Here is a 70870-nt window from a genome sequence, read left to right as displayed (position 1 = left end):
TGTGCAGAGTGTGCTCAGTGTTAGTGTGTGTCAGTATAGACTGTGCTCAGTGTTAGTGTGTGTCAATATAGTGTGTGCACAGTGTTACAGTGTGCTCAGTGTTAGTGTGTACTCAGTGTTACAGTGTGTGTCAGTATAGTGTGTGCTCAGTGTTAGTGTGTACTCAGTGTTAGTGTGTACTCAGTGTTACAGTGTGTGTCAGTATAGTGTGTGCTCAGTGTTAGTGTGTGCTCAGTGTTATAGTGTGTGCTCAGTGTTTATAGTGTGAGTCAGTATAGTGTGTGCAGAGTGTGCTCAGTGTTACAGTGTGTGTCAGTATAGACTGCTCAGTGTTAGTGTGTGTCAATATAGTGTGTGCAGTGTGTGTTCAGTGTTACAGTGTGCTCAGTGTTAGTGTGTACTCAGTGTTACAGTGTGTGTCAGTATAGTGTGTGCAGTGTGTTACAGTATAGTGTGTGCTCAGTGTTACAGTGTGTGAGTCAGTATAGTGTGTGCTCAGTGTTACAGTGTGTGTCCGTACAGTGCGTGCTGAGTGTTAGTGTGTGAGGGTCAGTACAGCGTATGGTCAGTGTTAGTATGTAAGTTAGTACATGAGGGTCAGTACAGCGTGTGCTCAGTGTTAGTATGTAAGTTAGTACATGAGGGTCAGGACAGCGTGTGCTCAGTGTTAGTATGTAAGTTAGTACATGAGGGTCAGGACAGCGTGTGCTGAGCATTACAGTGTATATGCAGTGCACAGTGTAATTCCTCTATCTGCAGTGCGCTAAGTCTATCCGCTCACCTTCTGACAGTAGTGTCCGATTCCCCGTATCTTGAAAGACCCCATGGGCTGGATGTTCTCCAGCTTCATAAGGACATGGGTGCCAGCTGCCTTGGACAAAGCTCGGCTCTCCTTCAGTGGAGTGACAATGTGAAACGGATCTTCCTGTTGGGACTCCATCTCCGTGTGTGATCAGTATCTGGAGAAGGAGATATAGATCAATGTGTGGGGTGAGAGAGCAATGAGGCTAATTTCTCACTGCAGGCACCTTGTGTAGTGAATTGGTTAAATATGTATATTGTATTGTATGTCTTTATTTATATAGCGCCATAAATGTACATAGCGCTTCACAGTAGTAATACATATCATATAAATAACAAATAATATAAATAACAGATCATGGGAATAAGTGCTTCAAACATACTGTAAAAGTAACATTAAGGAAGGAGTCCCTGCTCCGAGGAGCTTACAATCTAATTGGTAGGTAGGGAGAATGTACAAAGACAGTAGGAGGGAATACTAGTGTCTGTCTTTCCCTATCCCTTTGTTATTTTTTATATATATATAGTGTGATACCATCAGGTATCTCTAGGTGCTGGAACAGTGCAGTTGGTGTGCTTTCCAGTCTACACAGAGTTAATCTTCCCCAGAGTAGCCAGTAACAGCTGCTGCATAATTAATCAGAATGGACTCCTTGAGTGAACAAGGAAGTGTTTTAAGGCAGGGGAGCGCAAACTTTTTCAGCTGCGCCCCCTGCCTTCTCCCCCTTGCTCTTGCGTCCCCTTCACTTGCTCGTCGGCATCAAATGACGCAGCGGGGGTCACGTGACAAGACCCCGTTGCCATGGAGATTGACATGTGACGTCACTGCATGGCACCGCAGTGTCATTTGTCCCTGCAGCTCTTCAGAATCCCAGTAAGTGAGTTGCAGAGGCCTCACGTGATCCCCCGGCATTTAATTTAAATGCCTGGAGGAAGAGCGCAGACCTCTGCAACAGCCTGCACCCCCCCCCCCCCCAGACAAGTCTCCTGCCCCCCCCTGGGGGGCACGCCCCCCCCCCCCCAGTTTGCGCACCGCTGGTTTAAGGAAAACACAGAGAGCTGCCATGCTGCCAGAGAGACACTGCTGAGAGTGACACAGAGAGACTGTTTTCCCTAGAGAAGGGGGGAGATAGAAAGTGCTCCCCAGCTAAAGAAGAGGCAGGCACAGTTCCTTAGACCCGGTGGATGGTGGTCGCGGAGTCTGCTGGGACTGCCTGGGTTTAAATCCCAGAGGGAAGAAGTACGACAGACCATGCTGAAGCGGGGATGTCCGGTCCTTGGCATTTATAGAGGAGAGTTTCTCTGTGGTCACGTGGGGCCAAGTTCCCATAGGAAGAAAGGACGCAAGGCCGCACTGAAGCGGGGACGTCAGGGACCACAGATAAGCAAGACACTTTATTGTTGTGCTTAAGATTGTTCATATGGGGTGCATATGTTAGTACATGGTTTAAGCTGACAACCAGCTTAGCTGGCAGCTACCATTAGAGAGGGCTGCAGCTGATGTTTAGTTCGTTTTTCCCATGAAAGGTATTTTATTTTATGATTTGTTTGACTTAAAGGGACGGTAGGCCTGTTATCATATGATTTAATCCCAGTAAATAAAAAACCCCAAATAATAAATACAGTGTTTCCTGCCATAGATTGGGACTTAAAGAGACTGCAACGTGGTGTGGGCATCACTATATATATATATATATATATATATATATATATATATAATCTCAAAATAATCATCGTCTGGTCTATCCACTGCTGGGCGCTGCCTCCCCAATGATCCTCCAGGTACTGCAGTTACAGCCTCTCTTCTCCACGTTGCTCCAACACATTTTCTGATTTCATCAAGTACCATCTTTGTCCAACGATGGTCATTTCTTCTAGCAATATGTCCGGCCCACCGCCATTTTAATTTCTTCACCCTTGTGATGTCATCACAGACTTTTGTTTAATTTCGAACCCATTCATTATTGTTCCTGTCCCTTTGGGTAATACCCAGCATGCATCTCTCCATACTTCTTTGCATTATCTGAAGCTTCTGAAGTAAATATATATATATATATATACATACATACATACACACTGCAATGTGTTGCTTGTCACACTGGCATCAAAGACGTAACCCCTATCAACTGACAGATCCGCTGTCAAGTAGACTAACCTACTTATTTAATGAGCTTCAGTCTGATGATGTACAATAACGAGACGTACCAACCTGTCCAGCACCTGTAATGCTTGTTTCATTGGTTCTTATTCTATATCCTTCGAAGAGGCCGATTAGACCATTTTTGGGCCAAAGTTTCTCGTTGTCTGGCGGAATTTGGACCAAAAATGGCCCTGATCGGCCTCTTTGACTAATACAACCTGCGCCTCATTCTTTAACCCTTTGAATGCCGGAGAATCCACAGCACCAGAGTGCCACGGCCTCTCCGGCAAAGCACGCTCATGTGACCGCGGCGGCCGGTAACCCAGAAAAGGAAGGAGCCATCGTCATCTTCCATTTCACTTCAGATGGCGTCCTGCGCTCCATCAGAATGCAGGAAGTCATCTAAGCTGGAAAGACCAAGCGCTCCGTGGGCATGATGTAGCCACGAAGTCATGGATCCCTGCAGTGAGCCAGACCCCGTGACTACGTCTTGAAGAACCCACATGGTTAAGATATGTTTGTTCTTGTCCTTTAGACCCAAACAACTGAGCACTGGAAGACACATTCAACGTAACATCCCGCAGAACACACAATACTGTACACACACACGTTACGTGGTAGGCGTGGGATCATTGTTCGGGACAGTTTCAACAAGCGCGGGCTAGTGAACTCGATGTGGCATCAGCTCAAGAGAATAGGAGTTATGTGCAAACCCGTACCCGCGCTTGATGAATCTGCCCCTTAACCCTTTGAATGCCAGAGGGGCAGCAGCAACAGAGTGCTACGGTCCCACCAACACTCGCAGGCATTTATTGAAAAATTAGCTATTTAAAGAGGCAATCCTAGCGGCACTTAAAAATATATATATATATATATATATATATATTGAAATCTAATTACCTAAGCTGCCGATCGATTAGTTCTCCCGTGACCGATCAGCAAAGATCCTGCTTGTCGGGGTTCACTTAATGGCCGCCTTTCACTTTCAATCAATCCTTCAGTCAGTGTAACACAGCAGCTACAATGTATCTGGATATTACTGCGGTAACATTATCTATTGTTACAGTTTCCAGCTCAAACTGCTGGGAATATTGGCAACAAATTATCACAAACAGGAAAGTTGCAAATATCTTGCACTGCTGGGGAGGTGGGCTAAAGCTTACTATAGAAATCACAGGATGATCAGTATATTAGAATGAATTAAAAATAGCATTGAGTTAAAATTAAAAAAAAAAGTGTAAGTATTTATCATACTGCAGAACTGATTTATTTAAATACATTTAAAAAATAAAAAACATACGGGATATTGCATGGATTTCTCCTTTAAGGAGGCTCGGCCCCAAAAATAAATAAAGAGATTTTGCAAATAAATAATATGTTTGTGTACAATGGGTTGCAGGTCCCTCTGGAAAAGAGGTCATTTATCAGCCATACACAAAGCTCGAATAAATATATTCCACATTCCCGGGGGCAAACTCCAGAAAAGTGTCACTTTGGGACTTTGAGACGAAATTTGCCCGGGCAACGAAACTTAATGGGGACCTGAAAAACTGTGGGGAATGATGTTACCGGGATGGGCGTTTTCTGAATCCTAAATTGTTTGCCGAGAGGGACTGAGGGTTTTAAAACCTGACCCACGCAGAATACAGAAACACGGAGCGAACGTGACGTCCGTTCAACACCTCGGCTCCTGTTAGAAAACGCGTTAGTGATACCGTACCTTAAATCTGCCGTCTGGCTGCTTCACATTGGCAGAAGTTTTGATATTGTGTCACATGCAGATCAAGGGTCTGCAGGGACAGGCAGCGGGAAGGAGGGGCGCAGGGAGAGACAGCGGGAAGGAGGGGCGCAGGGTGAGAGCGGGAAGGAGGGGCTCAGGGACTTTGCAAATCATTAACCCCTCCCCTGCTGCTATGGTATCACGCCACAGTAAGGAGCGGTTTGACATGGGGATATTAAAACTGGTGGCAATGTCTTCAAGGGCTTAGCCCAGATACATTTACGGGGGCAGGTATTGTGTGTAGTGATTTTGTACAGGATTACCTCCATTGAAATTGAGAGGGCAACTGAGATGTGTGAGAGGGTGACCCTGACTCGGTGGCATAATTAACATTTTTACCCCCCCCCCCCCTGCAAAAATCATTTTAAATGCCCCCCCCCCCTTCTAAGGCTTGTAATATAGTACGCGCTGGTGCGCGTGCGGGCACATGAGTGGCATTGCGTGTGCACGTGGCGCGCGCTTTTAGTGTCTATAGGGCAAGAGGTGACGCGCGTGGCTATGACATCACAGCGTTAGGCCACACGGTGATTGGCTCACAGCGTCACGTGGCACGGCAACAGCGCGAAAATACTAATTTCTTGTATTTCATCAGATCTGCCGCGCCAACGCTCACAGCCGTGCGCGCGTCTCAACTATAGAAACGTCAGGCTCACACAGGCAATTATCACTGACGCGCGCACGTACTACATAACAGGCCTAACTAACTCTCCTCTCCTCATCTAACTATCCCCTTCTCTCTAACTAGCCCCTTCTCTCTAACTTTCCCCCTTCTCTCTCTCTCCCCTCCTCTAACTCTCTCCCTCCTTTCTCACTCTCCCCCCTCCACCCAAACTCTCACACTTTCCCCCTCCTCTCGCTCTCACTCTACACCCCTCCTCGCTAACTCTCGCACTCTCCTCCCTCCTCTCCCTCCCCCACTCCTCTCTAATTTTCTCCCCCCTCCACTGTAACTCTCTTACTTCCCCCCCTCCTCTGTATCTCTCACTCCCCCCTCTCTCTTACTCCCCCCCCTCTCTTTTACTTAATTTCCCCTTCCTCTCACACTCAATACCACTTCCCTTCTCACACTCAACCAATGGCGATCCTAGAGATGGCGAACTCTTACGCGCTCAGCACCTTTTGTATCGCTTTGCGTTCATTTGTTCTGTATGTCACTCCCGTTTATGTAACTACGGTTCCCTTTTGTACCGCGCCGCGGGATATGTTGGCGGTTGATAAATAACCAATAATAATAAGGATCCTGACCGTAAAAAAAAAAATCCCATTAAAGTCTGTGGGGGAAAGGGACATATGTAAAAGGATATCTTGGTCTTGAAAACTCACTTATTCTGCCATTAATACCTTGACACATGATACGGGTAGGAGTACAGGTCCTAGAGGTGCCTGGCTTCTAGCCCTAGAGGTAAGGGATTTCTATATTAGTGACTGTCCTGGAAAAGGTGCCTCGTGTTCACTCCTAGAGGTGACAGGCCCTGTGTCCAGTCCTATAGGCAATTCAATCTGTACATTCTGAGCTGTCCAGTCCCCGAAGTAATATATACTATGACATTCAGTCCTTGAGGTGTGCGCCTGTATCGTAGCGTCATCCAGCCATAGAGGTGACCTGCTCAGTGTCCCTTGGTCTCACACATGAACTGAGTTAACTCTGGTTTTGTTAAGTCAGGATCATATGATGTACTGTGCACATTGCGTAATACACAGATCTCAGCACCCTGGCTCTGTGTGTGTGTGTGTGTGTGTGTGTGTGTGTGTGTGTATGTGTGTATGTGTGTGAGTATAGGTGAGTGTGTATGTTTGTGTGTATACATGTATATGTCTTTATACATGTGTATGTGAGCGTGTGTGCATGTGTTTGTATACATGTATATGTCTGTATATATGTGTATGTGAGTGTGAATGTGTGTGTACATGTAAATGTATGTGTATGCGTGTATATACATGTGTGTGTATACATGTATATGGCTGTATACACGTGTATGTGAGTGTGTGTATACATGTATATACGTGTGAGCATATGTCTGTATAAATGTGTATGTGAGTGTGTGTATGTGTATGGGTGTGTATACATGTATGTGTATGTGTGTATATACGTGTGTGTGTGTTGGGGGGTGGGAATGTGTGTGGGGGGGAAAGTGTGTGTGTGGGGGGGAATGTGTGTGTGGTGGGAAGGACGACAGTGTGTGTGTGTGGGGGGGGCAGTGTGTGTGTGGGGGACGACGACAGTGTGTGAGTGGGGGGGGGGAACAGTGTGTTTGTGGGGGCAGTGTGTGTGTGGGGGGGGGGACAGTGTGTGGGGGGGGACAGTGTGTGTGTGTGTGTGTGTAGGGGGGGGGGAACGGAGCTGTGCAGAGGGGGGGGAACACAAACAGAGAGGGGGGAGCGGAGAAACAGACAGGGGGAGTGGAGAGAGAGCGGGGAGCGGGAAATTGTACTCCCGGGCAACGCCGGGTCTCTCAGCTAGTATTTAATAAACGTCACATTGACATTAAACATAAAAATGAGAAACGGGAAAGATCACATGGATCTATACATCCACTCATCAATTGCACCCATCGCCACGAGGGATAAACCCCATAGGGATACAAGAACCCACAAGCTTGCAGTCCAGATAGAAGCAGGGACAGAGAAGGGAAAAGAACAAAGCTCAGTCCACAAAAGTTCTAAATTAAGGGTAAAAACCCTACAGGAGTACAAGACCCCCAAGCTAATAGTCCCAGTTATTAATAATAACATTCGCTGCTGAAATTGATGTCACGCTGCTGCAGCCGTCGACACCGTACTGCAGCAGCCAATGGTAGTTTCAATACTGAACACTACCATTGGCCGCCAGGCATCTGTGACAAACGCGCGCGCGCACACGTAAGCGCGCAGTGTGCTGTGTGAGCGGGACCTTAAGCTGATGAGTGGCACTTTCCCATACAGTCACACTTTCTTTGTAGTAAACAACTCTATATATGGTAGTAAACATGTGTCAAGAGAGAGGGCTCTGCTTACCTAAAGCACATGTTATGGCAGACTTCAGCTAATGAGTGTTTCCCATACACTCGTTATCCGATAACTAATTGTAATAATGACAAGGAACGACTTGGAATTTGTGGTTATTACGGAGCAATGCCGTCAACATCTTTACCAGGGCCCAAGGCTAGAGTTTCCACCAGGGCCTCCCCCTGTGGGCGGCATTGCATGGCCCCCCTCTTTCTCTTACACACCTCCTCACTCTCTCACACCCCCACCCTTCTCACACTCCCCCCTCCCCTCATGTATTTCTCTCCCACCTCTCACTCTCCCACCTCTCACTCTCCTCCTCTCACACTCTCCCCGTTTTACACTCTTCCTCTCACTCCCCCACCCCCCCCCCGTCACTGCCCCCCTTCTGTCTCTCACTCCCCCCATCCTCACTCAATCTCTCTCACAATCCCCCCTTCCTCATACACAACCCCCCTACTGGCTGCACACACAATGCCCCACCCTACACACACAATTATACCACCCCCCACACACAATACATACCCCCCTACATACCTCCCATCACACACAATTCCACCCCTCACACAATACATACTCCCCACCACACACACAATACATACCCCCCACCACACACAATACATACCCCCTCAATATTCTCACAATACATACCCCCACACAATGCATATCCCCAACCACCCCCCCTCCCCCCCGTCACCACCACCACCAGCCCTGTTACTGAGACATGGTACAATGAAAACCAGGACTGGGACATAGCTACACTAGGTGACGCTATATTTAGAAAGGACAAGGTACAAAGGAAGGGAGGAGGAGTTGCCCTTAACGTGAAGAACAACATAAAGACGACCTTAGGACAAAGAACTGGAGAAAAGACTGAGTCATTGGGTAACCCTAGAAACTGGTGAGGATATCCTGGACAAGAGGGTGTTACTAGAGGACATCACTAAAATAGTGGGAGGCTTCAATCTGTCAGATATTAACTGCTGTGTGTCTGCTGAGGTTCAACCAGCAGCAAATGTATCATTGTATCCGATGTAATTTGGGGGTGAGAAGTTGGGTTCCAGTAATCATCCATCGGTGTGGTTTATTATAACGACCGATGCTGAGTCATACCCCAAAAAAAACCTAAGGTGTAAGGTTTTAGGAAGGCTGACTTTGCAGAGACGGGAAATGGTGTATGAGATGCTTAGTTAGGGTGAAGGTATGTAAGTGGAGCGCAGGAGCAGAGGAAAAAACGAAAAGATGCAATACTAAAAGTAACAGACTTCTGTGTGTCAGGCAGGGCTGTAACATCACAAAGGAAAGAGCCAGTGGGGTTCTTACAGAAGGTGACATGTATTGTAAAGGCTACGCAGACGTATTTGAGAAGGAGGAGGATAGACTATATCAGGCTGGGCAGAAGGAGGCTAAGCAAATAGTCTGAAGTCCAAAGACCCAAGCAGAAGAGAAAATAGCCCAGTCAGCACAGAACGGGACAAGGCCTTCTATAGGTGTTCTAAGAGATGTGCGCAGAGGTACATATAATGGAGACTGATTTGGGTGAAATTATATCTTGGCTTTATTGAGCCTGTTCCTTTATCCAGGCAAAACATACAAAAAACAACAAAATAAAAAATCCCTATCCCTTTGTAAGGTCTAACTTACTTCCCCAGACCCTATCTGCAGGACTGGAGGGATATTCCCATTACCAGCCTATCACCCAAAGTCTCAGGAGGTACCTTAAGCAGGTGGCCCTCCATGTCAGTCTCTGGCAGGTTCCTGGGTCCTCTGTGTCCAGGAAATATAGGTGTCTGGGTGTCTTGATCTCAGCACAGCCTTTATGCTCAAGACAGTGTCTGTGTGCAGGCTTCTCTGCTTTCCTTCTGTCAGCCCAAATGTGAGCAAAGGAATCTCTCCTGTGTCTCACATGAGGCTTTTTCCAGAGTCCTACTCAGCCAGGTGGAGTCTGGTTGATTGCCTGTGTGCAATTAACCGGCATGCTGCTGGATTTAGAGGCAGTTTCTCTCAAACAGTGATAAGTCCCAGTCACATGTGTATAAGTGAAAAACAAAAGGAGTATAGCAAGAGTAAAGACAGAAGAGGACAGTCAAGTTGAGAGACCAAAGTAGAGCAGACCACCGTAATAGTTTTTTAATTTAGATGTTGGGCTATCCTAATTAAGAAAGAAAGTCAGGGTAAGTGGTTCTTATCTGCCATCAGATTTTATATTTAACAATGTACGCAGCGCTTGACAAAAGAGGCAATACAATACAGGGAGTCGTAATACAAAGTAACCCTCCCTGCCCGGCTTCTCGGGAGGTTACACCGGCATGATATATACGGCCACCCCACATGGGTTACCCTACCCTGACTCAGGGGCGGGATTCAGGCGGCTGGGCGGTGAGGAAACAAGGTTGGATAATAATGGGCGCCAGAAACTTTGTAGTACAACCGTCGTTTATCCGTGTCCCCAAGCACAGGGACCGCTTATTCATATATTAATAACGTTGTACTGTATTTTATAACAGACAGACATGAATGCAGCTCTTGCATCAGTGCCCACTCTTAATACTCACATGAAGGTACTTTGACTTAGTTGCTCTGAGTAAGTGTGGGGTCCGGTCCCCCTTGTTGCTTCGGAACCATCATCGGTATTAATTCGATTACTCTGGACCCCTACGGGAATCCTGGTGGATCTTCTTTACTTGACCCAATACCTTTTGCCTGTTTGGGATCTGCCACTTCCATACAGACTGACGACGAATATTAGCGCCGATCCATGGTTAGAGCTGATCTGCCGACACCTGGGAGCCCTCTTTCCTAGGGCCCTTTGTGACGTGCCATATTCCATTAACTTACTTATTCAGGACACCATTCCTTCTTTCGTGGATCCTAACTTAACGGGTACTGTCCCTATCAAAAACATAATAAACAGGATAGCCTGGTCTGTGCTATTGCTTTATAAACATACTTATCTACTCTCCCCGAGGCTCCTCTCCTCTTGACCTCCATGAACCTAACTTTTTAGCAACAAACATAAAATCAGACAAGGAAATCCCTTCCCCCGGAGATCTTACCATCTGAGTTGTAAATTCAGACAGGGGTGCACAAACTGGGGTGTGCGGGATTTTTCTTAGGGGAGGGGGGGAGGGGGGAGGTGAGGCGGTTGCAGAGAACTTGTAAAGTCGTTAAAGAAAAACTGGACCCGGAAAATGCAAAAAGGGGTATTGATTGCAAGTTGAAAGAAACTGGAACAAATATCAAAGAAAAGGACGCAGAGAAAAGCTGGACAGTCACTAAAGGAAAATAAACTAAATGGAATAAAAACACTTACCTGTACGAAGGACTAAGCCAGGGGCGGCCAACTCCAGTCCTCAAGGGTCACCAACAGGGCAGGTTTTAAGGATATCCCTGCTTCAGCATAGGTGACTCAATCAGGAGCCACCTGCGCTGAAGCAGGGATATCCTTAAAACCTGCCCTTCTGGACTGGAGTTGACCAGTCAACGACTGAGCCACCTGCGCTGAAGCAGGGATATCCTTAAAACCTGCCCTTCTGGACTGGAGTTGACCAGTCAACGACTGAGCCACCTGTGCTGAAGCAGGGATATCCTTAAAACCCAGCCTGTTGGTGGCCCTTGAGGCCTGGAGTTTGCCGTCCCCTGGTCTCAACGGAAGGGACAAGGAGCGAGAGCCGCGTGTGACCCGGTGTGACCCGGTGACCAGCATGTGAGCAAGCGGTTACCAACCCCGTACCTTACAGAAGGGGGGGCTTCCCCCGATCAGAAGCCAAACCGTGACCTACGAGTAGGGTACGGACCAAATGACCAGCACCGGCTGGACCCGGCGTGGAAACGACACGCGGAGATTATTGCATTAGTGACTGTACTTTCATTCCTTACAATAAGAATTTTTGTATTATTTATTCTTTTTGATTTCAATAATACGGATTATCTAACAGTCAACCTACTGGGGGGGACCTCCTAACCTTGGGGGGGGGCTGTTCACTTTTTTTAATGCAGTTAGTATTTTGTCTGTAATAAAACTGGCTATATATGAGTCCCCTAGGGAAACTGCGGGGAGGGGGGCCCTAACCTTGGGGGCCCCATGGCACGTGTTTAGTGTGCCTATTGGGCAATCCGGCACTGGTAAGAGGTTAATCCTACTGAAGTCTATGCAACATTGTTGCGTAAGAGACAATGTGTCTCTCTGGTAGTTGAGGAGTTAAAGTGAATCCCTGCTGCTTAGTCAAGTAGATTGGCGGAGCCTCATAACACCCCCCCCCCCCCCCCCGCTTCCCCCCCCCACCCCGCTTCCCCCCAGCCAGGAGATAAAGGAGCAAAGCCAGCATGTCTGAGCTTGTTACCACTCCCAGAAGGGATTACATGTAGTATGCACAGCGCTGTATACAAACAATGCATCTTTGGGGTTTCCAGTAGGTTACACGGAGCGTAGGAAAGGAGGGGGTCTTCTGTATGTACCGAACACTATCCGGCAGAGAGAGGGTTAACTCCGCTGCCTCTGCATATCTCCCATACGTCCATTAGATTGCAAGCTCTTGGGAGCAGGTATTCGTGTATCCCCTTTACTTGCACGCTTAATGCTCTTCTACCCCACTTCCCCCTCTCTATATTCTATATGTTTTATGTTACTGGAGAACTGCAGAAATAACCCTTAGATTGCAAGCTCTGCGAGTCAGCACCTCCCCTTTGCCTCATGTTGTCATATATCCGTTGCACTTCTCCCCATTCTTTGTAATGTGTTGACCTTGTGTTATAATTTGTTTACATGGCTCGCGCTGTATAAATAAAATGATCCCTACAAAATGACACAACGGCTAATCAGGCACAGTCTTTGAAGTGGGTGACAGTTCAAATTTCATTGTCTGCTCTCCGTGCGACCTTGAGCGTTAAGGTTTCGCTCTGTGCCTCAGGCAACGTAATTAGATTGTCAGCTCCACAGGGCAGGGACTTCTTGCGCCTGCAAAATTCTATGCACAGCACTGCGTACACTTTCAGCTGTACATAAGAAAAAAATCTGTTCATATGATTTTTACTATTAAATAACAATAAGTACAGGGCCAGTTCAACATCAGACATAGCTCACTCCAAATGATCTCTCTCTATTCCGCATTAGAAATAATCATTAACAGGGGGTGCATAAAAGTCTGAAAGTAGCAGTTCATGCAATACCTAAATCGTAGGGTCCCTCGGAGACAAGCCGCGGTCCCCCAACATACACAGGGGCTTCTATCTTTGCACCGTATCACTGCAATAAGAATAAGGTCAGTAGCGGTCAGTGCACTTTGGGGCTTCCCCTATATCCCGCGATCGCGTGCTTTCCGTACGAAATTCCCCTTTGAAGCCAATGGGACATCTCAGTCGGAAATTGGCTCGATCGGCCGCTGCGGGGGCTATAGGACAAGCCCCTAAGTTAATTCTACGCCCTTGTGCTGACACACTTTCCATATAGCGAAGAATTTCAGAACGTATTGCAGTCCGTGTACCAAGGCGCGGCGCTGAGGGAGGGATTCACGGGGCGCGGATCAGTAATAACCGCCATTGACTTGCTTCCATACTCCCCTAGCGGAGTCATTGTCACCCTGGATCTCTTCGCATTCTTTCAGGAATTCTGCCCCAAGGCAAACTCCACCAATAACACGCAGCTATCCGAAGACACACCAACGTTCTCATCCCCCCGTACCCTATGTCTCAACTTGCCCTTCCTTTGAGATCGTCAGCACCTTGGGGCAGGACCCTCCTTACCTACTGTAACAATGTATGTCCATGCTTGTTATTTTATGGTATTTCGTCTTACAACCCTATTGGACAGCGCTACGGACTATGTTTGCCCATTCTAAATAATAATACCCCCTTTGTATCTAAAGCCCTCTCCCGCCTTAAACCTTTCTCACTGACTGCCCCACACCTCTGGAATGCCCTTCCCCCCAATACCCGACTAGCAACCTCTCTATCCACCTTTAAGACCCACCTTAAAGCCGTGCGTATAGTGCCCGCGACGGGCGGGGCGACGCCGCCCAAAAACAAATACATTGCCGCCGCCGCCATGTGCGCTTATAGTAAGCGCGACGCCGGTAATGTGATTGAGCGAAGGAGCGACGCGGACTTTGGAAGCCGGGAATATTTGATTTTTCCCGGGCTGTCGCCTCATGTGACAGCCCCTGAACCAATCAAATGCCCGGAAGCCCGCATCGCCGCCGCAAAGCAAAATATAACTTTCGCTAGTGGCGACGGGTGACGTCACCCGTCGCCGGTTGCGAGCACTATACACGCGGCCTAAGACACACTTGCTTAAGGAAGCATAAGAGTAGCTCCGTGGCTAACACTATACACCTGATACATAAATCTTGGCCCCTTGCAGTCACAGTTACCAGAACGCCCTCCTACTGTCTCTGTAAGTCCTTCCTACCTACCAATTAGATTGTAAGCTCTTCGGAGCAGGGACTCCTTTTCCTAAATATTTCTTTTATGTCTGAAGCGCTTATTCCCATGATCTGTAATTTGTATTATTTGTTATTTATATGATTACCCCGTGTATTACTACTGTGAAGCGCTATGTACATTAATAGCGCTAAATAAATAAAGACATACATAATAATAATACTGTATGTCACTGTGTGGTACTTATTCTGCTTCGTGCGTCGCCCAAATCCTACTTAGATGTCCCACATCCTGCCTCTTGCCCTCATAACTCCCGCCATGTGGCATTCCCTAACGATCTGTGTTACATGTAAGAATCTTGATCGATACGTTTATTGCGTTTGACAAAGTCACGTACAGCACAAAAAGGTTGTGCGTCAAAGCAAACTTTCCCCCTGCGTTGATATGTGAATCTGGGTTGTTTCTACCCCGTAGGTATATTCCGAACCCTTCCTTCTCGGGACATTCCTGCGTGTTTTTATCTCAGTTAGAACATAGAGTACCTGAGTGTTTTTAACTTGACTTTAACATCTTGAAAAAAACAGGTTCCCAACAACACTGCTGCCTGCCTGGGGATCTCTTGTCTGCCTTCATTAAATGAAGCGGTTAATTATCACCCCCCTCTCTGTGTTTACCAGATGTCTTTCCCCCAGTAACCAGTTCGACCAGCTTGAGCCGGTCTGGGACCATCCACAAGACACAACGTGGGGAGGGGGCTCACTGGGTTAAGAGGGGGGACATTGTCCCCCTTTTGGTAAATGAGTCCCAAAAATAGTCTCCTTCCTTTAGTTGCTGTAAAGACCTTTACCCTTCTCCACCCCCTTCCTCTTGCCTGGACCCTTTTGGTATTGTCTGTAATAACTGTGACGGTCTTGCACGGGGGTGTGCTGGGGGTGTGTCACAGGGTGGCTTCCAATTGGCCACTGGACAGGGTCCTGATCCTATAAGAACTGCGGATTTGCTGGTTGAAGAATCCCTAACAGAGGCAGCAAGACAGCAGTGGAGAGAACTCAACTACATCTTCTGCCAGAGACGTGTGACCAGGTGAGTCAACTGCATTTTGAATATATATATATATATATGTATGTAGTTCTATGACATAAATTGTTAGTCCAAATAAAAAAGGTATCACCTAATACTGAATAAATCATTTATTCTGCACTATCACTGAGAGTATGAACTGGACTAACACTGCTATTTCCTTTATTTTTTTATATATATATATATATATATATATATATATATATATATATATATATATATATATTGGGGTGAAAGAGGGCAATTATATTACTATTACCCAATTAGAAGTGCAGTAACAAAGGATGGACAATACCTTTTATTGAACAAACAAGTAGTTGGTATGTTACAAGCTTTCCAACCTCTCTGGGCTTCCTTTGTTGGGTATCCCATGTTACTACATGGAAGAAAGGAACGACACTGCTACCCACGCTTCTTTGCCAATTAGACGTGGGTTACAAAGCACAATGCGATACAGAGCCTCTGTATCCCACGGGATGAGGCTGGATTGAAGAGTTTGAAGTCTGTGTGCTGTAACCGTATCCACTACTACATCACAAAGTAGATTATCACAATTACAATTAGATTGTAAGCTCCTCGGAGCAGGGACTCCTCTTCCTAAATGTTACGTTTATGTCTGTAGCCCTTATTCCCATGATCTGCTATTTGTATTATTTGTTATTTATATGATTACCACGTGTATTACTGCTGTGAAGCGCTATTTACATCAATGGCGCTATACAAATAAAGACATACAATACAATACAATACATACATCACAACTTCTCCCAACTTTGTACATAGCCAAATTGGCCATTAAGACTAATGGGCAAATTCAATATACTCCAACTAAGGGGCAAATTCAATATACTCCGACTAAGGGGCAAATTCAATATACTCCGACTAAGGGGCAAATTCAATATACTCCGAAACGGGCGTTGACGACAACAGGGATTTTTCGTCCTAAGACGTCCCAAACGGCAGTTTTGGAGCATATTGAATATTACCCCTAAAGCGGTAGCCAGGGGAGTCACACAGGGTAAATAGTTTTAACTCCCTAGTCCTCGCCCCCCCCCCTCCCCTCTCTCCTTCCAAATCAGTTTGCACAAATCTGTGTAAATAATATAATAAGTCAATAATAAATGTATACAAAGGGTTTCTGTTAATTACCAGAACTATCACAGATCAATGTTGCCAGTATTTTCTTAGCCCCTGTATATCTGTCCAGTTGAGCTCTCCAGAAATTTGGTAGCTTAAATGTAAGGCTGTTAGGCAGGTCCCTAAAATGTGTTGATTCTAATCAATAGCCAGAATTTCATGGTCCTAGCTTGGTATTTGCAAGTGTTGGCAATGGCTGCTCTGTCAATGGCTGCAGCAAAGCTCATGTTTGTAATATACTTCCCGAAATTCATCAGTGCTTGAAGGAGAAAGTTCCCAATTTGTCTGATTGAAGTGCGTTTGATGAAGACCTGGGATGCCCATCAGAGCAATGGGGGTAATTTCCACGTCAAGGCCTGTGGGTAGCCACTTCCCAGGGCTGGGGAAGAGTTAAGTGCCATTCAAATGAAAGGAACTAAAATCTTCTCCGGCACAAGGAAGGCGTCTTCACTGCATAAATCCTGGTAGGAATCTTCTGCAAGGGGTTGGGAGGCGAGACGGATAGTAGAGATGGAAGGACAAAAGTGTGAATTGGAACGTTTTTGGGGCCAGACTGGCCCTTTTATAAGCGGGCGGGTATTCAGACCTACAAGCCTCGGTGGCAGTGAAAGGGGCGCACTCTCCCCCCAAAATGTCCCACCTGGATTCCAATGCATGTGCTCCAACCACTGGACCCCCTCCATTCATCCTCCACTGGCCCCCACCCCCCATTCTGGAGGCCCAAAGACAGGGAGGAGGGGGAGTTGTTTTTAAAGAAGTGTTGGTGTTCTAAGATGTTAAAATGAGCCAATAAACTATTGTCCCCTTGAGACTAGAGGGAGACCCGCTCCGCTCATAAAGTCTCCTCTGTCTCCGGCAGTAGAGCTACCTGGGAAAGAGTCTGCTGGAAATATGCTAACCTGAAGTGGGTTGTACTGCCCGTGTCATCATATATTTTTATATTGTGTATGCAGCACCGTACATAGAATTTTGCAGGCACATGTCCTCGCCCCAGGGAGAGTGCCTTTGAATTTTGTTTGACACTGAGATTGCTGCAGGGGAGCCTGGTTCAATTCCCGGTGTCGGCTCCTTGTGACCTTGGGCAAGTCACTTTATCTCCCTGTGCCTCAGGCACCAAAAACATAGATTGTAAGCTCTACGGGGCACGGACTGTGTCTGCAAAATGTCTCTGTAAAGAGCTGCGTACAATTAGCAGCGCTATACAAGAACATGCTATTATTATTATTGGTGCACTGGGAGATAAAGTGACTTGCCCAAGGTCACCAGGAGAGATCATAAGATTCAAATTGAGTTTACCTGCTTCATAGGCAGTTTTATTTATTTTTTGAAACACTAATGGCATTTTTTGTGCGCGCCAAAAATGCAGCGCTAAAAAGGTACATCAAACCTTTATAAAAAATGTGCGACGTATGTATGAAGGTCGTGCTGCGATTTCGACATACGATGCATAATTAGTTGTTTGAAATTATATCTGACACCGCGTCATGTTGAGTACCTGATTTATACAGCTGAAATTAAAACAGGAATGATGCATATTTTTTTTTATTAGCATCAGCATTAGTTAATATACATGATTACTGTAATATTATTTAAAATATCCATACTGCGAAAATAATACATTTTGGAAACCTGCATAATGACCCATCCGCGCTGGGTCAAATTCATTTGTGGTTCATAGAAAGCCACTTCGTTCGTCGCTAACACTATTCACAGACTTTCTATGGTTTATGCCAGGCAGGAATGCAATTTGATGCAATCTCTCCTTTTTTTGGGGGGCGCACAGAACATTATTTTCTTGTACATCTCGTTAACGTGCGTACGCCCAGCGCTGCCCATTTCTGTGCGGCAAAACGAAAGGAACAGACTCTGAGCACACAAGCCCAATATAAAATCAGATCTCTGTGCATTACTTTTGCACCTAGGTAGCCGCTTGTGACGCTTAGTACATAGGCCGCTAAGTTAATTCTCACTGATGCAGCAAAGCAAAGTTGCTGCATCAGAAAGACGCAATCCAAGCATTATATTTCATTTTTTTTTTTAATAAATCAGTTCTGTAGTATTAGATAATACTGCATTTTTATTATTATTATTTAACTCTTAATGCCATTTTCTATGGGTTTTAATATACTGAGCATCCTTTGATTTCTATAGCAGGCTTTAGCCGACCTCCTCAGCAGTGCAAGAGCTTTGTAACACTTTTCTGTTTGTGAACATTTGTTGCCAATATTCCCAGCAGTTTGAGCTGCAAACTATAACAATAGATGATGTTACCTTAGTAGTATCAAGATACATTGTAGCTGCTGAGTTACACTGGCTGAAGGATTCGTTGAAACTGAAAGGCAGCCATTTAGTGAACCCTGGAAAGCAGGATCCTTGCTGATCGATCACAGGAGAACCAATCGATTGGCAGATTAGATAATTAGTTTAAACAAACAAAAAATCATTTTATTTTTTTTAAAGTGCCACTTGAATTGCCCCTATCCCATTTCAGATCCTTAGTTCCTTCAGTCAGTGACCATCTGCGCCCAGGGCCGCCAACAGGGGAGAGGGGGGCCCGGCCAATTCACCAAAAGGTGGGCCCAAATGACGTGTAGGGTCATGTCACGTCGCCATGGTAACGTGACGTCACGTGAGCCCGCTGCATCATTTGACGCCGGGTTACCAGGACGACACGTTGCGGGAAGGTAAGTGTATTGTAGAGGTCTCGCGCGGTCCCCCGGCATTTAATTTAAATGCCTGGGGGGAGAGCGCGGGAGCTCTATAACTGCTGCGCCACCCCCAGATAATGTAGTGGCCCCCCAGTTTGCGCACCACTGTGATAGGCCACTGTGGCGGGTATAGAGTGAGTCTTCTCATAAGTAGGGGTCATTTAGTTAAACCCTTTGGCCAAAGTGTTATAAGTCTGCAGCCACGTCACGACATGACCAGTCTGCAGCCACGTCATGGCATGACCAGTCTGCAGCCACGTCACAGCATGACCAGTCTGCAGCCACGTCACGGCATGACCAGTCTGCAGCCACGTCATGGCATGACCAGTCTGCAGCCACGTCACAGCATGACCAGTCTGCAGCCACGTCACGGCATGACCAGTCTGCAGCCACGTCACGGCATGACCAGTCTGCAGCCACGTCACGGCATGACCAGTCTGCAGCCACGTCACGGCATGACCAGTCTGCAGCCACGTCAAAAATGACCAGTATGCAGCCACGTCACGGCATGACCAGTATGCAGCCACGTCACGGCATGACCAGTATGCAGCCACGTCACGGCATGACCAGTATGCAGCCACGTCAAGGCATGACCAGTATGCAGCCACGTCACGGCATGACCAGTATGCAGCCACGTCACGGCATGACCAGTATGCAGCCACGTCACGGCATGACCAGTATGCAGCCACGTCACGGCATGACCAGTATGCAGCCACGTCACGGTATGACCAGTATGCAGGTCCTAACACTACCTGTGAACTTTCTCATTTACCTCTGCAGTGGAGGGAGAAATGTCTTGATAGATAATATTTCCATAGGTGCAAGAAAAACTTGCTACTTAAAAAGTGGGAAGAGTGAGCTATGAAGCAGGGAGGAGGGGTCACTAACCTCCAAACAACTGCTACAGTTGAGTTGACAATCAATAAACACACAATGGTTGCAAGCTCAGAACCCACCACATTTTATTTATATATATATATAAATATATATCATCAGTCCAGAAAACCAGGCACTCATATATGTGCAGATAAAGGTGGTAATAGGGTGCAGACCGTCCAGGTGTCAGCAAGGCAGCACATCTGATATGAGAAAACAGGACAGGCACTCCAAGATCCAAAGGTTGTATTCCTCAACGTTTTGGCTCCCAATGGAGCCTTTATCAAGAGCTTTTGATGCAGGCTCCATTGGGAGCTGAAACGTTGAGGGATAAATGTCATTTTTGGATCTTTGAGTGCCTGTCCTGTTTTCTCATGTGTGTGTGTGTGTGTGTGTGTGTGTGTGTGTGCATATATATATATATATATATATATATATATATATATATATATATATATCTTTTTTGTGTGTGTCAAAATTAGTGCTATTGGGTGTGAACAAATATACTGTATACAACAAAAAACAAAAAGCCCTAATGTTACATCCAAATGACAAAGTATATAGTTAAATACTTATCTGTTTGTCTTCTCATAAGTAAGGGTCATTTAGCTAAACGCTTTGGCTGAAGCGCTATGAGCCTGCAGCCACGTCACGGCATGACCACTATGCAGCCACGTCACGGCATGACCACTATGCAGCCACGTCACGGCATGACCACTATGCAGCCACGTCACAGCAAGACCACTCTGCAGGTCCTTACACTAACAGATAAATATTTTTGGTCACACCCAATAGCACTCCTTTTGACATGTGTGTGTGTATGTGTGTATGTATGTATGTATGTATGTATGTGTGTATGTATGTGTGTATGTATGTATGTATGTATGTATGTGGTGTGTGCTGGGTTTTCTGAGCTTGCAGGGGTTGTGTGCGTGGAATAGAGTGAGCCCCTCAGTAACTTGCCGATCAGCATCTCAAGTGAGGATTGGAACTGGTTTAAACCACTGAATCAGCCTACAAATCTCTGGCTCTGCGGGAAATGCGATTATCTCAATCCCTGGGGGATTTATTGGATAAGCGGGTCTCCTGCCACAACAAAGAATAGGCAGACCGACACGTTCAAAGACAGAGCAATCTAATTACAGTGTCAAGTAAACCAAACCCCTTGTGCAAAGCGGCTCTTAGCTCGAGTTTACTACAACTCTCCAGTTCTTACGTCGTTACGAGTAAACGATATTACATTCGGTTTGTAGGTTTCATATCCGCTGCTTATCCTGATGAGGCTTTTTTTCAGCCAAGTTAAAACTTCATTTTGTTGGTAATTACTATTGACATAGGAGATTCGATATGTATCCCGGCAGGAAACAAGAAGTCTCTTGATAGGGTAAGGCCGCGCCTATGGCGACGGCGACGCGTGACGTCACCTGTCGCTGTAAGCGAAAGTTGTATTTGCTTTGCGGCGCCATCGCGGGCGACCAGCCTCCTGATTGGTTGAGGGGCTGTCACATGAGGCGACAGCCCCTGAAAAATCAAATAATTACGGTTACCAAAAATCGCGTCGCCACGTCGCTTTGTCGCTGTCGTGCTTACTATAAGCGCACGCGGCAGCCACAATGCATTTGTTTTTGGGCGACGTCGCGTCGCAGGCACTATAAGCGCGACCTTAGCCCTGTGTAGCCACATATAGTGAGATCGCAATGAAAGTCCTCAGTGATTATTTTTTTTCAATTTTTGTAGACTATTGCAATGGCGGCCATCTTTAAGATGCCCGGGAGCGAATGTTTTAATTATCAATGTTTCTCCCCTTTGGCAGGTCGAGATGCCGGAAAGTAAGTGTCTGCATTTGAACACCCCGCTGAGGGACAGCGTGCCCCTGTCCAAACTGTCCGGGACGTCAGTTTACCTTAAACTTGACAACGCACAGCCAACGGGGTCCTTTAAAATCCGAGGGATTGGTCATCTATGCAAGACAGTGAGTACACGTGCGTCATGTGCCCCCTCTATGGTAGGAAACCCCCTTATAAGAACAGCGTATCTGAGACATCATGTGTCGCTCTCTATGGTAGGAGACCCTCTTATAAGAACAGCGTATCTGAGACATCATGTGTCGCTCTCTATAGTAGGAGACCCCCTTATAAGAACAGCGTATCTGAGATATAATGTGCCTCTCTCTATAGTAGGAGACCCCCTTATAAGAACAGCGTATCTGAGATATAATGTGTCCCTCTCTATAGTAGGAGACCCCCTTATAAGAACAGCGTATCTGAGATATAATGTGTCCCTCTCTATAGTAGGAGACCCCCTTATAAGAACAGCGTATCTGAGACATAATGTGTCGCTCTCTATAGTAGGAGACCCCCTTATAAGAACATCGTATCTGAGACATCATGTGTCGCTCTCTATAGTAGGAGACCCCTTTATAAGAACAGCGTATCTGAGACATAATGTATCGCTCTCTATAGTAGGAGACCCCCTTATAAGAACAGCGTATCTGAGACATAATGTGTCGCTCTCTATAGTAGGAGACCCCCTTATAAGAACAGCGTATCTGAGACATAATGTGTCGCTCTCTATAGTAGGAGACCTCCTTATAAGAACAGCGTATCTGAGACATCATGTGTCGCTCTCTATAGTAGGAGACCCCCTTATAAGAACAGCGTATCTGAGTCATAATGTGTCGCTCTCTATAGTAGGAGACCCCCTTATAAGAACAGCGTATCTGAGACATAATGTGTCGCTCTCTATAGTAGGAGACCTCCTTATAAGAACAGCGTATCTGAGACATCATGTGTCGCTCTCTATAGTAGGAGACCCCCTTATAAGAACAGCGTATCTGAGACATAATGTATCCCTCTCTATAGTAGGAGACCCCCTTATAAGAACAGCGTATCTGAGACATAATGTGTCGCTCTCTATAGTAGGAGACCCCCTTATAAGAACAGCGTATCTGAGACATAATGTGTCGCTCTCTATAGTAGGAGACCTCCTTATAAGAACAGCGTATCTGAGACATCATGTGTCGCTCTCTATAGTAGGAGACCTCCTTATAAGAACAGCGTATGTGAGATATAATGTGCCTCTCTCTATAGTAGGAGACCCCCTTATAAGAACAGCGTATCTGAGACATAATGTGTCTCTCTCTATAGTAGGAGACCTCCTTATAAGAACAGCGTATCTGAGACATAATGTGTCTCTCTCTATAGTAGGAGACCCCCTTATAAGAACAGCGTATCTGAGACATAATGTGTCGCTCTCTATAGTAGGAGACCCCCTTATAAGAACAGCGTATCTGAGATATAATGTGTCGCTCTCTATAGTGGGAGACCCCCTTATAAGAACAGCGTATCTGAGACATAATGTGTCGCTCTCTATAGTAGGAGACCCCCTTATAAGAACAGAGTATCTGAGACATAATGTGTCCCTCTCTATGGTAGGAGACCCCCTTATAAGAACAGCGTATCTGAGACATCATGTGTCGCTCTCTATAGTAGGGAGGACATCTTAATATGAGACAAAATGTGCTTGTGTCTATAGAGGGAGCCCACATTGTAAGAACTTTCCCTTCGTACAGAAAAGAAAGTCTAACATTTTCTTAAATATATCTGAGTGATCCTTCTTATCCTAAATATGTGGCGTGCAGTGCACCCTTAATATACAGTGCAGTGCACCCTTAATATACAGTGCAGTGCAGTGCACCCTTAATATACAGTGCAGTGCAGTGCACCCTTAATATACAGCGGTTCACTAGAATCCTTATGTTCTGTGTAGTCTGATCTCACTCAGCCCAAACCATACTAAATACCCATCTCCTCCTGTATCTCACTATGCCCTCCCTATTGCTTTTTCTGTTTACTGTTTCCTCACTCTTTGGTGAATGTCTCTGTTCTCTCCAACTACCCCACTGCACCATTATTTATACACCTCTTTCCCAACAACTTCTTTACCCCTCAATAAAAAAACACCACCACAAATCCTCTATTCACACCCTCTATCTACTCCTTCCTGCTGTGGGGATCTCCCCTAGGCCTGAAGCCAGACATACACAGCTGAACTCACCCATGCCTCCCTGCCATCTCTTCCCCTGTAAATGGTGTTTACCTTTTCATTTAACACTGACCAACCTTGCAACTCACCCCACAAATCAAGCATCCCAATAGCCTGCACTCATGGCTATTGTCCCATAGTCACTTATACCACCCATTGTGGCCAAGTACACCCATCTACAGCACTTATTCCCTCACCTGCTGTCTCTGTAAGTTTCCCCTCAAATCTCTTAGATTGTAAGCTCCCTGGGGCAGGGATTTCCTTTCCTATTGTCCTGCACTTATTGTATCATTATAATTCCCTGTACTGTATTCTTTGTGAAGCGCTGAGTACACTTTTGGCGCTATATAAATAAAGACATACACTACAATAGAATATATAGCCACTCTATTGAAGTGTTTGGGTTAATTGTGCCTTTGTCTTCCCTTGCAGTGGGCAGAGCGGGGCTGCAAGCATTTTGTCTGTTCCTCAGGTGAGCTTCGTCCTGCAAGCTTCTCTATCCCGTCCTCTCCACTCGCCACCCTGCTCACACCCCTCAGTTTGCATCTGATTAGCTCTCACCCCATCCTTCACGGTCTATCCTTGAATCCCATTTCTCTCATCTCTAAATCTCTAGCCATTACCATTTTTAAAAAGGTGCAATTCACCCCCCCCCCCCAGCTCCCCCAAATAACCCAGCTTAAACTGGGCTCAATATGACACCCTACAAAAATTACGTTATTTTAAAATTTGAACAGTTTCTAGCTTGATTTCAATTTGTATTTAAGAAGGCCCCAAACCTGTAGTAGAGTGTCCACATGGTAACATCTGCTCTTAGTCTTTGTTGCTCCACCTTACCAGGCAGCGTGAAGCTGTTGTCCATGCAGACGCCAAAGAGGCTTATCAGAAACTTATCCTGAGCTTCTCTGATAACTCTTTGAAATTCAATGATGTCAAAAAGTGAGAGGGATTTCGCTGTCCCGTTAACTTCAGTTTTGGGTTTCATTCGGTGGAAACAAAAAACACAATTTACAACTCGGTGAGCTGGAAAAGCTAGAGATGAAACAATAACCGTATTGCACAGAACAGCGACTATCTATTTAAATAACACACAAAGATAAACGCTCAGGGGACCTGCACCGTTAAAATCCCTGTCCCACTATGTCCCCCTCCTTTTATCTCTCCTCCGGCTTGACCCCGGTCCTTGTTTTTTATTGCAGGGGGTAACGCGGGGCTGGCAGCTGCGTACAGCGCCCGGATGCTCTCCATCCCAGCCACCATACTTGTCCCAATCACCACCCCCTCCTTCACCATCCAGAGAGTTAAGGATGAGGGAGCCACAGTCTGCGTGGTGGGAGAGGTGGGTCCAGCGGCTGCTCTTGTCTTTCCCCCCACCCCGACCCCCCAACAGGAGTTGAGTTATCCTCATACAACACCATAGGGGTTAGAGCTTACTGGGATTGTGTTCATCTACACCAGGCCTGCACAACTCGTAAAGTGAGAAGGGCCGAACTGCTCCAAGGAAAAAAAATTTGGCCCGCACGGGTAAAATCATCATCATCATCATCTCTGCTCCAGCACCTCTCATCATCATCATCTCTCCTCCAGCACCTCTCATCATCATCCTCTTATATCTCCCCCAGCACCCCTCATCATCATCCTCATATCTCCACCAGCACCCTTCATCATCGTCCTCATATCTCCCCCAGAACCCCTCACTATCAACCTTTGCGATACTCCCCATCTATCTCTCAGTGAGTGCAGGTGGGCCGCATATGGCCCGCGTGTTGTGCAGGCCTGATCTGCACCATTCGGGACCTGATGACTACTGTACTAGTGCGTGCAACTTTGCGATGTCAGGGGGGCCAGTCGTGGGATTATAGAACAATGGCAATTGCGATTACAGACACCCAACACTCGTAGCTCTATATGAGAGTATGGATCCCTTCCAGATGCACACAACATCTGCCTCTTCTCTTTAGATACTGGATGAGACCATTGAACACGCCAAGGAGCTAGTGAAGAATAACCCTGGTTGGGTCTACATCCCTCCATTTGACGACCCCTTGATATGGTAAGGGCGACATATTGAGAAACGATGAGGACCGCAGACCAGGGAAATGGTATATAAAATATAAAAATAACAGCCTTCTGCAGTGATGCCTTCCTTTCCGGTTTATGCTGTGACGCTCCAGAGATCTCAGCTTTGGGACCACTTTGAAGATGGCTGCAGTTTCAGTATTATGTCTAAGCAGTTTGGGAAATAAAGAGCTACAAAGGCGGATACTGCTAGTTCTGCCTCTCTATTAAGGAACACCCTGCCCACGTGTCTTTGCCCTCATTCTCCGCTCTGTGCTCCTCCGTAGGGAAGGTCACACCTCGCTGGTGAAGGAGATAGAAGCCAGTCTTCCCGCAAAGCCCGGCGCCATCGCCCTGTCAGTGGGAGGAGGCGGGATGCTCTGTGGAGTGGTCCAGGGGCTCAGAGAAGTAGGCTGGAGCGACGTCCCCATCATCGCTCTGGAGACTAGAGGGGCCCACAGCCTCAACGCTGCTCTAGAGGCTGGGAAGTTGGTCACCTTATCGGAGATCACCAGGTGAGCGATTTCCGACTTTGCATCAGCGATACACACACAGAATTTGAGGGCAGGTAAGAACCGCTTGGCCCACCTAATCGACCCATTTCCCTAAAGCCTCAGACTCTATTTGATCCTTTGCCTTTCCTTTATATTCAGAATAGTCTATCCTGAGCATACACCCCGTTCCCATGAAGAAGTACTTCCTCGCACTTCCCCTGATCCTCCCACCCTGCAGCGTCAGAGAATAACCTCTTGTTCTATCTCTTCTCTTTCTCTGAGATATGCTTCCCTCCTGCACTTTGTTATAAACCCTTCATATACCTGAAAGTTTGACTCCTATACCCCCTCTCATGTCTCTCCTCCACACTGCACATATGAAGGCCCTTTAGTCTTTCCTGATAAGTCTTATGCTGTAGATCATGCACCATTTAAGTAGCCCGTCTTTGCACAATCTCTGATTTATTAACGTTCTTCTGGAGATATTGTCTCCCCCATTGGGCAGAGCTCTCTGTGAGGTCCCACCAATGGTCTATAACGTAGCATCACCAACCCGTCTTTCTGCTACCAATACCTCTCCCTATACAACCCAACACCCTGCCGGCTTTCAACATAGCTGTGCTACATTGCTCTCCTACTTTGAAGTCACCTGAAATATACTCCCAGGTCCCTTTCCTCTATAGTAGCTGACATTATAGTGGCATCAGCCCTCTATTCTGCCTTTGGATTTTTGTGACCCAGGTACATTATTTTGCACTTGCCTCACTCTCAACTATTCCTCTAATATACCTACATGATCATTCATTGTGTTTAGCCCCTCCTCTGGAGTGTCAGCTTCCAAAAGGCATACCTCCCCCTCCAGCTCATGTGCAATGTCACTGACAAAGATATTGTCAGATGTCTGCAGAACCCACAATACTTAGTTTGGTGTCTCCAATGATCCTCCACTGTTCCTCCTAGCACCAAAGAGGCAGTGACATGTGTAATCCCCCCCCCCCGCCCCCCCAGACAAAGGGCAATTTGTAATTAGTTTCCAGAGAAACAAAAGCAGCAAAATCTGTGCTTTTAGTAGGGTTACTTTTGTATAAGGAAGACACTGACATTGTTAAACCCTGGTCTTCGCTCTCTTTACCCAGCGTGGCTAAGACGTTAGGAGCCAAAACTGTGGGAGCCCAGACACTAAAGGTGGCCCAGGAGCATCCAGTCTACTCCGAGGTGGTCACGGACCAACAAGCCGTGCTGGCTATTGAGGCCTTTGTAGGTAAGTGGCAAAAGAAGGGTGCAAGTGGGCTAGTTTGCCAGTTAACCCCCTTTGCTGCTGGGAGGGTCAGAAACGCATTACCTAGCAAGGGTAATAAAGGTGCTTCATTGTAATTGCTAGAAGGGCGTGCAATAGCACAAAGGTTGTATACTCATACGCCCGGAGTGGGATACATAGTGCATTACAGACTCAGACAAGTGACACACAGGACAATTCTGTCTCTGTGTCACCCCACGGTTAGAGACAGACACAATAAGTTTCAGGGTCCCTTCCATCTCTTGGGCCACCCTGCAGTTGAAGGGATAGATCCGACTCCCAGATCCCTTCCTTCACCCTACAGTTTGATGGACACACTCAATGAGTCCCCAAAACGTTGCCGTCTGTCAGACTGAACTCACGCTCACCCCCCCATCTCCCTAGATGACGAGAAGATGCTGGTGGAGCCGGCGTGCGGTGCAGCTCTGGCTGCTGTATACAGCGACGTGGTGGGGAAACTGCAGCGAGAGGGCAAGCTGAGCCCCGACTTGTCCTCTCTGGTCATCATAGTGTGCGGAGGGAACAACATCACACTGGCACAGCTCTCCCGTCTTAAAGAACAGTTGGGCATCCCTTCCGTCAGAGCCGCCTAGTGACAATGCCCGGTTTACCTTCGACGTCTCGTACATACTGGCTCACATAAACCAAATGGCTCAGGACGCCTAGCTTAATTGGGTTCCAGGTCTCACTTCTATCTTTGGGTCACAATGAGGTGGGAGGGTCAGACTCAATGGGTCTTAGTGTCATCCTGTGGTGGGATGGAGACTTAAGGAGTCCCAGGCCCATTCTGTGTCACCCTGCTGTGGACAGGACAAACAATGTGTCCCAGGACCTTCTGTGGTAGGGTGAATCGATGCAGTAACTCCTCCAATATGTCCCTTCTGTCTGTCATTGTGCAGTGGTAGGGACAGATCCAGTGATTACTATGTCCCTTGTGTGTCACCAAGATACTTTCTTTCTCCTTGTCCCATAACCCTCCTCGAATGGGCCCTATAGCTCATGCTGGTCCTACAAACACATCCAGATCCCGTCCATCACGATCAAGGCTCACTAATCCCTTTAAACTATCTCCCGCCCTCGCCACATCCAGCCTGTGACTAGTCAGCACTCATGTATATTTGTGCTAGGAAATATATATCTCACATGGGGAGCCAGGAGACCTTTTAGAAAGGGGACAGTAACTGCAGGTGTAACTCTTGGGATAGTTTTCAGTTTGTCAACATGTTATTGGGAGAAGCCCATCAGGTTTCCTCTGCAGAGAATGAATTATAAAAATGATCATGATCATGTTAGAATTAACACCCTATCACCCTTTGAAACTCACATTATTTCCATACCGTGTGTTTATATATATATATTTTTTTGTTACAAAATCATTTCTGTTGTGTTATAACCATATAGTAAATTTTTTAAATAAAAATATTTTATATAAATACAAGTCCCAGTGGTTTAATGGCAGAACGTGCACCTGTAATATACGCTTATAAAAAGGGTCTACGGTCTTGATATTTTTACTATACAAAGTTACTTTTTTTTTTGTATATGGGGACATTGAGATTTCCCACAAAACGCCTGATTAGGCAAATAAAATAAATAAATATTACAACAGGAAGGAGAAAAAGATCCCAGACAGTGAAGCACTCAAACGTCCATAGATAATAGTACCAGTGAAATGAGGAAAGAAAGAGTTAATACTTCAATTTTAATATTTATTTAAAATAGGTTATCAATTTAAACGTGTAACGGCAATCTACACGTATGTGGACATTAAGTGTACACCACCGTTACACGTTTAAATTGATACATTTGATTGAGAATTATTTCAAATAGGTTAAGTACAGCATTAACTCCTTCATTACTTATTTCACTGGTAATATGATCCATGGGCGTTTGAGTGCTCACTGTCTGGGATCTTGTTCTCCTTTTGTTGCCATAAACCCTTATCCCAGTCTAGCACTACGCCCTCACCATACGATTCTTCGTATGTAAGCGCTGAGCGAGGATTCCCCTCCCCCTTGCCACCCGTGTATAGAAATAAAAAAACATTGCAAGTTCTCTAAGTATGTCCCACTAATTTATCTATCTAATCGGTGCTTTAGAGATCTAAGAAGCTGGTGTACCAAGCATCACACACAACATTTTTGATGCTAAATTCTTATTTTAAAATTGCGTTTGTGTATCCTATGTGCTAACTAATGACATTTCTCCATCTGCGCCACCCGCTTACAAAAAATGTTCATTGTGTGGGTGCACAGATATGGCCTGCACTGGGCATACATATGACATATGACACACACACACACACACACACACCCCTTTAAGAAAGGGGCATTACAAGCATTTTATTTTTACACGTGATTGAAGCAGGGGGGGGGTCTCCAAAGCTGAACCCCATTTGTTTCAGCTCTGGGGACCCCCTACGTCCACAGATACTTACCTCTGCCGGTAGCCGCTGCGGCTGGGCTAGCTGGGGTTTAAAAGCTCCCACGTCACGCGGGCCAATAGTTAGCTGAGCCTGATGACATCACGGCTTCCTATTGGCCGGCAGGGCACCGGAGCTTTGAAACGCGGCAATTACTTGATCCCCCGCAAATGCCAGCTGAACCGGAGCGATTACCGGCCCCCTCTACAGAGGTATGCATGAAATTAATGGGGTTCAGCTCCGGAAACCCCCTGCTCCCATCCTAGGAATTATTTTTTTTTATATAAAAGGTTTTTGTTTTTTTGAAGCGCTTGGCTTGCGCTTTATCACTGCCAGTGTGGAATGGGTTATGAAAACAAAATCTGAAAGATAGGGCCAGACCAAAAGCAGGAAAAAAATAAATCATCGAGTTTTATTATGGGCACAAAGTGTTCACCGCACGAGGTTTAGAAGTCATACAGATGTGTGTGTTCCGTTATACAAAGAGTGCAAGGCAGAAGCTTTTCAATCAACAGGTAATTGACGAGAAAAAATGAAATAAGAATCCTCAGCCCAATTAGTAGTTACCCAAAATTGCATAGACCTATTTAGCAGAATTGGTGAAGGGGGTGAGGGGGAAGCTGGTATTGTAGCCCCTATCCCTGTACCTTTTTTTGGTAGGCATTATGGGTATATCATAAGCCAAGGTGACCTTGTTCTATTCATGAATGCAGAATCTGGCCGTACAGACGGATTACTACAAGAGGTTGGTTATTACAGCTCTATCTATATTGCATGCAACTGCAATGTCCTGTATTTATAACGTTCGTATCAGTTTAAAGCAGCAGCCCATGCCAAATGCCATATATTTTTTTTATTTTCCATTTGCATTTTATTACTTTAAAAAGAAGCCTCCTCTTGTCCTTAGTAACACTGTTTTATTTTTTTAATCTGATGCTCCATTCAGGAGATATAAACATTTAAAATTAGGGTGTGCGGCGGGTTAAAAAAACGGAGTGATGTCTAAGGGTTACCATGGTAACCGCAGAAGCCAGAGATTAAGAAAATTATGATTTTAACACTAGGAAAGCAACGAAGACGAAAGGAGGACATGTTCAGGGGGACAATATACCAACATTATAGGAGGTAAACTTATATTGGCTTCTGGAAGGATTGCTGCTTTAATACCTCTTTATAATGACATCGGATTCCACCCTTGAGGTGGCTGCCTCTTCACAGTTGCAGGCTGCAAAGCAACCTGCACATTTTAATAATGGTATTACGGCTAAAAATGTGCCATAGGATGGAATCGAACCACGACTGACCGGTCACTATGTCTGCATGGAGACCCAGTGCAGAGTTATACTCATCCAATGTAATATCACGGATTGTCTATTGGGGTGGGGAAGGGGGGTGCTGCACCTGTACCGTGCATTATAAAACACGGGCTAGGATATCAACCAATCAAAATGCTCCATTTAATAAAGATCACGCAGTGATACCAATACTAGAGTCTCATGCAGACACTCAAAATGCAGCACTGTGATTGGCTCCGGCTGTTGTCATTAACACCACCCCCCACCCCCCCGCCCCCTTACAGCTTATTGGGATGTTCCATTCAATCACGAGTCGTAGGGGAGCTCAGCTTTTTTTTTAACCCCTCTGCTGCAAAAGGGTCTTCTAATACTTAAAAAAAAAAAAAGAGAAGGTCCATTGAGGTTAGTAAATAAGGTCAGAGGGACCTCATGATACAATGGGGTTTCTTGCAGGATTCCTGAAAGGCAGAAGGGCTTTACTTCAAATTCAAGAAGCCCTGTGCATTGGGGACAAGGGGACAAGCTGAATTCTTGGCTCGGGGTGGGGGGGGAGGTCACTGGTTGCCATGGTGATGTGTCAGGGCAGAGGGGGGGGGGGGGGGAAAGAGAAGCACACCTCAATCCCAACGGATGGTGATGGGGGAGAATTTCCAGAGGTCGGGGTGTCCCATGTGCAAGAGGCTGCTGAAGGGAGAGGTGCTCCACTGGAAGGGGGGGACCTGGTCCCACGTGGGGCCATTCACTGCCACCATCTGATAGTCCTTGGCCATTTCATAGGAGGTAACCTGAGAAGGGGACAGGGGCTGTTCATTAGACAGGTCACTTCCCAGTGATACCCAGCACAGTCACAGCATCACAGCATCGTGCAGCCGGTACTTCCTGGCTGTTTAAATCCCAAGCACCCCATGTTGCTGGTGTGGATTGTAGCTTCTCCCCACTGCTCAATAACAGTATCCTGAGAAATACTGTACTGCTCGCTCCTCTCCTATACAGATACATACTGTACTGCCCGCTCCTCTCCTGTGCTGATACATACTGTACTGCCCGCTCCTCTCCTGCGCTGATACATACAGTACTGCCCTCTCCTCTCCTGCGCTGATACATACAGTACTGCCCGCTCCTCTCCTGTGCTGATACATACTGTACTGCCCGCTCCTCTCCTGTGCTGATACATACTGTACTGCCCGCTCCTCTCCTGCGCTGATACATACAGTACTGCCCTCTCCTCTCCTGCGCTGATACATACAGTACTGCCCTCTCCTCTCCTGCGCTGATACATACAGTACTGCCCGCTCCTCTCCTGTGCTGATACATACTGTACTGCCCTCTCCTCTCCTGCGCTGATACATACAGTACTGCCCTCTCCTCTCCTGCGCTGATACATACAGTACTGCCCGCTCCTCTCCTGTGCTGATACATACTGTACTGCCCTCTCCTCTCCTGCGCTGATACATACAGTACTGCCCGCTCCTCTCCTGCGCTGATAAATACAGCACTTCCTGCTCCTCTCCTGCGCTGATAAATACTGTACTGCCTGCTCCTCTCCTGCGCTGATACATACTGTACTGCCCGCTCCTCTCCTGCGCTGATAAATACAGTACTGCCCGCTCCTCTCCTGCGCTGATAAATACTGTACTGCCCGCTCCTCTCCTGCGCTGATAAATACAGTACTGCCCGCTCCTCTCCTGCGCTGATACATACTGTACTGCCCGCTCCTCTCCTGCGCTGATACATACAGTACTGCCCGCTCCTCTCCTGCGCTGATAAATACAGTACTGCCCGCTCCTCTCCTGTGCTGATACATACTGTACTGCCCTCTCCTCTCCTGCGCTGATAAATACAGTACTGCCCGCTCCTCTCCTGCGCTGATACATACTGTACTGCCCGCTCCTCTCCTGTGCTGATACATACTGTACTGCCCTCTCCTCTCCTGCGCTGATACATACTGTACTGCCCGCTCCTCTCCTGCGCTGATACATACTGTACTGCCCGCTCCTCTCCTGCGCTGATACATACTGTACTGCCCGCTCCTCTCCTGCGCTGATACATACTGTACTGCCCGCTCCTCTCCTGCGCTGATACATACAGTACTGCGAGCTCCTCTCCTGCGCTGATAAATACAGTACTGCCCGCTCCTCCCCTGCGCTGATACATACAGTACTGCCCGCTCCTCTCCTGCGCTGATAAATACAGTACTGCCCGCTCCTCTCCTGCGCTGATAAATACAGTACTGCCCGCTCCTCTCCTGCGCTGATAAATACAGTACTGCCCGCTCCTCTCCTGCGCTGATAAATACAGTACTGCCCGCTCCTCTCCTGCGCTGATAAATACAGTACTGCCCGCTCCTCTCCTGCGCTGATAAATACAGTACTGCCCGCTCCTCCCCTGCGCTGATACATACAGTACTGCCCGCTCCTCTCCTGCGCTGATAAATACAGTACTGCCCGCTCCTCTCCTGCGCTGATAAATACAGTACTGCCCGCTCCTCTCCTGCGCTGATAAATACAGTACTGCCCGCTCCTCTCCTGCGCTGATAAATACAGTACTGCCCGCTCCTCTCCTGCGCTGATAAATACAGTACTGCCCGCTCCTCTCCTGCGCTGATAAATACAGTACTGCCCGCTCCTCTCCTGCGCTGATAAATACAGTACTGCCCGCTCCTCTCCTACGCTGATAAATACAGTACTGCCCGCTCCTCTCCTGCGCTGATAAATACAGTACTGCCCGCTCCTCTCCTGCGCTGATAAATACAGTACTGCCCGCTCCTCTCCTGCGCTGATAAATACAGTACTGCCCGCTCCTCTCCTGCGCTGATAAATACAGTACTGCCCGCTCCTCTCCTACGCTGATAAATACAGTACTGCCCGCTCCTCTCCTGCGCTGATAAATACAGTACTGCCCGCTCCTCTCCTGCGCTGATGCATACAGTACTGCCCGCTCCTCTCCTGCGCTGATGCATACAGTACTGCCCGCTCCTCTCCTGCGCTGATAAATACAGTACTGCCCGCTCCTCTCCTGTGCTGATAAATACAGTACTGCCCGCTCCTCTCCTGCGCTGATACATACAGTACTGCCCGCTCCTCTCCTGCGCTGATAAATACAGTACTGCCCGCTCCTCTCCTGCGCTGATACATACAGTACTGCCCGCTCCTCTCCTGCACTGATAAATACAGTACTGCCCGCTCCTCTCCTGCGCTGATGCATACAGTACTGCCCGCTCCTCTCCTGCGCTGATGCATACAGTACTGCCCGCTCCTCTCCTGCGCTGATAAATACAGTACTGCCCGCTCCTCTCCTGCGCTGATAAATACAGTACTGCCCGCTCCTCTCCTGCGCTGATAAATACAGTACTGCCCGCTCCTCTCCTGCCCTGATAAATACAGTACTGCCCGCTCCTCTCCTGCGCTGATAAATACAGTACTGCCCGCTCCTCTCCTGCGCTGATAAATACAGTACTGCCCTCTCCTGCGCTGATACATACTGTGCTGCCCGCTCCTCTCCTGTGCTGATACATACAGTAATGCCTGCTCCTCTCCTGCGCTGATAAATACAGTACTGCCCGCTCCTCTCCTGCGCTGATAAATACAGTACTGCCCGCTCCTCTCCTGCGCTGATATACAGTACTGCCCGCTCCTCTCCTGCGCTGATACATACAGTACTGCCCGCTCCTCTCCTGCGCTGATACATACTGTGCTGCCCGCTCCTCTCCTGCGCTGATACATACTGTACTGCGAGCTCCTCTCCTGCGCTGATACATACTGTACTGCGAGCTCCTCTCCTGCGCTGATACATACTGTGCTGCCCGCTCCTCTCCTGCACTGATACATACAGTACTGCCCGCTCCTCTCCTGCGCTGATACATACTGTGCTGCCCGCTCCTCTCCTGCGCTGATACATACTGTACTGCCCGCTCCTCTCCTCATCACTAATTCAGTGTAAAGTGAAGAGTGGGACCGTATTCGTCAGCACGCTGGCATTAAGCAGCGAAACAGAGTACGTAATGTGCAAACCTTACTCTCAAATGTATCATCCCGTTCACATCCCGCCCCTTCGTTTACCTTCATGTCTGTGCCCCCGTGTTGCCGCTGGTGCAGAGCTCCGAACGGGTACGTGCCGTTGGCGGGGTTGAGGTCAGAGCGAGCAGAGATGGTGTTCTCTCCGTTCTGTGGGGGGTCACACTCGGAGCACCGCGAAAGGGGGTCATGCAAGAAGTTATTGTACCTAAATTGAATGGGGGGGGGGGGGGTGGAGAGAGAAGAGTTTGAGTCGTCATCACTGTGATTAAATTTTAACGTGACAAAACTGCTAAGGAATAAACCAATGTCGAGTGTGAACACACACACACACACACCAGCAAAGGGCACTGATGAGTATGACCCCATGCGTTCATTTACACCTACTTGGAAAACAGAGGCACACAAATTATTAGAGGAGCCGCACTCCCAAGAAATCCCTTACACCACTAACCCACCCCCTCCAAATATTTATGGCGTTGCGCATTACGGTGGGTAAAGAGAGCACAGATGGGCACCCTCAACCCATACGCTGCATTGCTGACCTTTCTGGCAGCGTAGGAATTAGGGGATCTCTAGGAAGGGAGTGAAGTAAAGGGGGCGAGTGACCATTAAGGAGACAGGGGAGATACACCGTGTCATTATAAAATGCCGCAGGTGCATTTCCATGGCCCCCCTCACCTCATCAGCCGCACCATGGACTTCATATCCTGCACCTGCGTGTGGTTCCGGCGGAATATCTGCGCCCGCGGGTTCTTGTCGTAGCTGAACCAGTCTCCGTACTGGGCTACCAAGGCGGGCATCCCGCTCGTATTAAACACCTCCTCAAAGTACCTGAGAGAGGGGGCGGGGGGAGAGAAGGGTGAGAAAGATGTCAAAAGGACCACCATGTTATTCAGAACGATCGACAAATTGAAATATATCCACCCTTAAAATAAAAACCACCCAACAACATTTTTATTTGCCAAATTCTCACTAAATATCGTAAGAAGAAATGAAAAATACATTCCGAAGAGAGATAAATGGGTTAGCGAACATACTTCTTACGTGGCTAGTGAGAAAAGGGGACACAGACGGTAGGTTTCTGGGCCCTCCAAGCCAAAACAGCACTATTTTCAACTACAATGACCCATTGGTTGCCAAGATACTTACTGAGTTTAAATCTGCCTCATCGAGAACAAAATGGCGGACAAATCTCCAGCCAATAGGAAGATGCAACATCGTTTGTGGCTCCTATTGGACAGCCATTTAAATCCTTGAAAAACCAGGAAGTAATAGCGGTAAATTCACAAGGCAATACCTCGGTAACTAGAGGGACCCCGCAACTGCCAATAGCACAGTTCAGCTGTGAAGGACCCCACAATTTCAATCCAGCAAAACAAAATATGGGGGTTAGTTAGGCTGGGTTGCTGCTTTAAAATCTGGTAGACTGAATATCAAGAACCAGATCACTAAATACCCAGCCAGGACAACATACAGATGCTTGGAGGCGATGTACTTATTGGTGGGTCAACTGGTTGGAAAGGGGAAGCGATCTGAACCTACGGGATGTTGTAACTGGCCCAATATCCGCTCTGGTAAAGTTGCGCTGATTTATCCGCCGTGATCACCATGCCCCTGAAATCGGGAGAGAGAGAGGTAGGAAGGGAGATATGAGATGTGGTGCAATGCACTACACAGTAAATGGTGAGAGGTAAGTGGATTGATTCCGTTTCTGTGACCCCCTAAACATGCAATTTTACCAACATTGGGAAGTCATTTGTTGCTCAAATAAATGGTGATACAGTCTCACTTAATGCACACAACTAAGCCAGTGGTAGGAATTCATAGTAAGCTAGAACTCGGCGGTGCTTTCTCTCAGCCTGATACAACCTTGCATGCTGCAAACTGCCACAGTGTCAATACACGGAGTCTGGCACTCCCCCAACGATGGCGCCACCACGCGCCTGCGTCCGATGACGTCACCACGTGCACTGCCTAATACACGGAGTTACTGTGTAGTGCATTGCACCATATCTCATGCACTGATTACTCCTAATATTATTGTGTAATTATTGTATTGCTATTAGTTAAGGGTAAAATTATACAGTGATGTTGGAACTGTGTCATATAGATTGTGACGTTTATATATAGTGAGGGACATTAGATCTGAATCATCAGCAGTTTCATTAAGGTGTTTATGCACCAATTAGGTGAGCTATTAGGTAAGCTGTATCTCTGACCCACCTCCCTTTACATAGCAATAAGTCATATATCAATTAGGACTACCAATGTGTTCAATTCCTTATGCATAGATATTTCTTTTCCTGTGGTAGGGAGATATACAGACAAATGTCTGAAAATTGATGTCAGCATTACCACTTTAACTGCATCCAGAAATATACACCGATCCATCATTGGAGGATTATTATATCATAAATATCCTATGACTATATAATGATGGTTTTGGATTAACAACAGAGTCTCCAATTGGCACCCCCCATTGAATTATTTTTAATAACACGATACACAGTTTAATTTTTTGACAATAGGTTTATTATTATAGATGTGTACCATTATTTTATTCAAGCAAAATAAATGTTAAGTTTTAACAGCCTAGGTGTGCATATGAAGCCTTCCTCCTTCTTTGTAAATGAATTTTAAAGAGGAGGCAATTCTAGTTAGCCAGTCTATAAAAATAAAATTAAAATAACTGTTTCACTGTTATCGGCTTCCTTAGAAAGATTCAATAACTCTTCAAGTGCCTCTTATTTCTTGTCTGTCTATCTTAGCTCTGTTCTTTTTCAATATTAACGACTGTTTTATGCCAATTAGATTGTTTGCCAAAGCTATATAAAAAGTAAAAATAAACTACTACATTTTTGTTTACCGTGGTGACGTGAATTGTTTAACATAATATTATTTTTCACAAAAACGTACAGCTCAGCCAAATGTGACGTATTATCCTAGTTTTGCAGCCAGGGGAAGACTATCAGATGACCCCCAAAACGCCCCTCAACTTACGGAATTTGCTCGAGAACCGTGAGGAGACCCTGGGGGACGTCCGTCTGTCCAACGCGGAACTTATTGTAATCCACAACCATCCACTGGTTATTATACCTGAGGGGCGGAAACAACGGGGTTAAATGGCGCCGCGGATTCGTACGCGCTATCATCCCACGGAAGGGGGAAGACTCCTTTACCGTATACGGAAGACGGGCCAGAAAGTGGCAATTAAAGAGGGAGAAGAAGAGTGACAGAGTTTGGCTGGAGGTACCGCTGTGTCTAAACAGATCTGCATATAATAAAGGGCAGAGAGACTGGTGTATGGAGAGATGGGGGCAGATACAGGCTCAGAGTCAGGGCTAGCAGCCCCTCCTCAGGCTGTGGCCACTGTCCGGCAGCCAAACTCACGTGCCGCTGTTGTACTTCCCAAAGATGGCGGCCCATTCCTGTCCGTCCGTTGCCAGCCTGTTGGCCACGATGTTGCGTAGCCACTCCAGGACGGAGCCCTCCGGCTGCACGTACTTCCAGAGAGCTGGGTTACTGTTTCCGATGGTCGTCTCCAGGGTTACCTGCAGGGGGCGGGATTTGACCTAACTGGACACAAGGGCTCACACAGGAGCCGTGGATGCCACTTCCACACAAGGATCCCTGCCAGTGACTGGGCACTGGCCCAAGATTAAGAGGGCAAGACAGAATTTTAGGATAAGTGTGCCCTGTGACTTCAATGACATGTTAGGACGAAGGGGTAAGGCAATGAAAGCCGCCCAAGCCCTACGGTCAGTGACACTGAACTAAAAGTGACCGTGTTTAGGAGGAGTAGGTCAGGCTCCTGTGGACAAGGTGGGTGGTGAGAGATGGGGCTTGTGATAGGAACAGCTCAGTGAGTAAAAACACTGACTAAACAATGACACAGTTTTAATTCAGGGGGGGAACCTGGTTAGATTCCCGGTGTCGGCTCCTTGTGACCTTGGGCGAGTCGCTTTATCTCCCTGTGCCTCAGGCACCAAAAACGTAGAATTGTAAGTACATCTGGGCAGGGCCTGTGACATTCCTATGTGCTGCGTACTGCACATTATACTGTAACATTCCTATGTGCTGCAGGCTGCACATTATACTGTAACATTCCTATGTGCTGCGCGCTATACTGTAATTGTGACGCGCTGTGGGTCCCATTGTAAAAAACACCTCTGTATGAAATTCAGTTGTTGTATAGAAGTGCGGAAATCCCCGTGTACGGTGCTGCAGAGGCGAGGGGCGAGACAGGAAGAGAGACAGACACACACTCACCAGGCCGCTGCTCAGCAGGTAGAAATCATCGCCAGAGAAGATCGTGCCCGGGTACGAGGAGAACGTCTGAACCCAGCCGGGTACCATAGGTCCCCCTGAGAGATGACAGCAATGTTAGATAGGAGAGAAGAAGCCTCCTAGGGGCCCTGGACGAGATCCCTGGGAGGTCCCCTGTGGCCCTTGCTTAACCTAATGTTGAATTCGGAATAGTTCCTTCAAGAAGTCGTGGACAGAATCAATGTTTACAAATGAAAAAAATACAAGTATAATAATGATAGAAATGTTTCCGTATGTGCTGCACATAGCAAATGTTGCAGCCTCAATGGCTTGTTGCCTGGGGAGCTTACAATCTAATTTATGGAGATAGAACAAGGTCTGGATCCAGGTGCACCCATTCCAAAGATAGCTCAGTTACCGGTATTGGTGGAGTGTTGCGCACCGGTCTGCCGCGTGTGGAAAGGCAGGGTGTACTTCTTGATTATCCGCAGCATGGACTGATAGGTGTTCCAGGTATCGTGTGATACCAGCAGGTCCTTGTTGCCGGGTAGAAGTTTAATGAGAGCTGAGCAGGACCCCGAGCCCAGATCCTTGGTGTGATCCGATTTATTCAGAGCGGCTTCCAGATCTTCCAGGTCTCCACCAAGCTGAAAGAGGCTGTAGAAGAGGGGGGAGGGGGGAGGGGGCGAGAGGGGTAGTAACTACATTAAAAAAAATCTCCTAAAAACCAGAAGAGATCGCGACAATCCCAAACATGCACACTACAAAACTTACAGAAATCCAAAGGGGTTCAGCGTGAATTTGCCCTGGGGAAAGGCGATCCTGCCATTATAACTGTCCTCCAGGCCTTTTAGCTGAAGCAGGGCAAGGCGGACCTAGAAGAAACATACAAGCCCTGACGTTCATTCCCAGCACAAAAATAATAAATAATCTATAGGTCAGGCTAATGTATACAGAATGACTGCAAATCCCCTAATGGTATAAGGTGATATAACCTGAAGCTGCCTTATACAGAGTGACTTTAGTGGTATGGTGCCATGCCCTGGTCGGATATTTATAGGGACCGTTTATTTTGACCGAAGTAATAGTTGGAGCTCATATCCTGTCCCTTTAAACAGTGGGACTGTGAGTGTCATTCATCTGTTTGCTGCCAGTATCACATGTTAAAGCAGCAGTCCAAGCCGACTTTTTAAAAAAAATATTATTATAGGTGTAGGGCCAAGGAGAGGTGGAAACAGCATGGATCAAAAGGTGTGTCTGTCGTGCACCGCGCACCTTTCACCATTGTGACCGGTATTTTTGGAGAAGCCCCCTGGCATCCCTATTAATGTCCAACGGCAGTATGAGTAACTGCCAGTTTACATGGGATTCACAGGTACAGCAGTAAGGAGTTGGTTATAATGCACTTTGCTCCTCAGTGAATCATGGGACAGGCCACACCACACTGAATTTATACAGATCAGGTCATGTTGTAACCCTCTGAGTAATCAGTGATAAGACTCTGCCAGTATGGTGCCGACAAGCTAGGTTAGGCAGCCTCAGAAGTATAGTGTCTAATAGACCGTGGTTGTCATTGTATGCAAGTGACAAGTGTATCTGGTTAGCATCTACAAAGTATCATAAAGTAATGCTGCAACGCTCTAATCAAGCGCCCAGTAATGCAGCTAGGACCTCAGTGCAGACCACTGCCCCCTGCTATCGGCAAGGACAAGGAGTGATACTTGGCAGACATAGTTCGGGTCACAGGGGCCGCTACAACCCCACACTAACGGAGTCCGCGATCGATAGGCGAGGTGAGTATGTATACTCCCCGCTAGCCGGCTCACACACTGGCTGTCAATGTTAACGGAGCCCCTTTGTGTACTGTGATCGCGGAATAAAGTCATGCGACCACTGACCAATGATAAGTAATTAGCCAAGTTGCCGATCGATCGGCGAAGATTCGGCTCGGGGGTTCACTAAATGGCTGTCACTGAAGCAGAAGAGAACCAAAAGATGCAAAGTTCTGTGAGGAAGATCATGTGACCAGGCAGTCACCTAGATACAATTGGTGCACTGCTAGAGAGAGCGCGCAGGGCTCAAAAAAGGGATGTGCCGGAGCCCGTTTCAGAAGAGGAAGGGTATGTGACTTTGTAAATGGTTGCTATAGAAACAAAACATGCTTCTTACATTATAATACATTAAAAATATGTCACAGAATTGTGTTTTTTTTTTTGTATGATTCTAGTATTTTCTCATAGTACAGTACTGATTTATTAAATAAAATAAAAAACACCATTGTAGGATCTTGCTTGGTCTGCAGCTTTATGGGGGATATCCAAAAAGGTAGGCACCAAGATTAGTACGAAAGTCCTAATAATTACATACACAGTCTGAATAGAATCACCAGTTTCATTATGTCTGAGGCAACTTCAAATAAACCCTGCAGTGAGATTTGGGGGAATTTTCTGATTAAAAGGGCCCCATCAACCTTATGTTGGGAAGAAAGGCTGTTCCCCATGACTTTTTTATACAGAGGCCCTCTTTATAAACCTCCCCCCCCCCCCAGTACTATTAGGGTCTGCGACGTTATAAGAGACATCACCTGGTGCCAATAGTCCTGGTCTTCTCCCTTGTCCATCTCTTGCTCCATCCAGGCGAGGTTGGCCTGCAGATAGCCCCGCAGCTGCTCACAGAATCTGGTCTGGTACTTGTAGGGGCCGCAGTACCCCATCATGGTGTTCATCCAGTGCATGTAGATCAGCTGTGGGGTCAAGACACACACAACTTAACCCCTCTGCTGCCAGGGAGATCAACATACTAACAGGGGAGAGGTTATCAGCGTCCACACGCAACAGCTATCTGGCACAGCAGGGGGTGAAAGGGTCACAGCAATCTGCATGTCTTTGTAGTGGGGGTAGGATAGGTGGTGCTGACTGGGGTACACATTGTGGAGGTAGAAAAGAGACATGAGCATTGCCTGTGGGGAACAAAAAAAGAGCTTGCAATCTATCTTCATGTAGCAGTTACCAACATTTAAAAGGGAGTTGCCCGAGAGCACAGGCGCAATGCGGGGGTCTAATGCTAGCCTCTCCCACTTCAGAGGCCAGTAACTTAACACAAGCGAGGGTTTCTATGCCCCAAGGTCGCCGACTTACCCGCTGAGTGACCGCAGCTTCAGCCACGCCGGCAGCGTATGCCTGGACACTATCATTATAATGCTCACTGGTCTGCAGCTCAAGGACTGCCCACCTGAAAGAGACAGGCTGGGGGTAAGAGACTGTGGAGGAGACAGGGGCAAGTGATGAGGGGCAAGTGTCACCACAACCACATATCCACAGTATCACCCACTTTCTGCTCTCTCTACACCTCCGGCTCCCTTTCATGGCCATTCCCCCTTTTCCATTGCTCCTGCTCTCACCTTGTATTCCCTTCTCCATTCCCCCCCCGCCCCCCCTTTATTACCGTCTCCCTGTCCCCATTCCCCTCCCCCCCTTTTTTACCCTCTCCCCTTTCCATTGCTCCTACCCCACTCTCTCCAACATGCAGCCCCCCTCGCATGCCCTTCTCACCCATGCCCCCTTCCTCTCACCCTGTCTCCGGGATGCTGTCCCTCAGCACAGCCCAGGCCACCGCTCCCTCCCTCCTCCCTGGTTCGGTGCTGAGCTGCCCGGTTCTCGGGTCCATGATGACAGACACCTCGGAGCTCTGCGCTCCCCCGGCGGCGGGGGGGAGGAGGAGAGAGAGAAGCAGTGCAGGCAGCATCCACACAGCCATGTCTGCAGTCACAAGACATGGGCAGAATCATGTGACTGACCGAGTCAGCTGTCTGAGGGGGCGGGGACTGAGGTTAACCCTCCCACTGCCGGATATACTGTAACCTTTACTATCTATATTTTTTTCTCCACTTACTTCATACACACACACATATATATATATATATATATATATATATATATATATATATATATATATATATATATCTCCACTTACTACATATTTATATATATTTATACACATACATACTGTGTCACCCATTAATTTCCAGGAAAATATCTGTGGTTTTATGTATATATTTAGTTTTTTGTCCATCACTGCTTCATCATATATATATTTATTAGCCATAACTACCCACCATAACTTAAAATATGTGTGTGTGTGTGTGTGTGTGTGTGTGTGTGTGTGTGTGTGTGTGTGTGTGTGTGTGTGTGTGTGTGTGTGTGTGTGTGTGTGTGTGTGTGTGTGTGTATATGCAACAGTATCTATTGTAGAAGTATATAATACACATGTAATTATAGGATACATCATTATTGGTGTGTTCCATAATAACAGGATACATTAATAATTTGCTCTATATATACCTGTATGTTATGTAATGATGTCACGCCTGTTATTATTTTATATACTAATTACGTTTGTCCTGGACTGCAGCCCAAAATGCAGTGATCAAAGTGACACCGGATACACAAAGTATCACTACTTTTTATTGACAAGTTAAGTCCGTGTTAACCCCTTCAGTGCCAGAGGAGAAAATGGAACAGTACTGTTTTTTTTTTTTTTTTTAAAGAGCCCCGTTGACCAGATCAGAATGGCATCCTCTTACCCCTTACCCTCATAAACCAACCATGCCCTCCCTGTAATTCTGCCTGTGACAATGCACCGGCAGTGCGAAAGACAGGTGCAAGTCATGGGTTCCTTGGCTGTACTGTCCCTTTAATTTAAACTCCCCCTGTCCCTTTAAACTGCATAGATTGGGAGGAGTGTGTTGGTGTCTTCAGGTTTTCTGGGGGACAGCTGATCTGGGAGAGCTTTAACTTGGATCATAACACGTTCCTGTCCCTAATAGAGACCCTTCATAATCAGACAGGCTACAGGGACCTTTCACCAGGAGATCGCACAGGTTAGTAGGATCACCAGGGGATCATCAGACTGGTTAAATCAGCAAAGCATGTGAAATCGTATATGTGTTTATTTTTTAATCAGTTCTGTAGTATTAGATAAGTCTGTTTTTTTTTTATTTTTTATTCAACCCTTCATGCCATTTGTAATGAGTTTCAAAGCATCCTTTGATTTCTTTAGCCTCCCCAGCAGTGCAAGATCTTTGCAACACATTCCTGTTTGTGATCATTTGTTGCTAATATTCCCATCAGTTTGAGCTGCAAACTGTAACAGTAGATAATGTTACCTTAGTCATATTAGTATATTACTTATCCATAACAGACAGACTGTTTCTGTGGGTGGTTTTACTGGCTATGCATCTTAACCCTGGCTGTGCTCAAAGCTGTGACCATGCAGCAAGCTTAAGCTTATAGGGGAACCATGTTGAAGGGTTTTGAAGCAAAAGGTGGCACTGTGTGCTCATTTGCATGTCATTTCCCAGAATCCCTTGATGCAGTGGAAGTGCTGGGTGATAATGGTGAAAGGAGGGGTTGCAGACCTGTATAAGACATGCAAATGAGCATACAGTAATATTTCCATTTGCTATATGCTTTGCTGTGGAGGGTTTTTGCCACTTGTTTACCCACCATAACTTGAAAAAAAAAATATATATATATATATATATATATATATATATATATATATATATATATATATATATATATATATATATATATAGCAACTGTAAATATTCCTGTATATTCATTTGCATGTCTTAGACAGGTCTGCAACCCTGTCTTTCACCATTATCACCCAGCAAACAGCACTTCCACTGCAGCTTTATGCTTTACTGTGGAGGGTTTTAGTCACTTTTTTTACCCACCATAACCTTAATAGTTATATATATATATATATATATATATATATATATATATATATATATATATATATATATATATATATATATATATATATATATATATATATATATATATATATATATATATATATATATATATATAACCAGGGACTGCTGCTTTAAATCTCAATACATAGAACATGGAAACGGTGCATTTGAATGAATGGTTAAGAGCTGCTGGTTTACAGTGTGCATGTGTGACACTGCAGATGTCACTTCTACAGGGGGGGGGGTGTGTGTGGCAGGCTTCCTGCCCGACTTCTTTTTTTTCTTACTTCCTCCTTTTTCTTACAGGACTCGTATCTCTGCACCAGGAAAGGAAGATATTTGGCGAGAGAAAGGGGAGGAAGAGAGACAGTTAGATAGAGTGAGTTAGAGAAAGGGGGGGGGGGCAGTGATAGGAAGGAAGGAAGAAAGGGGGGGAGGGGTGTGTGGCAGAGAGAGTGGTTGAGACTAGAGATAGATAGTGTATGTAATAGAGAATGTCCTAGATTAGGGAGAGAGCGAGTGGAGCAGAAGACTAAGAAAAAGGTAAGCGAGGGATTGAGCAGTGTGCAAGGAGAGAGCGGTGTAGAGAGAAGGATAGAGAAAATAAACCGTGAATGAAAGGGGAACAGGAGGGGAGAAGTGGGAAGAAAGAGTGGGGAAGGAAGAGTAGAGACTGAGGGACAGTAGAAGAGTTATTGGGGGGGGGGGTAATTTGGGGGAGGAGATGAGGCTCTGAGATTGATTTGCAGGGGGGGGGGGGGAGAGAGCAGAATGCTGCTGGCCAGTGCACCGTGGCTGGTGGCTGTATCTGTGAGCCAAGGAGCCAACACATCTACCCTGACCCCGGGACCCTTATCCTCGGAGAGATACAGCAATGGCACTACAGGGGCAGAGACTGACGTGAGTATGACGGGGAGTGTCACGTGATTAACAAAGGGGACAGATTCACTGATAACCCCTTGAGGGCCAGAGCGGTGTCTGCAGTGCATTGCTCTTTGGCTTTGTGATGCTCTGCAGATGCTCCTTGCAGCACAGGTGCTAGTATAAGTTATTGGGGTCAGCGGCCTCTTCTTCTTATGCCATAACAGGGTGTCTGTGGGATTTCCTGAGGGTGTGGAAGGTGAAGCAGGAGTTGCCTATGGAAGACAACCTATTATTGTAAAACACCTATATATAGTAATCAATATACAATAATCTAAGTAATAAACAAAATAATCATGAACATTTGCATTTAGAAAAGAGAAAATTGTGTTTAAAAATAAAGTGTAGGTTGAAATCCCCCCTATTGATTGTGGCTGAATAGAACATTGTAAGAGCTGCATTGGTAGTTGATTAGGGTGAACCCATGGCAACTGTTGGAATGTTCTATTTTGGGACGTTCCATGGGGTAGGCACCGGTAGTGTCAAAACGCTTAAGGCCTGTGAACTTTGCAGAATAGAGCATTCTGATTGGTTAGTGTCAGGTCTCTGCAGAATAGAGCATTCTGATTGGTTAGTGTCAGGTCCCTGCAGAATAGAGCATTCTGATTGGTTAGTGTTGGGTCCCTGCTCTGTCTCACCATTGATGTTTCTATTTCCCACGCAGTGTCGGGAAGTGGGGAAGTTGAACGCCTCGCTGCGCTGTGGCTTCGTCAGGAGTACCCCGGACTGCAGTGACGCTGACGGATACTTCAGCTACCTGGAGGGGGCGGTCTGCACCTTCCCTCCCAACCTATTCCCTCTGGCCGTCCTATTGTATGTAGGTAGCTCTGGAGGAATTAAGAGGGGGATAGAGGGTGGCGGTACTGTGAGTGTGCAGCAGGAAGGACTGTGAGTGTGCAGCAGGAAGGAGAAAGTACTGGAATACCGCAGGGTGGAGGTGCAAGTCCTGGAATAGAGGGTAATGCAGGACAAGGATGGAGGTGTGTGTGAGTACTGGAATAGCAGAGCGAGATGTCGAGAGAGGTGCTGTGGGGGAGTACTGGAATAGCAGAGAATATGCCAGGCAAGCTGCTAAACCAGGGGATTTGTGCTAGGTGAGTACTGGAATAGTAGAGCAGGATTGAGATGTAGTGACAAGCTGTATGTGGGGTCTGCAGGTTAGTACATGGGCACACTGATTAGCAGGTGGACTGTGTGTTCAGGTTGGAGTGCAGTGTATGTGGGGGGTGCAGACAAGCTCTGGAATAGCAGAGCAGTGCTACAGATAACCCTCTAACTCTCTCCTCTTGCAGGGCCTGTGGCTCCTCTACCTCTTCGCCATTCTCGCAGTGACCGCAGAGAAGTTGTGAGTACAAGCTGCAGCTCATTTATCTCTCCTAGCATGTATGGCGCTGTACCCATCGCAAATGGTACAGCTCAACCACAAGAGCTTACCGTCTAAAAGGAAGTGAGACACACAGGCAGCGACTGAAGAGGTAGTCCTCTGTCTGCCATCACTGTCACCTTGCTGGGGAAGGGACAAGCGTCATAGTTCCATTCCGTTTTTGTGTCGCTATGTCACCCTGTGACAGGGCTCTTCAGCGAGTTCTCCATAGGGGCCAGATCAGAAACAAATATGAGGAGTAGAAGGCTTATTGTAATGTCATGTCAGATGCATGTAAATACTGTTATAAATGCTTGCAATAATCATTTGCCACATCTATACCATGTACACAGTGTGCACATTATCTTAAAGAACAACTTCCCTTTGAAAATAAGATTTCCCCCAATGTGGGAAGCAGAGGGGTCTCCGTAGCTAACCATGATCATTTTAGCTCTGGGGACCTCCTGCTCCCCAAGATACCCACAGCACCTTTCAAACAGGTAAGTATCTCAATCCTGTTTAAACCGCCATATTGCGTGCCCAGCCGGGGCTGATACCGGCAGTCATTTCAGATGTAAGTATCTCGGGGTGCAAGGGGTCCCCGGAGCTAATATGAAAGCGGTTGGGCTCCAGAGACCCCCTGCTTCCCACCTAAGGTATAAAAAAAAAATAAAAAAAAACCCAAGCAGAAATGCCACAAACAAGTGCGTTTTAGTGTGAAAAAATTTCACTTGGCTGCATAAAGTGCTTATTATATATCAGCCGATCAGGACGATTTTGGCCAAAGTTCCCCTTTGCAATCCATGGGAAATGATTGAGAATAAACCCCTCTGCAACTAGTATGAAATTAGCATGAGCAGAGTCTCTAGGGGCCACAGAAAGGCCCTTCACGGGGTGCCAGTTGAAGAGCCATGTCCTATGGTACGAGGGACAGATGTGATGGGTTGCAGGTGAAGAAGTCTCCAGCACTAGGAAGCTGCTTCGCAGCATATAGGCTGGGGGTCAAAGTGTCATTCTAGAACCGTGCCATGTTGGGGGTCAGACTCTGGGAACAAGTCCCCCTTACCGGGGTATTCACCCCCAGGTTTTTACTATAGTATGAAACAAATCTGTAGTAAGTTTTATGTTTTCATTGTCAAACGTAAGCATTTTGCCTGACCAGTCAGTAAGCAGTGTCTCTCTGGTGTGAAATCCTCCCGTTTCCTCTTTCAGCTTCTGTCCCAATTTATCAGCTATATCCCGCAGTCTGAGACTGTCACACAATGTCGCTGTATCCTTTACTAATATGGAGAGCAGGGGCAGCTGCGTGTGTTGTTGGGTGCAATGTAAGGTTATGGTGTGGTGACAGCTGGGTGTGGTGGGTGAAGGGTAAGATTAAGGTGCAGTGGCAGAGCTGTGTGTGGGGTGGGTGCAGGCCAGGATTAAGGTGCAGCTGTGTGTATGATAGGAGCAAGGCATGATTAAGGTGCTGTGTGTGTGTGGTGGGTGCAGGGCATGATTAAGGTGCAGCGGCAGCTGTGTGTGATGGGGAGCAAGGCACAATTAAGTTGCTGTGGCATCTGGGTGGGGTGGGGCAGTTGTGGGTGTGGTGGTTGCAGGGCAAGATTAATGTGCAGTGGCAGCTGTGTGTGTGATGGGTCAGTGGCGTGTGCGGTGTGTCAGTGGCAGGTGTGTGTGTTTGTGTGTGTGTGTGGGGGGGGAGGCGGCAGTGGCAGCTGTGTGTGTGTGTGTGGTGCGGCAGTGGCAGCAATGTATGTGTGGGGTGCGGCAGTGGCAGCTGTGTGTGCGGGGGGGGGGAGGCGGCAGTGGCGTGTGTGTGTATGTGTAGGGTGTGGCAGTGGCAGCTATGTATGTGTGGGGTGCGGCAGTGGCAGCTGTGGGTGTGGTAGGTGCAGGGCAAGACTAAGGTGCCGTGTCAGCAGCTGTGTGTAAGGGGGTCCCTGCAGGAATAGCAGCGCGTGATGCAGATAATGACAGGTGCAGAAGCAGAGGGATGGGGAAGGTTGGGTCTTTAGTAAGGATGGACACTTTTTTTTTTTTTTCGCGGGTTCGAACTTTGTGTCCAGCGTTTGGAATTAGGAGTCAAACGTCGGAATGAACTATCAAATTGGAGCACAATTCAGAAAAAAAAACCACGCGAGGCTTCTCGTCGTATTCATTTACATTGTTGTTGTCAACTTTTTTGTGTGATTTTATAAACTGGTCTAACTTTTTTGGGGGTAAATAATCAAACTTTTTGGAGAAGTTCGAAGCTTGAAAAAGTTTACTCAAATGTTTTAATGACATTTTTTTTCACAATCACAAATCTGAAAGCAATCGAGATCCAGCAGAACCAAAACACAAAAATATTTCTGAACCATAATACGAGTAAATGTGTCCACCCTGAGGGGCTTAATTGTGTATCCGACAAAGAGGCCAATTTTGGAAGAAATTCCCCATTGACTTCAATGGCAAATTTCATCCCAATTGGCCGCTCCGACTGATATAGAATAAGCCCCCAAGTCTTTAGTGGAATAGCACAGTGCTGCAGTATGACCTTCCTTGACCTTTAACTGCATGGCGTCACCTTCCTGGCGTTTGGGAACGGTGCCCCCGATGTGTTCAGTGCCGTGGCTGCTTTCTCTGACTCCAGGACCGCCGGGCTGGCTATCGGAGCGCTCTTCGGTATGTCTGGGACATAGATTATGATGTGTATTTGTGTGTGTGTGTATATATAATATAGTCATGGTAAAGAAGACTTATGAGCACCTTCACATTTCAGACAGGTCTCCAAACCTGCTTAACCCCATAATCGCACAGCATACAGTGCTTCCACTGTAGCTAAGGATTCTGGGTAATCTGTGTCACTTTTTGCTTCTTTGAGTGCATAAGGCAGGTGGGCCACCTGTGCACATGCACTGAGTGTATATGACGTGTCCCTTGTCCCAGGCGCGGGGATATTTGTCACCATGGTAGTGGCCGGGGGGATCTCACTAGTGAAGCCGTTCACCGCCGCGTCTCGCCCCTTCCTGAGGGACATCGTGTTTTATATGGCTGCCGTCTTCCTCACCTTCTACGTGCTGTACCGAGGCTCCGTGCGCCTGCCAGAGGCCCTGGGTGAGTTGGTGTCACTCCTTCACCTGGCTCTCCCTCTGTCCTCGGTGTGTCGCTCTCGGTTGTCTGTCTTTGTCCTCTGTTGACTGACTCTCCTTCCACTGGCCACTTTTAGCTCCTCACTCTCCATCTTTCTATCTTGCTCTTTCTTTGCTTCTGCCCCTCTTCTCACACTTTATTTTTTCCTAATTTACTCTTTCTACAATAACTTACTTTCCTCACTCTTCTCCCTCTCTTCCTTTCCCTCTTTCTCTCTCTCTCCTTCTCTCTTTCTTCTTTCTTCTTCTCTCTCTAACATTCAGTTATGTTGTCTCCCCACAGTGTATTTACTGCTATACCTCTTTTACGTCCTGGTGGTCGTCCTCTCCACCTGGATCTACAAGAGAAGACGCAGCCGGCTCCACTCTCTCCAGAACACACAGGGACCAGGTGAGGTCTCAACCGAGGGTTGACGCTCGTCTCCATTTGGGGCATTAAAATAATGGCTGAGATAACCCACCAATCAGAATACTTCATTCCGCTAAACTCAGACTATTGGCTTCAGAAATGAAGTTAGGACAGACTGTCACATTGTCCTTCCTCTTGTCATTGTTTGTCAGAGCTCCTGGCAGAGTCAGAAGATGCCGATGTGCCCACCCCTCACAGCTCTGAGTATGGTACGATATTGGACTGTCTTCTGCCCAGTGGCATCGCCTTGTGACCCTCCGGCTGTGTGATCCCCTTCACTGTTGATGGGACCCCAAAGCCAGGGAGTCGCACACAGAGGTTGGCACAGGGAGAGGTGCCCAGGGGATTCTGTCATAAGGGGACATGTTTAACTTTTTACACCCCTCAAGGTGAGGAGTACCAGCCCCTGTTACCCCTGCAGCGCAGCACCTGGCAGATCCTGTGGGGGGCGCTGAATCCAGTAGATCACAGGAAGTGGAGACAGAAGCCCTGGCACTGGAGGGTCTTCAAAGTGATAAAGGTGAGAGGGAAGGGGGGAGAAGTGTGAGAGGGGGCAGGTAGAGGGGAAGAGTTGAAACGGGGAGAGGAACTGTGGGGGAGAGTGGGAAAGGGAAGAGGGTGGTTCGAATCTGTTAGAATCTCTGCATTATAGAGGACTATGTTCTACAATTCTAGGCTCAGGAAACGGGTCTCGGTGTCCTGTGTATATGGAGCAATGCTCTGCAGGCTTCGGTGACCTGGCTACACGGAGCAATGCTCTGCAGGTCTGTGCCCTGGCTATACAAAACAATGCTCTGCAGGTCTTGGTGTCCCAGGTATACGGAGCAATATCTGCAGGTCTTGGTGTCCTGGGTATATGGACCAATGCTCTGCAGGTTTTGGTGTCCTGGGTATACGGAGCAATGCTCTGCAGGTCTTGGTGTCCTGGGTATACGGAGCAATGCTCTGCGGGTCTTGGTGTCCTGGGTATACGGAGCAATGCTCTGCTGGTCTTGGTGTCCTGGGTACACGGAGCAATGCTCTGCGGGTCCCGTAGTGATGCCCTCTGCTGCTTGTCCTCAGTTCCCCGTGGAGATGCTGCTCCTCCTCTCTGTTCCCGTTGTGGACCCTGATAGAGAGGACCGGAACTGGCAGAGACCTCTCAACTGCCTTCACCTCATTACCAGCCCCCTCCTCTGCATACTCACCCTGAAGGCTGGGGAATGTAAGTGCCACCAGGGGGGGTGGGCAGCTGCTCTGCCAGGGGGCATCTAACATATCACTCTCCATTAAATCTCCTTCCTACACTCCCCATTTGGCCCCAAATGCTCTGCGGGTCCAATAGTGATCACCTTCTTAATCTTGGCAGCAAAAGAGTTAAAAGTTCAGGAAACCTTTTTGGGAAACATGTACCCATGGGGTATACATTTATTATTATCTGCTCGAATTGCCATAATAGTATTCTAGGGACATTTCTAGGGCAATAAGGCACTTGTGTATTGGGGTGTTATTTTTTTTAGGATGTTCTGCCCCTGAGATAACAAGGCTTTGTGTAGGGTTTCTGTTCCACTTTTGTGGTCCCTAAATTCCATGCTATACTCCCTGCCCCCCCCCCCCCCCCCCCCAGACGGTCTGTACAAGATTCAGGGAGTGCTGCCAGTCTGGGCCTTGCTGCTGCTTATTGGGACTCCGCTGGCGGTCATCGTATTCTTCACCACGAGGAACGAGGATCCCCCAAAATACCACTGGGTAAGACCCTCCAGAGACACCCTTTGTGTGACCCTCAGATGCCACCCTGTGTGTGTGACCCCCAGATGCCACCCTGTGTGTGACCCTCCGATGCCACCCTGTGTGTATGTTTGACCCCCCCCTCCCTCTCTCTCTAAATATTGCTGGGAACCCCATAAAGAATTCATTGTGTGTGAGCCCCCCTGTTTTTGAAGGTGTACCCCTCTCCTCCACAGCTCTTCTCTTTCCTGGGGTTCCTGGTGAGCGCTCTGTGGATCAGCGCAGCGGCCACCGAAGTCGTTAACCTGCTGCGCACATTTGGCGTCATCTTCCGGCTCAGTAACACGGTCCTGGGACTGACGCTGCTTGCCTGGGGGAACAGCATTGGGGGTGAGTGACACCGTGCCTGCATTGCCAGATCTGTGCCGGAGCCCTGCAGAGCGTCGCTTTGCCCTGGGGGGCTCTGCAGAGCATCACTCAGTATTTTTGGTCCTCCTTCTGCTGACAGATTTCGTCTCGGACCTCACGCTCGCCCGGCAGGGGTACCCCCGCATGGCCTATTCTGCTTGCTTTGGGGGCATTATCTTCAGTATCCTTTTTGTATGGCTTTCTTTAGGGGATAGTTAACCGCAGTAGCAACCCCTATTCAAAGAGTAACCCGTTAGTAGAGTGCTGGGACTGGTGTGTGCTTTTCCTGATGTGACACCAGATATGCTGGTCGGAGTGGGACTGGGGTGCATCCTACAGATGGGACCCACACAGACAGAGCTACAGGTGAGAGACCCCGTGTGTGAGCTCAGTGCTCCTTCTGCATGTCAGGGTGGTATGGGACATTCTCTATATAATATGACTGACCCCAACATAATATGTATGTATATCTTTATGTAGCGCCATCCAGGTACACAGCACGTCACAGCAGTAATACACGTGACATAATAATATAACACATAATGGGAATAAGCGCTTCAGGCGTGGAAGTAACAGTAGGAAAGGGTGTCCCTGCCCAGAAGAGCTTACAGTATGTGACCTACACTATGGACCTTAGTCTGAAGAGGCTGTTCGGGACCCTATATGATGCGAGAAGCACATATGGTGACACACCTTTCCACTATATCTAACAGTTTAGACCGGACATCACTATTTCTACACACACTGTCACAACGTTTAAGCCCTGGTTGGTTTTTGTTCCTCAGATGAGTCTGTTGGTCTTTGGGTGTCTGATAGTGTCACAGGCTGACTGATTTTGTGTGTGTGTGTGTGTGTGTGTGTCAGTCAAACAACGTTCGCCAGAGTTTTACAGGGGGATTCATGTCTTGGAAGATGACTTTATAGCATAACCTGCTCACATTGCCTTCTCTTGTAGGCATTTCATGGCTTGGGTGAATGTCCCTGAGGCACTGAATGTTATTCCCAAGCACATGTCATTTGTTTGTTCAATGATCTCCCCATTCAGGCAGAACTGGTATTGGTTGGCTCATAGTCCTTTTTTTTTTATTTATTTTTTTTAACTGGAAAACCATAATTTTGGTCTCTGATTTGTTTATGTTTAGGCTATACAAGTTACAGTAGTTTCCCAATATGTTTAGGCTTTGCTCTGTTGGGGACAAGAGCACTGGGTCATCAGCATAGAGCAGGCAACTAACCTTTCCATCTCCAAGCATTGATCCAGACAGGGGCTGGTCATTCCCCCAAAGTGAATGCCGGGTCATTCATGTAGATGTTAAATAGAATGTTGGACTGCAGCAGCATCCCTGTCTCGCTCCCTGTCTCGCTCCCTGTCTCGCTCCCTGTCTCGCTCCCTGTCTCGCTCCCTGTCTCGCTCTCTGTCTCGCTCTCTGTCTCGCTCTCTGTCTCGCTCTCTGTCTCGCTCTCTGTCTCGCTCTCTGTCTCGCTCCCTGTCTCGCTCCGTCTCACTCCCTGCTCCAATTGGAAAGGGACTGTACTCATATTATTTATTTTCATACTACACCCTGTCTAAAAGTATGTTCCTTTTAATTATGGTGTATACCTCACACCCCCACCCTCTCCTTTTCTGGACCCTATGTACATCCATATCTATTACAGTGTGTGGAGTATATATGTGGTCGGTTGTTCTATGGTTGGGGAGAAGTCCTAGTTGGCTCCTCTGTGTGATCTTTTTGTCCCTAATTAATGTCTGGATCCTCCTATTTAAATGCTGCAAAACAATTTACCTAGGCGGCTGCTTAACCAGATTCCTCGGAAGCTGTTTGGGTGCTGGCGGTTTCCATCTTTATATATAGGGATGATCAGGCCACCTTACCCTGCTTTGGGGGATTGGTCAGATATGAGTATCAGATTAACCCGTTTTACCATTGCTTCTCTGTAGTGTGAAAGTGCTGTATTTGACCATGTTATTGTGTCTAACCCACTGTCCTTGAGTGACTGTATCTGATTCAATTGCTCCTTTAGCTCTGTCAGTGAGATTGGTGTGTTGAGTGGCCTCTGGTAGTCTTTAATTGCTCGTTGACACCTACCATTTGGTCTGGTGTCAATTGCTCCACTTTCCTGGCCTTGTAGAGCATGGAGATGATGTTTCCAGATGTGCTCGCTAGCTGTAGGTCCCCTGGTTTATGTATGGCCTTCCATTTGCTCCAGAAGGTGTTAGATGACGGGACTTCTCCAATTTCCTGTAGTTTTTGTGTTTGATTGTTTTGTCATTGATCTGAATCTCTTCGGGTTTCCTTTAGATTTAACAGTTTCCCTAGTTCAGTGTGAAGAGATTTACATGCGGAGTCAAGCCAAATATTCTGGGGATTCTTGTGTTTGCCCTGTGTCGTGTGTCTGTGTGTGTGTGTGTGTGTTGGCAGCATTTGTTACAATGCTTGTGATGAGAGGCCTGCTGGATCCCCTCCGAGTTCTGTCTCTATTCCCTTAGTATGAAACATTGAAGTTTGCTTTGTATCTCACCCCTGTTGAGGACGTCCCCATACTGAGCTCTGCTGAGATGTCCATTTGTACCTGGGTGGGAGGCTGTGCAAGATTTGTGGTGTCACTGTCCTTTCTAGTGCTGATCTCTCTTTCTCATTTTTTCTTTCTCTCTCTTTCTCTCTTTCATTTTTTTTCTCTCTTTCTTTCTCATTTTTTTTCTCTTTCTTTCTCATTTTTTTTTCTCTCTTTTTCATTTTTTCTCTCTCTCTCGCATTTCAGTATTGCCAAAGCGTGAATAGGGGGTAGGGTATAATGATTGCACGGTATATGGGTAACAGTTTCACACAGGGATGTGGGGGTTAGTGGACGTCTCTCAGCTTGTGGCAGGTGCTGATATAGTGTGCAGCCAGTTCTGCTGTGGTTTCATCTTCTCCCAGGAGGATCGCTATTTTTTGGTTCTCCTTTTATATTATCTCTCTCGCTCACTCTTTTTACCCCTCTCTCTCTCCTCCCCACAGCTGGAGTCGGGTGGTCTGCTGGTATGGATCTTGGCGGGCGGACTGGGCCTGAGCCTGGTATTCTCTCTGCTATCTGTGCCCGCTCAATGCTTTCACCTACGCCGCGGGTACGGGGTCACCCTGCTGATTCTCTACGCTCTCTTCCTAACCGTGGCCCTACTCACTGAATTTGGGGTAATCAAACTGGCAGCGTCCTGACACTGCAGGGGGGGCCTTCGTGGGGGGGAGCACCCAGAAAATGCCACCCTAGCAGCTGGCACCCTCCTTTAACCTCTCACCCCCCACCCTTTCACTGCTGGAAGGGCCAGCAACGCATTGGTACCCGGCAGTGCAGGGGTTAACCTGTGGATGGCTGCATGACGTTCTCTCAGGGTCGACTCTTCGTTATAAAGTACAAATTGCACCTTCCACATGTTATTCATGAAAACGGACAATCGGCCTCTTGGAAAATGTATTCCTTTTAAATAGCGCATTATACGTTGTCCCTTTTTAACACCCTATCCTATAAACGACATCGTTATTTCAAACGGTTTCTGCCAATGAAAAGGGAGAGAGGAGAACTAAAGGCATATTGTTTTTTTGGTTTTTTTTTTAAACGTGCCACTTTCAAATCGGGTGTCCTATAGGTAAGAATTACATTAGAAAGCATTTTTTAAAAAAGGCCCTTTTGTGGTGACTTTAGCAAAGTTGTTTTTGTTTTTTTAAATCAAACCAAATAATTTTGGTGTTGCTGATTTGCAGCCATAATTCTGTGGTGTCAAGTACTAGGGCACTTTTATACTGAAGGCTATTTATTCTCATTTATTGTTAATGCAAAGATCCATAGAAGTGTGAGAATAGATCATTTTATATGTAAATTGTGTTTTTTTTTTTTTTTTTTAATAAATATGTTTCAAGTCTTTACAAACGAGTGAATGACCAGGATACATTTAATAGGCCAAAACCATGTTATTTGGGCCTACAAATAATGACAAGTGTAAGTAGGGTGACCAGATTTACCAAAGTAAAAATCGGGACACATTAAAAAAAATATTTTATAAAACAAATGACAGCTCTAACTGCACCCCAGCCCCCCCTCTCTGTCCCCCCTTCTCTCACACACACACATCATTCTCTCTTTCAACCCCATCCCTCCATTCTCGTTCCACCCGTCCCATTCTTTCTCCATTCTCTGTCTTTCTCCCCCATTCTGTGTCTCTCTCTTCCTCCCCCCCCCCCCATTCATTGTCTGTGTGTGTCTCTCTGTGTGTCTCTCTGTCTCCTCTCTCCATGCTGCTGTGTCTGTCTCCGTATAGAGAAAGTGAGTGAGTGTGTCCACCCCCATTCTGGACCATACCTGCATGGGTGGGGGGGGAAGCCATCTTCAGCCCTGACAGCAGACACCAGAAGTTCCCACTGACTCTTCTGGGTCTCTCTGCTGCCCCCCCCCCCCCCGCTCTGATGGCCAAAACGGGGACATTTTAAATTATGACAGGTAGCTGGGACAGACATTACAAAAAACCCAGGATATCTGGTCACCCTACGCTTGGGCAGTAGCAGCATCACCAGAGGAGAAGACGACACAGAGTTGAGACTGGGCCCGGGAGTGGGCAGTGAGAACGCTAGGTCTGCAGCTAGGATTTCCACAAGAGGGCATGAACATACGATGGCTGGGTAAGAGGGGGATGTGCGGAGGCGCATGCGCAACGGGTACGGTGATGGAGGTGTAATTTAAAGGCTCCGCTACCCGCCGGCACCAAAAGCTAATAAAAGACATTTTAAACGAAACTTGACAAATTTTTTCGCACAGTGCTAAACCTACGAAACCCTACAGATCATAAGCATACCACACACAACGGGGGATGGTGACGACACGGCAAAAGAACAAGCGCAAAACCGATGTGCGCTCCTACTTCACGGGTTCAGGAAAGGCCCGGACCGAGGAGAACTCTGCGGTCTCTGAATCCGATTCCGCCACGGAGATGGAGGGGACCTCGGCGGAGCACACGGGTTATAAAAAAAGGAGATAGCCCGGCTCTTGACGGACCTCAAAACTTTCTTCAGGCGAGAAGTGGAGGGCCTCCGTAAAGATATCCTTCAGATTGGCACACGCACAAATGAGCTAGAAGAACGTATGGAGTAAAGCTCGAGGTGCCAGCAAGAGACAAATAAGAGGATGGGGGATCTAGAAGCCAGAGTGGCAGAATTGGAGGACCGGCAGGAGGACAGCGAAAACAGGGACTGGCGCAACAATCTACGCATAAGGGGGATCCCTGAAGAGATCCTGGACCCTCAAGACCTGATAAGTCGGTGGATGAACACCATTATTCCGGACAAATCGGAGGCTGAATTGTTAATGGATCGCTGCCATCGCACCCTGAGGTCGCGTCCAATGCCCAACAACCCACCAAGAGATGTGATCCTCCGTCTACATCACTATAAGACCAAGAAGGAGATATGCAAAATTACACGGGCGACCCCTATAGTGACATATGAGGGAATAAATATGGCTATATTTCAGGACATATCCCCAATAACCCTGGCAAGAAGGAGGGCTCTGCAGCCTATCACGAGGGTGTTGCGGGACAAGGACGTTAGATGTAGATGGGCCTTCCCGTTTGCCCTGGTGGTGGTGAAAAATGGCAGATCCCATGCTCTGAAACACCTATCGGAGGGAACAGCTTTCCTGAAAAAACTGGGAATCGCTGCTACAGCTACTTACCCGGGGAGCCCGGATTCGCGTCCTCCACGACCAGCAGACTGGGAGATTGTGCCCGCGCCGGCTGAGAAGCGGAAGGAGAAGACTGGGGAGGGCGCTAAGCGATCCTTAAAGGGACAGCTGCGCTGGATTGCTGCCTAAAGTTGTGGGTTAAAAGTTGTTTTACAGTTAGTGACATTGCCTGCCCTGCGATGTGAAGATGACTGTCCTACCCTCGCTCTCTTTGTCGTTCTGCAGTGTCAGTTGGAGTAGAAAGGACACCCTACGCCAAGCGCTAAAAGTAACAGCAAAAGCCCCCAAAATGGCAGCGAGTTACTCACCCTAGAAAGAAGGGAAAGCGCGGCAGCAGTTTCGGCGCAAACGAATGGTGAGCATAACGAGCCCGCCCTCTGCTACACCCATCACCGCCCATGGTCAGCCTCCGACTAAACTCACACCACTGACGTCAGCAGACGAGATGTCGTGGAGCAGCAGAGACCCAGATGACGCGGGCAAGGTGACGGTGGTACACCGGAAGTGCGGCGCCGGAAGTGATCCGGTGCACCCCGGCAGGGGTACGTGAACTCCGCTGCCGGGGAGAGAAGTTAAAGGTCACGGAGAGTGGAGGAGCAAAAGGAGAGGAAAGGGGTGACCTAAGGGGTCGAGCACAGCCCCCGGGGGTGAGGGGAGCGACGGGAAGCCTTTTGGGAAGCGGTAGGATAGACGAGTAGAGCGCAGAGAGGGACCCAAGAGAGGGGGATACGAGCCCATTAGCGGGGGAGAGGAGCCCTCCGAAAGGGGGGAAGCGAAGGGGGGGGGGGGGTTCATGATAGTTGAGGCCGCAGAGGGGATAGTGAACACCGAGGGGAGGAGAGCAGAGGAGGGAGATAGGACACATTAGCCTTCTCAGGCTACAAAGCAGGGGCTAGAGCATAAGGGAGTTAGCTTTACACACTGTGGATAATAGTTTAGTCACACTAAGGTTAAAATTGAGTTGGATACCCTAGAGTTTTGGGGAAGTTTAGCCGAAAAAGGACAGTAGCTGCCGGCGGGTGGGCAGGAGACTACCACCAATCCTGCCCGCAGGCATGCGCCGCCGAGACGGGGATGTGGGATCAACCCGCACTCCCGTAAAAGACCCGGAAATTCATGGTCGACAAGAGAGACCATGGGACTGGACTGGGAGGGAGGAGGGTCCGGGAGGAGGAGATACCTCCGGGCGTTGAACCTGAGGTCCTTAGAGACCACCACGGTTCTATATGTATGTATCTATGTTTTTTGTTTTCCTTGTTCTTTCCTCGTGTTTCCCTCCCGCCCTGTACCAGATTCCCCCCAGAGAAGGAGTGAAGATCAGCAAGAGTCGCCAAGGCAGACGCAAATATCCTTGTGAGCCACATACCCCAGGTAAGAACTGGCTCTACTCTATACACAGCGATCAACACAACAGTATGGCCATAACACTCATATCCCAAAATGTTAAAGGGTTTAATAGCCCGAAGAAACGTAAGATCGCCTTCTCTGAATTTAGACGGAGGGGCACAGATGTGGTTTTCCTCCAGGAGACACACTTTAGTACGCATAGCAGCCCTGGATTCTTAGACAAAGGCTACAGGCAGTTCTTCCTGGCCTCCGCTAAAGAAAAGAAAAAAGGGGTTGCTATCTTATTTAATAACAAATCCCCCTTCCAGATGGAGAGAGTGAAACGAGACAGTAAGGGGAGATATCTAATCCTGGTAGGACTCCTACAGCAGTGTAGAGTGACGTTTGCCTGTGTCTACGCGCCTTGTGAAAACGAGCCTCAGTTTTTTGACGAGTTCTTTCAGACACTACAACGATGGGCTGAGGGAAATGTAATTCTGCAGGTGACTTTAACAAAGTTGTAGACCCCCGAATAGATAGATCGCCACAGCAGCAAGAAGCCAGACAGGCAGGCAATGGGCCTTTGCTGGAAGGCCTCAGGCGAGGGTGCCTGATTGAGATATGGAGGGAACAGCACCCGGGCGAGCGTAGTTATACATTTTACTCACATCCCCATGACAGTTACAGTAGGATCGACCACTTCTTTGTTTCAAGTAGACTGGTCCCACAGATTTCCGACACCAAAATACATGACATTACATGGTCGGATCATGCATCGATAGAGCTGCGGTGCACACAAATTAGGCCAGTTAGCCCGGGAGCAAATTGGAAACTTAATGAATTGTTGATTAAGATATCAGAACTAGCGAAATCAGTCAGGGAGGAGATTAGTCGGTTTTTCCAGACCAACAATGCTGTGGGAGGCTCACAAAGCCACGATGAGGGGGGTTCTGATAAGCATAGCAGCTAGAAGTAAAAAACAAAGGGACGCCAAATTGGCACAGCTATATAAGAGGTTACATGAGCTCTCTACACTACATAGCTGATCAGGTAGAGGGGACACACTAAAGGAGCTGAAGGATGTAAGAACTGAGCTTAACCTCCTCCTCACATCCCGGGCCAAGAAGGATTTGAGTTGGACACGCAGGAAATTTTTTGAGAAGGCCAACAAGCCGGACACAATGTTAGCAAACAGACTCCGCAATAGGCAACCAAATTATAACATACAAGCAATTAGGACAAAATCAGGGGAGATGTCCTCCAACCCCAAAACTATAGTGGAAGAGTTTAAACAATATTATGCTCAGTTATACAACGGGGAGACGGTGATTCATTATGTAAACACAAGCGGCATACTGCAAGAATTTCTAGCAGATGCTGCACTGCCACAGTTGAGCAGATTGGAGCGCGGGGCAATACAGAGTGATTTCACTCGAGAAGAATTAACGGCAGTTGTCAAAAACTTAAAGTCCTCCAAGGCCCCGGGCCCAGATGGGTTCTCCAATCTTTACTATAAAAAATGTATAGGTATACTAGCCCCACATATGCTCCGGTTATTTAACGGGGTCCTGGCAGGAGAGCTCTTCTCAGAGCAGATGCTCCAGGCGTCGATCTCCTTGTTTCACAAAAAGGACAAAGATTCCACAAATTGCCAAAGTTACAGGCCGATATCATTGATCAATTCGGATGTTAAGATATATTGTAAATTACTGGCCAATAGATTAAGCACTGTCCTGCCTAGGCTGATCCATCCGGACCAGGTTGGCTTTATTAGAGATAGACAAGCGGCCGACAATACCAGAAGGATTGTAGATATAATTGACTTTGTGAATGCCAACAAGGTCCGGAGCCTGGTGCTGAGCCTGGACATGGAGAAAGCCTTTGACAGGATAGACTGGCCATACTTGGAGTCCACGCTTGGGGCATTTGGGTTCGGGGATAAGATCCTAAGGGCAATAAAAGCGCTATACATAGCTCCAGCAGCGAGGGTGATTCACCAGGGTTTTCCCTCGGAGCTGTTTCAAATCAAAAGTGCTACGAGACAAGGGTGCCCGCTATCGCCCTTGCTCTTTGCCTTATGCATCGAACCACTAGCAGCACAAATACACAGCAATACAGACATAACGGGGGTACAAATCCATTCACAGGAACACAAGGTAGCGTTATATGCAGACGATATTATTCTGACAATTACAAAACCGCTCACCTCGCTCCCTAATCTGTTCGCGCTCTTGGGAGGTTCAATCGGATCTCAGGTTTCAAGATAAATCAGTCGAAATCAGAGGCGCTTAGCTTGAACATCCCACGAGTGATGGAAAAACTAATGGAACTCAATTTTGAGTTTAAATGGCAGTCCAAGTCCATAAAATACCTAGGGATGCATATCACAAAAAAAGATAGACTCCCTATATCAAGCAAATTATCCCAGTCTATTGAAGACTCTAAAGAAGGAACTGAAAGACTGGTCAGCATATGGTATTTCATGGCTAGGCAGAATTTACAGTGTAAGATGAATATCCTCCCCCGGATATTATATCTGTTCCAAACTGTTCCGATACCCGTGGTGAGATCTGAGATTAAAGAATTACAAAATTCGATAACAAAATTTATCTGGAGGGGTAAACAACCACGGATAAATGCAACGATTATGCAAAAACCTAAGGAAGCTGGAGGACTGGCAGTGCCATGCTTGTTGTCTTATTATAAAGCGGCGCAGTTGTGCCAAATTACACAATGGCACGGAGTCCCAGAGCTGCGAAGGTGGGTGGCACTGGAGAGGGAGTTGTGTACCCCGCTGGAGCTCAGAGACCTAATTTGGTACCCGAAAAAAAGAGTAAAGGACATAAAAGAGCCTCTGACCTCTGTGCTCAACTCATTATCGGTCTGGGAGGCGGCTAAAAGTAATTGCTCATTGTCACGGTAGCTTATGACAGGCTGTAATTTACACCAAAACTATATATAAATATATATATACCTGGGTAAGAAAGTCAAACCGCGCTCTTGCTTCCTAACAGGATCTCGTAGTGGATCAACTCTTCCCTCTTGCAGCTGATGTGATGTGAAGGCACCCCTCCTCCACAGGTCCCGTCGCAGGATGGCTCCAAACGCAATCAGGCGATGAAGCACAACACTGTGTGAAACGCGTTGCGAAAGCCCTACGGTGCAGCTAGAAGTCAGCCCACAGGTGTACCTACCCCCAGCTGTCCCATCAACAACCAGAGACCCTTCGGCACGCCGGAGTGAGTTTCTCTGGGAAACCGGCATTTGAAGTGGGCTACTATTCACGGGTCCTGCGAGAAGCTGCAACCCGGAAGTAAGAACTATATGGTGCTGAGCCAGGCAGCCCCAGCACGTGGGTCTACCTTGTAAGCCTCTGCACCATCTCTTTATGCCCAGGACACCACCAGGACTGTTTCCTCTGCACCTTAATACTGGATGTACTTACCCTTATATGTAAGTTTTTATTGTTACTACTACTAACATGTTTTAATTAAATCTTGACCCTCGGTGCGCTTTTGTGTTTTATTCCCATATATATACCTGGGTTTGAACTGGGACGAGACTTAGATATGATAAAATATAATTTATTCCTTGATAAAGGTGGACACACAAAATGTACAAATAACAGCAAAATATAGGCACTTACTTAAAGATTAGGACAGAAAACCATCAGGATTACAGACTGGGCCATTTCTTCCATATTTCAGCTGACATCACAGCAAGACAGGCAAAGTTATGAAGCACATGCAGGACATGGAAACATGAAGCCTTTGCATGCAGGCATCAAGACATTACATGGAGACAATGAAGACCATTTGCATGAAGAACAATGGGTAAAGGGTGGCTTTGACTTATATACTATGTCAAACTCATCTCTTTAACCCTAGGTGCCGCGACGGCTAGCAAAAAGTCTTTGAAGCTCTTTTGGCTTCCATTGAAGTGTGAAGTACCACCTTTACAAACACAAATTCACTTCCCTTGGTCCCTAGGCCAAGCATAAACAATTAGCAATTTAGTCTTTGATGACCAGGCTATGTAAATTCTAGCCTTCCTGCTCATTATCATAACAGCGGGGTTGCAGTTTCTCAGAACTCAACCAAAATTTCATATTTACTGCAAATCACTTCATAGCTTCCGTTCAGTATTACATACAGGCAGGTGAGACATATTAATACATTCCGTCACACCTGACACTCCCGGAGAGACCAAACATTACAGTGTAATATGAAAATTAATAGAGATATTAATATCTGGCACTTAGTAGCTGTTAGGTATACAGTGTTTAGACTCAAAAGAGGGGCTAAATCCCACGAATACACATATGTAACTCTTAGCATGTTCAGCCAAGGACATCTCATAATATTCTTATATTTAATAAGGTCACTCATTCTGATTTCCTGCTTGGGGTTGCTCCACCTCAATAAACCCTTTGAAGCAGGGAGGACATTTGTCATGTTCACTCCTGCAGGAAACCTTGGTGTGTAAGTGTGAGTTTTAACGCTCACCACCCAAACAGGCCCTGGGTCCCGCATAGCGATTAGGGCATTACCCTTTGATCAGGGCTAAATTCTAGCAAGAGGTCCTATCTAGCATACAGAGGTAACCCAGCTTTAAGGTGCCAAGACCATTTGGTTCCTCATGCATTACAAAAGGGCAGGCATTCTGCCTGTACATTAGCATTAGCCCACCATTAGCATTCTGCCTGTACATTTCAAAAACTGCAGAAAGGCACTATCAAAAATATATGTTCCCCTTATGACAAAGTTATATTTTTAATATGTGTGTACTTGGGGGGTTCCCCTGAGGCTGCACCCCAAGACTCAGGGTGCTGGCTTACTCCGTTCCCAAATTACCAGTTTTCAGGTAACTGTTTATTCAGCACTGCATATAAGATTAACCCCTTAAGTCCCAGTGGGTGTGTTATGCAGACACTGATTCAGCAACAATAATACATTTACACATGGGAATAAGCATTTTCATGTTATAACAAGGGTTAAATCACATTTCTGGGCCTCAGCCCAGTTAACCCCTTGTCTCCCTGGCGAGGTTAGAGGGGGGCCACTGGGGGGTAACCCCGCTAACCCCGGGCCAAACCCTCACGATCGTCACACCTCCCCCGCTCAAGGGGGCCTGGTACCCCCGCGGCCTCCCCCTGGCCCTGGGATACCACTGGCACCCTTGAAGCCCTCAATACGTCCTGAGGGATTGGCCTGGCAAAATTGTCCTCCGGCAATGACCAGTACATTGTCCTGGTCACAGTGGATTGTAAAGTCCAGATCCTGCAAAGCCGGGCATTCTCCTTTGCCTCCCTCTGCCCCATCACCCAGTGCCTTGTGAACCAAGTCCATGGTGAAGGGGTCCCTGTGCAGACCATGCTGCACATTGCCCAGAGACTGGCATCCCTCTGCACCAACAGGAGACCAGCTATCGAGCACAGACCGTCGCTTCCCTGTCAACCAAGTCTGGGAAAGGGTTATGTCACTATTCTGTAGGGACCCTACCTGCCCTGGCTCTGTGCCAACCTGTAGCTGCTCCGCTATACTCCTGACTCTCCTCCCTGGCTGCCTATCTACCCACAGCCCTTCCTTTGGGAACCCTGGGGAATCTGTCAGGGGGGTCACTCCTGGCCCGTCAGAGCAAGGGACTTTCTGCCTACCTAGCCCCTCCCTAGCTTCTGCCAGCTGCCTGACACCCCACTGACTTCCTAACTTCCCCTGCTCCCCAGTGTCTCTCTGCCTAGCCTCCCCTAGGCCCAGCACCTCAGCCCCTGCTGATGACTCCTGCTGTTTACCTCCCTGCAGCCCACCTGCACTCCTCTCCTCCCTGGGCAATCCTAACCCAGACCCTGGAACTACCTGAGTGCACCTACCTCCCTGACCTTGTCTCCCCCTTACCAGGGATGAGCTCAGGGGCATCCCTCCAGATGCAACCGCCTTAGCTCTTGGCTGGCAGGTATCTCTGGGGTGGCACAAACTGGCCACTGCCCATGCTACCCCCAGCCCATAGCTAGGCTGCAACAGGGGGTTGCTGATCTGAGAAACCCCCTGAGGCTCTGCCAGGGTAATGGGGGACTCCAGCTGCAATACCTGCTGCCTTCCCTCCCCGGCTACCACTAGCCCTCCTTCTCTCACTGAGATCTGATGCTGGCTACCAACCTGCAGCCTCCCCTCACTCCGCTTCTCCCTAGCTAATCCTAGCCTGGACCCTAGGGACACCTGAGTGGGGCCATCTCCCTGACACTGTCTCCCAATTACCGGGGATGAGCTCAGGGTTGCTGGTGCAGATGCACCCACCTTAGCTCCTGGCTGGCAGGTAATCTGGGGGTGGTCTAACTTTGCCACAACCCCGGATACCTCCAGCCCATAGCAAGGCTGCAACAGTGGGGCTCTTAACTGAGAGTCCCCTTGCTGCTCCGCCAAGGTAATGGGGAAATCTGGCTGCCTCACTTGCTGCCTTCCCTCCCCGGTTCCCACTGGCCCACCCAACCCTCTCCCAGGCAATCCTACCCTAGAGCGGGGTGCAAACGGGGCGAGCCCCTCTCCCTGAAACTGTATCCCCATTACCGGAGGTGAGCTCAGGGTTGCTGGTGCAGATGCACCCACCTTAGCTCCTGGCTGGCAGGTAATCTGGGGGTGGTCTAACTTTGCCACAACCCCAGATACCTCCAGCCCATAGCAAGGCTGCAACAGTGGGGCTCTTAACTGAGAGTCCCCTTGCTGCTCCGCCAGGGTAATGGGGGAGTCTAGCTGCCCTACAAGCTGCCCTTCCTTCCCCTCCCCTGGTATCCCTATCTCCTGCCACCCCCCGGTCACCTCTATAGTGAAACAACAGGGTACAGTCATAGGGAAACATAAGTCAGAGTCAGTCTGCGACTTGGTCTGGCTTACCTTGCTGGTCCCCGCAGAGACCGCCGCCTTCGTTGGTCCCAATTGCAGGGGGACTGGAGCGGCCGCCGCCGGCCCCATCTGGGCTGGGCAGCACCGGGCCGCTGCCGCAACAGCGCCCGGGTTGGGTACAGGTACAACGGTGCAGGACAAGGGTCCCAGGTCTTTGTGGAGGAACACAGCTCCATGCAAACTTGGTAAAATAACCCCCTCCCGCAAACCCTGTCCCTCCCCCCAAATAAAACTGCCGCCGGCAGGATGCCGGAGTGGCGGCTTCTTCGCCGCCGCCGCTGGTTCTCCGCCGGGATCCGGTGGATGGCCGCTGCTCTCCGCTGCTGTTGCTGGTGCAGCCCGTCCAGGTTCTCCAGGAGACGTCCCGATGAGGGTTGTCGCCCCGGCTGGGCGGGAGCCATCAGAGGATGCCGCTAACTGGGTCATCTTTTCCGCAGCTCGTGAGCATTGGCCCTGAGGGGCTTCTTCGCCTGACCGCGCACGGTCAGGGCACTGGGCATTATTGTGGCCCATTTGTTGGCAGTGCCGCAGCAGCTGCCGGTGCTTCTCTGCCACCGGTGGACTAACCCCAGCAAGGGGCAACGGAGTCCAGAGCGGAGTTGCTGGAGCGCCGGGCTCATTCCAGAGCTTCTCCGCCGCCGGTGGACTAACCCCAGCAAGGGGCAACGGAGTCCAGAGCGGAGATGCTTGAGCGCCGGGCTCTGGGAGGGGATAAGCGGTTCGGATCATTGCCAGCTTCAGCTGCTCGAGCCGCTCTGCCGGGGACATCTCTCCCTGCGCAAACATCAGGGCCAGCATTTCTGGGTAAAATGGACTGGCCGCCGCAACGGCCAATACCTCTCCTGGTGCAAGACTTCCATGGTCTCCGAGACCACCCGCTCCCTCCACAAGTCTCTGCCGTCCCGGAGCTGGGTCCATTCCCTGCTCTCCGGGCGGTTTGATGGTTACAGCGGCTGCAGCTGTGGCTCTTTGCTCAGCCTGCCGGGTTTCATGCTCACCCATTGCTGTCTCTCTCTCAGCCTTGCTGGCTGCTGGTCCCCGCGCCGACTTGATGCACTCCTCCGGTCTCAGTGCCCGGCTCCAGTCAGACGGATGGCCGGCACTTTGGTTCTGGAGGCAATGCTTCTCACAAGTAGGGGAACAGTGAGGAGGTGCCATATCTTGTGTTATATGTTGTACACTGTGTGTTCAATATCTTTAATCCCAGGAACTTGCAATTACCATCAAGTTCTCACTGGATCACAGTACCCCGCAGAATACTGTAATCCAGGTCCAGTTCAGTCCCGCCAGCTGCCACCAGTTAATTACAAGCTTGTCACGGTAGCTTATGACAGGATGTAATTTACACCAAAACTATATATCTACTATATATTTCTCAAACAGTCATATGTTTCTATGTCTGTATGTGTCTCCCTGTGTCCCTCCCTGTGTCCCTAGCGGCAATCAGATTGGACCTTGGGCCAGGCCAATGAGATTGGTCCCTTGGCCCGCCCCCGCACACTTCTCATTGGCCACACACACACACACACACACACACACACACACCTCTCTTCCTCACCCCCGAGGCCAGCCCCCCCCTCACCCAAACCTCACTTCCCCCCCCTCCATCATCACCCCCCTCACCCGCAACTCACCTCCCCTCACGGCGCCCTGCTTGGCCGCGCGGGTGGGGGGTTTAGTGCCGCCGCCGCCGCTCCCATCACCTCACAACCCTCAGGGGCGAAGCAGCAGCCCCACCGCCTCCTTCCACCCTCCTCACAGCCTGCAAACCTGCCTGGCTGCGCACTGCAGGACCTGCCAGTGGGAGGAGCAGGGCAGTGGCAGCCGCGGCGGGGACACCTCACCACGTGACTCCCACCCACCTCCCCAAATATTCCACTACGGCCGCCGCGTGAGGTATGGGGGGGGGAGGGAATGGCGTGCCGCCCGCTATCTTCATGCCCCCAAAGCCGCCGCATGTGGGGGGGGGGGGGGGGTTGATGCCAGGCCTGAAACTATCTTCATGCGGGGGGGGGGGAGGGGGTGATGGGGGGGGGGTGATGCAGGGGGGAAATGCAGGCCTGCCCGCCCGCTATCTTAAGGTCTCCGCCTGAGGTATGGGGGCTGCGGGGGTAGTGGGAGATGTCACTAAATAACCCACCCACCCAGTCACTAAATAAGCCACCCACCCAGTCACTAAATAAGCCACCCACCCACCCAGTCACTAAATAACCCACCCACCCACTCACTAAATAACCCACCCACCCACTCACTAAATAACCCACCCACCCAGTCACTAAATAACCCACCCAGTCACTAAATAACCCACCCAGTCACTAAATAACCCACCCACCCACCCAGTCACTAAATAACCCACCCACCCACCCAGTCACTAAATAACCCACCCAGTCACTAAATAACCCACCCACCCAGTCACTAAATAACCCACCCAGTCACTAAATAACCCACCCACCCACCCACCCAGTCACTAAATATAGTCACTAAATAACCCACCCAGTCACTAAATAAAGTCACTAAATAAAGTCACTAAATAACCCACCCAGTCACTAAATAAAGTCACTAAATAACCCACCAAGTCACTAAATAAAGGGTCACTAAATAACCCACCCACCCAGTCACTAAATAACCCACCCAGTCACTAAATAACCCACCCACGCACCCAGTCACTAAATAAAGTCACTAAATGAAACCCAGTCACTAAATAACCCACCCACCCACCCAGTCACTAAATAAAGTCACTAAATAACCCACCCACCCACCCAGTCACTAAATAAAGTCACTAAATAACCCAACCACCCACCCACCAAGTCACTAAATAACCCACCCACCCAAACACCCACCCACCCACCCAGTCACTAAATAACCCCCCCCCCCCGCCCCCTCCCGCCCCTGCCTTTCACCCACCACCTCACACCCCTTCCCACCGTAGTGGGACCGCCACACCGCACTCACCAGCCACTCGCCGACTCACAATAACTTTACAATAAATCATTTTTAAACAACATCGGATTACATTTTCTTCCATGTTTCTTTTCAACATTATTATACAACCTTTCCACCAAATAATCAACCTATTCTTACCCTATTTAGAAATACTACCTATTACGGATTTACATCCCGGGCAACGCCGGGTATATCAGCTAGTAAATATATATATACTAACAAACAGAAGAAAAAGCAGCGCCTCAAAGGGTATATAAGTGGTGAATAAATATTATATAGTGTTAATACAAATAATAATGTAATTAATATCAGTGCCTGCGTAAAAAATAATAAACAATGAACATATAATCAATTAAATAACTTAAAATAACGCAGTACATATATGTGCAAAAAGAAACATATAATAAAAATGTATAAAAAATAAATAAAAATGGGAATAAAGAAGTGAAAAACCAGTCCTTTATGATTAAGTTCGTCAAAGGTATTTTGGACTTAAATTCAGGGGGTCTCCGGCTG

The 70870-nt window shown here is 47.8% G+C and overlaps 4 protein-coding genes across 6 annotated transcripts in view; 2 read left to right on the top strand and 2 right to left on the bottom strand.

Annotated features, from left to right (window-relative positions):
• Window positions 1–4806, bottom strand: part of SDSL (serine dehydratase like) — a 9277-nt gene extending 4471 nt beyond the window's left edge. Inside the window, exons 1-2 of one of the 2 annotated variants that reach the window (XM_075568824.1) lie at window positions 4662–4806; window positions 782–959 (exon numbers count right to left, since the gene is read on the bottom strand). In XM_075568824.1, the coding sequence (XP_075424939.1) occupies window positions 782–940 (159 nt within the window). In that variant the 5' untranslated portion in view covers window positions 941–959; window positions 4662–4806. Of the gene's footprint in view, window positions 1–781; window positions 960–3841; window positions 3983–4661 lie in introns of those variants that run through there. The other variant, XM_075568825.1, reaches the window with a different exon arrangement.
• Window positions 4807–15008: 10202 nt separating this feature from the next.
• SDS (serine dehydratase) lies at window positions 15009–29193 on the top strand. 2 transcript variants are annotated; one of them, XM_075568821.1, is made up of 9 exons: window positions 15094–15167; window positions 20481–20637; window positions 21699–21857; window positions 24362–24401; window positions 25129–25268; window positions 25891–25982; window positions 26275–26502; window positions 27618–27742; window positions 28163–29193. In XM_075568821.1, exons 2-9 carry the CDS (start codon window positions 20518–20520, stop codon window positions 28369–28371), a joined length of 1113 nt encoding a protein of 370 aa, XP_075424936.1. In that variant the 5' UTR covers window positions 15094–15167; window positions 20481–20517; the 3' UTR covers window positions 28372–29193. The 2 variants fall into 2 exon arrangements, with proteins under 2 accessions (XP_075424937.1, XP_075424936.1); XM_075568822.1 differs by lacking the exon at window positions 20481–20637 and having other exon boundaries at window positions 15009–15167; window positions 28163–29191.
• A 1400-nt stretch (window positions 29194–30593) lies between these two features.
• Window positions 30594–43571, bottom strand: PLBD2 (phospholipase B domain containing 2). Its single transcript, XM_075568819.1, has 12 exons — window positions 43349–43571; window positions 42915–43008; window positions 42362–42520; window positions 40552–40652; window positions 40196–40434; window positions 39781–39875; window positions 38902–39062; window positions 38512–38607; window positions 37054–37125; window positions 36190–36342; window positions 35554–35716; window positions 30594–32280 (listed from the first exon to the last, which is right to left on the bottom strand). The coding sequence occupies exons 1-12, from the start codon at window positions 43531–43533 to the stop codon at window positions 32113–32115; spliced, it is 1686 nt and encodes a 561-aa protein (XP_075424934.1). The 5' UTR covers window positions 43534–43571; the 3' UTR covers window positions 30594–32112.
• A 2711-nt stretch (window positions 43572–46282) lies between these two features.
• Window positions 46283–57331, top strand: SLC8B1 (solute carrier family 8 member B1). The gene is made up of 15 exons (XM_075568820.1): window positions 46283–46441; window positions 47127–47279; window positions 47755–47807; window positions 49038–49094; window positions 50383–50489; window positions 50754–50921; window positions 51240–51347; window positions 51518–51574; window positions 51755–51885; window positions 52428–52569; window positions 52972–53093; window positions 53309–53462; window positions 53581–53661; window positions 53782–53846; window positions 56480–57331. The coding sequence occupies exons 1-15, from the start codon at window positions 46313–46315 to the stop codon at window positions 56675–56677; spliced, it is 1725 nt and encodes a 574-aa protein (XP_075424935.1). The 5' UTR covers window positions 46283–46312; the 3' UTR covers window positions 56678–57331.
• The last annotated feature ends 13539 nt before the right edge of the window (window positions 57332–70870 follow it).

Source organism: Ascaphus truei, chromosome 13, assembly GCF_040206685.1.
Source record: "Ascaphus truei isolate aAscTru1 chromosome 13, aAscTru1.hap1, whole genome shotgun sequence".
Classification (NCBI taxonomy): domain Eukaryota; kingdom Metazoa; phylum Chordata; class Amphibia; order Anura; family Ascaphidae; genus Ascaphus; species Ascaphus truei.
The sequence above is the reverse complement of the archived record's forward strand: the minus strand, read 5'-3'. Positions and strand labels throughout refer to the sequence as shown.

Coding starts and splice junctions, on each gene's coding strand:
- SDS (XM_075568821.1), top strand. CDS start 20,518: ATGAGCCTGCAGCCACGTCACGGCATGACCACTATGCAGCCACGTCAC. Junction 24,402..25,128: donor GCATTTTGTCTGTTCCTCAG/GTGAGCTTCGTC, acceptor TTTTTATTGCAG/GGGGTAACGCGGGGCTGGCA. Junction 27,743..28,162: donor GGCTATTGAGGCCTTTGTAG/GTAAGTGGCAAA, acceptor CCATCTCCCTAG/ATGACGAGAAGATGCTGGTG.
- PLBD2 (XM_075568819.1), bottom strand. CDS start 43,533: ATGGCTGTGTGGATGCTGCCTGCACTGCTTCTCTCTCTCCTCCTCCCC. Junction 37,126..38,511: donor ACGGTTCTCGAGCAAATTCC/GTAAGTTGAGGG, acceptor TCCCGATTTCAG/GGGCATGGTGATCACGGCGG. Junction 36,343..37,053: donor TGGGCCAGTTACAACATCCC/GTAGGTTCAGAT, acceptor CCCCTCTCTCAG/GTACTTTGAGGAGGTGTTTA.
- SLC8B1 (XM_075568820.1), top strand. CDS start 46,313: ATGCTGCTGGCCAGTGCACCGTGGCTGGTGGCTGTATCTGTGAGCCAA. Junction 53,094..53,308: donor ATCCCCCAAAATACCACTGG/GTAAGACCCTCC, acceptor TCTCCTCCACAG/CTCTTCTCTTTCCTGGGGTT. Junction 53,662..53,781: donor CTTTGGGGGCATTATCTTCA/GTATCCTTTTTG, acceptor ATGTGACACCAG/ATATGCTGGTCGGAGTGGGA.